This window comes from Cajanus cajan, chromosome 1 (assembly GCF_000230855.2).
Source record: "Cajanus cajan strain Asha chromosome 1, NIPB_CcT2T_4, whole genome shotgun sequence".
Classification (NCBI taxonomy): domain Eukaryota; kingdom Viridiplantae; phylum Streptophyta; class Magnoliopsida; order Fabales; family Fabaceae; genus Cajanus; species Cajanus cajan.
In genome coordinates this window covers 72,332,848-72,383,626 of record NC_138517.1, presented here as the reverse complement: position 1 = coordinate 72,383,626, position 50,779 = coordinate 72,332,848, and the positions used below count along the sequence as shown (strand labels likewise).

At 30.7% G+C, this 50,779-nt stretch overlaps 1 protein-coding gene across 1 annotated transcript; it reads left to right on the top strand.

The window, feature by feature from the left end:
- The first annotated feature begins 22,586 nt into the window (after positions 1–22,586).
- On the top strand, positions 22,587–37,540 carry LOC109792275 (homogentisate phytyltransferase 1, chloroplastic). The gene is made up of 13 exons (XM_029270111.2): positions 22,587–22,751; positions 22,870–22,917; positions 24,592–24,872; positions 25,010–25,093; positions 25,186–25,260; positions 30,686–30,769; positions 31,601–31,690; positions 33,955–34,056; positions 34,280–34,375; positions 35,144–35,215; positions 35,303–35,398; positions 36,096–36,200; positions 37,173–37,540. Exons 1-13 carry the CDS (start codon positions 22,670–22,672, stop codon positions 37,212–37,214), a joined length of 1,257 nt encoding a protein of 418 aa, XP_029125944.1. The 5' UTR covers positions 22,587–22,669; the 3' UTR covers positions 37,215–37,540.
- Positions 37,541–50,779: the final 13,239 nt, after the last annotated feature.

Here is a 50,779-nt window from a genome sequence, read left to right as displayed (position 1 = left end):
TTTAATAGGTTTGAATCCAACTTTCTTTAAAAATACATGTACTAAATATGACATATTTATCTCTCATAAATAAAAACATAAAAATAAATATGTTAAATTTTATAAAACCAAGTTTAATTTATTTATGATATAAACATGTTTTTAATATGTGATATAAATTTTTAGATGATAATTTATTTTAAAACATATTTTATAATAAAAATTATAAATAGAACATAAATTTTCTGATCTTTCCTATTGTCATATTTTAAAATCAACGTATACAATCTTACAATTTTTACTATTTTTATTTTTTTATCAACATATACAATAAACAGAAAGTACAAAAGGTAAACATGCAAGCTATAAATTTTATTTTATCATATATGAGAACTAATCTTATTTGAAAGTTTGACAAATATTAAATAAATAAACAGTTTCTTCGAATTTATATTTTATACATATAATGATTTAAATATATATTATTAGAATATAACTTTCATTTTTAAAATATATTATTTTTTTGAATAAAAAAATTGTGTATATTTAAAATGGTAGTGGAGCAAGTACCCACACTTAATTATATGTAGATCTGTCCCTGTCACACATAATAAGATCTTATACGTTAATATCGACGATTCATACTTGTTAAATTGGATACCTCCAATTCTTTTCGATAAGAGAGGATCCATTGGATTTATTGATAATATAAAGTTTTACATTAATAATATATAAGTAGGAGGATTCCTTTTATTTTAAATAAGAAGGATCTATCCACTTTAACAGTAAATTTATCTAAATTTATTTTATTTAATAATTTATATCTTATATTAAATTTTAATAACTCAATTATTAAATTAAAATTTTTTAATATATAAATCAAGTTTATAAATTAAAAAAAAATGAAAACTATTTAATATTTTTAGATTATGTTAGTATAATCTATATTTTTTTAAGATTGTCACTTTTTTTAGCTCAATTTGACCTTAGTTGGGTCATTGGATCATCGGGCCATTGAATCATTTGGTTAAGTTGTCCTAATTAAAAAAATATACTTAAGAATCTTAAATCCATTTTTATACAATAAAAAAAATTATAACATGATAAATTGATACTTTATAAGTCATGAAACTCTTAATGATTTTACATGTATATAATTTTTTCATAACTATCGCATTTGTATTTATTTATCCCATCAATTAGACCAACCTTTTCATGATAATTCCATACTTCAAAGATATTATGCTTAGTTTTTTTTTTTTTTTTAGCTTTTTCAATATTTTGATTTTTGTCATTAATATCCATATATACTCTTACTTTATTATGACTTCATGAATACAAGCACAAATGCGACTATGTCTTCGTCTTCTTTGACAAAAGGAATAGAGATGATGTGTCACAAGATCAAATCATCAAGGTCATAACAAAAGCGAGGGAACACTCATAACAATTAACCTTAACTCTAAACTTGTAATCACAATTTTATAAACAAACACAAAAAAATAAAAGACTATTGTTATTATACTTTATTTTATTATATTATTTTATAATATATTACAAAATTTATAAATTGACGGTAGATCAAATTATTTTACTTATTAATTTAACAAGTTGACCCATAAATCTACTAATAAGCTTGACTTTGTCAATCTTAGTAGATTAAGTCAAAATGATTTAATTTTATTTAAGACATCATTTTCAAGGTTCAACTTGATTTTCCGGGTTAATGGGATTATTACATCAAATCAAACTCAAATTGAGAAATCTAAAGACGACACACATAATTAAGAAGATTTTTCTTTTAATTTTTTTGTTTACCGACGACAACCATTTTAAGCCCTCTGATACTGATGGTTAGTTTAGGATTGTTTTACCGCATGTTTTACTGCTTCTTGGAGTAAGATAGATATTGAATAATTGTTCAGTTTTACTGAAATTACCATAATTCAAATAATTGGGTCATTGAAAGTTACAAGGAACTTTCGTCGTTTAATCAATGATCAAGATTCAAATACTAATTAATCTTGCAAATATAGAAAATTTAAGGTGGAAAAAATGTCCACTTATTTGATATTAAACTGGAAAGATTATTTTTATGTTGGAAAAATACTTCGTAATAATGAATCCTATAAAAATAATGTATACGCTCCCTGTGATGATATCGTTGAATATTTGAGCGGCGAAAACATCATCCACTGCGATTTCTTTTTCTGTAAAATCTCTACAAATTTTGTGGTCTAATGAGTTACAAGTAGTGACATGAGAGGTTACCGGTTTAGAAATGACAATCTTATCTAAGTTGTCTTTATTTGATCCAAATTTCAACCATTATATGAATGCATTTTCCATCTATATATATAGTTGGATATCAACGTCAATTATGCCATATTTGAAATGTCAAAGTAAGAAGTGAGCTTCTTGTGGTGTTTGTCTGTTTGATTGAACAAGCTCCAACGAAAATTTGAGTGTGGATAATGACTTCTAATTAATGTATCGTTCATTGGTGGCAGAATATAGTTGAATCTTCAAAGTATTTATTTTTCATTTTTCCGATATCAATGCACCTTACATTAATGGCTGCTGTTTTTGGCATGGAAGAAGGGCAATTAAGAAAATACAAGTTTTAAATTTAGATTAAAGAAAAATTGAAAAAAAGGTGAAATTAAAATTTTTATCCTTTTCCTTTTTTCATTTTCTCTTCATTTAGAGAAAATGCATCTTTGTCCGTATTTATTTTGTTCTCTATTTTCTATTCTTTTTCCTCTGCAAAACATACAATATACAACTAATATGTTAGTTCAAGCTGCATTGAGTTCAGATCTTTAAAGTAATCTCTTGAGCTCGAGTTTTGTTAATTACAAAATATGGTTAAGATAGAAAATCCTATTAAAAGTGAAAAGGTTAATTTCCAACAAAGTTTTAATATCGTGAGTAAAATCAATTATATTATTTTTGGTGAATGATTAATTAGTGTCTTTTAAACTCATGGTAGAATTAATATTAAATGTAGGGAATTAAAATTACCAAGATGATTTTTATTTTTTATTTTTATTTTTATCATAAGAGTGGGAACCAATGGATTGAAAACATATATATGGTGGATCTTTTAAATAAATTTCAATACTTTAAAATTATTTCTTATTTTTTACAACTTAACAATATTGCAGTGCATTGGTGTTGGTTAGTATTGGGTGTGTCACTGCAAACTACACATGTTGATGGTGGAATAATTATTGTTTTGGCACAACAATCCTTTTCTTATTGGCAAGGTCAATATGTATGGTTGGAGGACATTTATGGTTCCTGTCTTTGCATGTGGGGTTGCTGGCATAATATTGTGATATAAAAGTGACTATGTGCACTTTATTTATTATTATTTTTTGTTTTAAATTAAAATATATATAGTATAAAGTCTATCATATTAATTCTTATTGTTAGATATATCGTATCGGATATCGCTATCAAACTGTATATTTAATTTTTAATATAAAAAATATGGGTTGAAAATCTCATACCAACTAATAATATAATTATATCGATATCGATAAATGGAGAAATTTTTTTAAAAGCAGCACGTAACCACTTCTGTATCTTTTTAAGTTTTAATTAATATTATTAACCTTTTACGAGTTGATGCAATTGTCACAATTTACCCTTCTAACTCTCGTAATAAAAGTTCTCTAATTTATGTTGAAGTATATATTTTTCATTTTGAAGTATGAGAATTAATTTTTAATATCAAAAGAAACAAAGATCACTCAATTTAAAAATGGATAATGCTATTTGTCTAATCTAGTTGTTTTTTGCTTTTTATTTTCTTATAATGTCATTGTCTAATGTTTACTTCTTTTATATTAGGCCAAGGTTACTAATTTATAGACTTTTTTTTATTTATATATTTTTATATAAGGTGTAGGGATTGAGAATGAATTGGGTTAACTAAAAAATAGTTTGAAATTTAATTTAATAATTAATTTTTTAAATTTGATTCATGAATTAAATGAGTTGAATTTGAATTAAATATTAAATTTGATAAATAAGTGAACTAATCTTGAATTGCATATAATTCAGTTCGTTTAATTTATGAATGGATTTAACATATAAATATATAATTTATATAATTAAATTTCTATTTAATTTTAGCTTATTAAAATTTAAAAGAGCTTTCAAAACCTGGTTATAAGTTAATAATAAAATAAGTGAATATTTTAAAATTTCATGATTATGAATTGAGCTTTATATATTATTTTATGCAAGGAGTAGTAATTTTTATTTATATAAATTTTGGTTGAAATTATATTTTGTTGAAGTTATACCTTGTAATCTTGAAAAAAAAAATAGAATAAGTTGTTTTTGTTTTAAAAAAAAAAGTTAAACAATCATTTTTTTAATCTAAATCTATTATTAAATTGAAATTTTGAAAATGTACAAGACTTAAAAAATGATTCTTAATTCATGTGAATTGTAATATTCTAAATTTATGATACAATATTATCTTATATATATATATATATATAGATGACATCCAACAATATTATAAATATTTATCATATTATGATTATATATAAAATTATATATTTCAACTTATATATTTTAATAGGTAATTAAATTAATTAGTATAAATAAATAGTGTTTTATTTTATAAAATTTTATGTTCAGTAAGATAAATATATATATATATATATGTGTGTGTGTGTGTGTGTACTAATTAATTATATTATAAATATTGTTTATAAAAAATAACTTATTATAAATTTACATGATTTTATAAACATATAAAATAAAGTGGTTCAGTGGTTTCACTTCTTGTGTTTAAGGACTTCAAGTGCTTGGTATTGGGTTCGAATCCTACATGGTCTTATATTTTTATAAAACAATTAAAATTAGGAAGAGATAACTATAAGTGTAAGGAATCTGTATGCAAGCATATTTTTATAAAACAAATAAAAATTAAAATTAGAACCATATAGGATTCGAACCCAGTACCAAGCACTTGAAATCCTTAAGCACAAGGAGTGAAACCACTAAACCACTTTATTTTATATGTCTATAAAATCATGTAAATTTATAATAAGTTATTTTTCATAAACAATATTTATAATATAATTAATTAGTACACACACACACACACACACACACACACACACACATATATATATATATATATATATATATATATATATATCTTACTGAACATAAAATTTTATAAAATAAAACACTATTTATTTATACTAATTAATTTAATTACCTATTAAAATATATAAGTTGTAATAGATAATTTTATATATAATCATAATATGATAAATATTTTATAATATTGTTGGATGTCATCTATATATATATATATAAGATAATATTGTATCATAAATTTAGAATATTACATGATTGGATCTAACAAGTTGATTTGAATTGTTAGTTATATTGAATTGAGTCAAGTTTGAGATGAAAAACTAAATATTCATGCCTAATTCGAGTCAAGTTACGAGGTGAGTTAAACTAAATCAAATTCAACTCATTTTCAACCTTAATAAAATAGATTAACATCTATCATATAAAATTTTACTTTATTTATAAGTTTGTCATTACATCACTTTCTATGACATGTGAATTTGACCCAATATAAAATCTCTCATATAAAAAACTCTTGTTTATTCCAATGACCCATGAATTAAGCAAAGGTAGAATTGATTTGATCAACTTAGCTTTTTTTTATTTTTCTTTTTTACACTTAACCAGTAAATATTGGATTTAAATTTATATTTGAGGTTGATTTCAGGTTTAATTATTTATTTTAAGTGATAGATGAAATACCAAACTTATTTTAAACTTTTCAATTTTTGATTTTTGAAAATAAAGTTAGTAAACTCACCTAAATTCATCAACTGTGAAAGGTCCAAACGAGTAACAATATTTCCTCTAACTCAAAAAAAATAGTGAACTAGCTCAGCTTAATTCACTTTTTAATCAATAATTAATCTAGTTTAGTTAAATTTGTGACACCTTCTGTTGTTTATGCATTAAATAATATACCCGTCGATGGAAATAAGTAATGGAAACGCGACAATATATTAAAAAAAATAAAAAATTTCTCATGGACAAAGAATACCTGATCACTTTCAAAACTAATAATAAATTCAAACATCAACAAAGGAAAATATAAAGCAGTAAACAAAATTTAACACCCAAGTTTTTATAATAATTAAATGATTAATAATTGTTTCTTTAAAATAATTAAATGCGTTTTATTAAAAATGAAAAAGGTTTTGTGAACGTAATAATTATACATACATACATATATATATATATATACATACATATATATATATATATATATATATATATATATATATATATATATATATATATTATGTGCTATTTTGAGTTATGTTTATTTAATTAAATAAAAAAGTTGATCTTGGGTTAATCTCTTTACTTGTGGTTGAGTCAAAGGGTTTATTTGAAGGGTCACTTACCAATTTTTCGTTTAATGTTTATGCTTTTCAAACACTTATACTGAACCTTAGGAATGCACAAAGAGAATCTCTAGGTTGAAAGAGGAAACAACCTTAAAGATCCTTTATCAATATCAAACTTTTATTGAGGTAAGACGAGAGTTAGTTTTCTTGCTAGTAATTGTTGGATAGTGGACTGACCTCAATCTTATTATTTTTTTTTTATTGTTTTGACACTATCACATGTAGTATTTTTAGTAATATTTACCTACCTTATATTTATTGAAATGTTTATATAGATTAAGTTAATAGATTATTGTAATATTTTTAAAATGATAATTAGATTAAGTTTATTAGAACATTTACTCATAATTTAATAAACTTTTTCTAATGTTGCTAAAAACAAATTTTGTTGTAATGAAAGGAATATTGAGAATGACCTTGATTGCTTGCGTTTTAGTAGATAATTATCTATATGTCTTCTATTTTCTTTGGATTGAGAATTAGACGTAATCTCAGTTATTGAGACGAATTAATATAAAAATATTTTAGTGTTCCATTTGACTACTCTTCTTGCTTCATCTGACTAATGTTACTATCTCACTATAGAAAACATGCGAGTTTTTTTATATACACAATTCAACTCTCCTTCTAGTATTTATCTTTTCTCCACAACTTATATAGTAACTTAGGAACACATGTCAATGGCAGACACTCCATGAAAGGTGTCTAATATCCAACACTCTCACTATGGGAAAGATGCATCAAGGCATGTTAAAACAACAATGTTTTGCAAGCTTAACCCACTATACACAACGTACAAAACTAAGACTCCTAAACCCTGTTGTCCCCAAAGTCATAAATTCCCAAGATCATAAGTGATCCCAATAGAGACGACTTTTTGGTGGAAAAAATAATAATGTGGCAAGAGTTTTGTTAACCACTATAAAATGAGGAATTGTTTCCAAACAAGTACATTTTTTTGGTAATTAATTTTTAAAACTACCCTAACGTGTTTAAAAATATAATAAAAAAGAATTATTAATTAAAGAGTAAATAGTTTATACACTAATTATATAAATAATATTTATAATTCAATTAAAATTTATCATGTTTAGTAAATTTATCAACTTTATAATAATTATTTTTTTAAAAATATATTAATGATAATTTTAATTAATTTATAATATAATTTTTATATTAATGAAGTTCTTATTTAAAAAGATAAATTTTTAATGATATATTATTTTTCAATTGAAAAATAAAAAAGTAAAGGAAAAGAAAATAAGTAATTTTAAGTATCCTCTATTTAGAATAAAAAATGTTACATTTTCCAAATCTACTCATCATATTATATTTTAATTTATGAAAAGTTTAACATGATTTGATTTATTATTATCATTTTAACATTTAAAGATGATTTCATAACTACAAGTAAACTATCATATAATAACACATATTTTACAATGATATAATATGTGTCATTAAAAATATATATCTTTATCTACATATTGAATATAATATATATTAATATATTATTTTAATATAAATTATAATGACACATAAAATATATTATTAAATTATATTTAAAATTAACATTTAAATTATATATAATTATATATGAAATAGATATATACATCATAACTATAATAATAGTTTTTATACTTTTTATATATAACATTTTTTATTTATTTTTTTATTTTTGCAGGAAACCTTGGGCGTGTAGCATTCCTCATTTAGCATTAAATCCAAACCCCACACCAAATGACGCCCTAGTGGAGTGTGTGGAGAATCCGTGACTGAAAGGACTCTGAAAAGAACTGATAAAAAATATAATAATAATAATAATGGGTGGTGAAGATTCTACCGGTCGATCTTTAAAATTTTTTTTTTTTCCTTGAAGTTACTCCCACCATTATTTACGTGAGAGAGGAAGAAAGAAAAATAAATTTAAGTCATATATTTATATATAAATATTTAAAATTATTTTAAAATATAATATAATTTATTATAACAAGTCATTTATTTGAATAATATTAAATTTAATTTTTTTACTAAGTAGAAATCTTATATATATATATAATATTGTTGAGAGGAAATATAAAAAAAATAAAAATTAAGCCAGTGATACATAATATGCTACACCGAAAATGCGTAAATAATATATTTAACGTCAGCAAACTTAATTGCTTCCGCCAGCCGCCGAATATACGGCGTTGAGATTAGATTTGTGACACCCTTACTACCCCAACATGTATATTGTAATAAATCTTTTCAGTTACAGTAAAAGGGTTCACATAAGAAACTTCAACAACTACACTAATTGAAATATCAAACATAAAACACAAGATTCTTTACAAATTGTTTTCAAAATAATATTACAGTACCAAATTCACATAAATATTTCATCCTAAAAATCCTTTGCCCCGATGTCACAATATCAGAGCATTTCCCAAAATAAAACAGTTGGCATTCTAAATGCCACTCGTAGCCGGATCTTCTCCACCTAAAATATCCACAATTTATACGGTGAGAAAAGAAGATATCTATATGCAAAGTACATCCAAACACACCATGTTAAAATCTCATCATATTTCTTTATTTAATAAATTATTTACGATCATGTATCATAGTTTATCAATTCATCATAATCCACTTAGATTTTATAATTAACAAAATCATTTATACCTTTTCTCATTCACATCATTAAAACAATTATTTCACCATTCATAACTCATGTCAATCTCAACATCATCAATAATTCATGCTAATCTCAACAATTAACACTATGCCAAGACCTCGCCACATCTGACACAAGTGATACGGGTTAATTGCCTCACTCAACCCACACCAGACCAGGGTCATGCCCTCCCTGTAGCATCACTTACCCAGGGGCCATGCCATCCCTAATCATTTGGTGTGAGGAAACACAATCACATTACAATCAATACAATCTCTTGCAATTAACCCTATGCCAGGGCTGCCATAAACGACATAAATGGTGGTGTTAACTGTCTTACTCATCCCACACCATGCTAGGGTCACGCCCTCCCTGTAGCACCACTTACCCAGGGGCCGTGCCGTCCCTAGTCATCGATGTGAGACACCACAATCACAATCAAAATCACATTCATACATCCTTTCATCTTATAACTCAAATTCATATCACGTACGCAATTCCATATCACATAGATAACAGATAAGCTCAATATAATAGGGTTTACATACCCCTCAAGCAATTCACATCAATATCATTAATTCTTAACAAGTAATATAACAATAACTTTCATTAATATAATAATCAATAGAATAATTAATATAAACAGTAAAACCCCTCATTATTCCAAAATCTAGCTCACTGTATTTTCCTTACAATTCATTCTTCTTCACAGATCATCATTCCTACACTTAGGCATATTTATAAACCTCAACACAGATAATTTTTAATAGAACCAATAATTCTCCAAATCAAATAATTGTAAAATCAATCATAATCCTAAGGAATTCTTCCTCTACCCAATTCCCTCATGTACTATACATATAAATAATCCCCTTTTCCCCCGTACCTAGATAAATAGGAACTCAGGCAGAACCTCCTCCTCTTTTTCTTAAACCGGACCGGAACTAGAGTAGAACCTCCTCTATCTTCCTCCTCCTTTCTCTCCTTAGGCAGAACCTCCTCTACTGGATTCTTCTTCTTCTCTCTCTCTAGGACCTCTTCTCCAAGTTATGAATTTCCAAATACCCTAGGGCCCTATTTATAGGCATTCTGATGCACCCGGAACGGCCCGTACTGAATTCGGAACGGCCCGTTCTGGAACCTTCGAATCTGTGCAAATTTTTGAACTGGAACGGCCCGTTCTAAAACCAGAACGGCCTGTTCCAAAACCCAGCAGAGCGACCCGTTCTCCTTCCGGAACGGCCCGTTCTGCAAGGAGAACGCCCCGTTCTCCTTTGGAGAACAGCCCGTTCCAGACCCGTTCCGAAACTTAAAATTTAGCCACTTTCTTTATTTCAGAACGGCCCGTTTCACTTTTGAAACGGCCCGTTCCGGGCACGAATTGGGCCTAAGGCCCAGCGAAAAATGGGCTGTTACAAGATTGATATTTTTTGTACAAGATTATTTTATTTTGTCTTAAATATTTTTTTTTAATTTAAAATAAATTTAGTTTTGTCCCTTAAATTTTAAATTAGTCCTTTTAATTCTTATTATTTAAAAAAAAATATTTTAGTTTCTGTACTCAAATTTTGTTGAAAAATTTGTTAAATATTGTTGAATAAAATTTATATACCAGTATCATCATTAATGTAAATATCATATTAAACGTAACTGATGGTGTATAATTATCTCTATCTGTCACTTTTATATATATTATTGGTGAGTTGAGGGACTAAAACATGATTTTTAAAAAATATAAAGACATAAAATAATAGTTTTAAATTTGAGAAATAAAAAATAAACTTACTTTAAATTTGATGAACTAAAAACATATTTAAGCCTTTTTTTATACAAGAGAATTGATTGTTCATTAGAGTTAAGATAAAATGATTAACTAAAATTAATAGGAGAAATATTAATAATATTTTTTTAATATTTTATTTTCAATACTTTTTATATTGTAACATTGTGTTTAAGGTGTTTTTAATTTAATTATATGATTTAAATGTTGTTGTGTTATTATGAAGGTTGTTTTAAAGCTCTAAAGGTTTAGAAATTCTAAAAGTTAAGTTGTCTTTAAAATAGTTGAGTCAAAGTTAAGTTGGTTTAGCTTAAGAAAGAATATATAAAGTTTTCTTAAAACATGAACCTTATAAGTTCATGTTTTAAGAGAGAAAAGTTAGAGAGAAGTTCTCCAAACCCGAAAATTTCTTCTCCCTCATGTATACTGAAAATCCTTTTCTTCTTCCATCCTATAGTTGATTCACTTGGCTAAGTTGGAGATTCGAGCTCTCAAAGTTGAAAATCTTAAGTCGGAGGTTGTGCAATATCTTTGATCCCTTTCACTTTTCTCGGTTCAAAATGGCTAGAGGTAAAGCAAGCTTTTTGTTTGAATAAATATTAATGCATGATGATTGTTGATGCCTAGAATCATTGATCTATAATTGTTAATTGATTGAATTCATGAGATGAGAATTGATGAAGTTGGGGTTTTCTTGAAATATTGGCTATGAAGAGTTTGTTAAGACAGACAAAGACGAAAGCAATTCCCAGCAAGGTTTTGAATGAGACAAATATAATACATGTTGTTATTTCTAACAAGTGTGTTAGTATTTCAGATATAAGTACAGACGAGTTGAAGAATAAAGAATATGCATGTGTTACCGTCCCCACCAGAACCGAGAGATATGAGCTAAGCACTAGATAAAGGCTGATTAAAGGAAGGGAATACATAAGACGAAGATATCCAGACACAAAAGAAATAAAGAAAAAGGACAAAAGCTAACAAAATGTCAGATGAGGAGATCCAACGATCAAACGGAATCAAGCTCAGCACAAGAAGGAAAATAATGAAGCCTCAAATGATACAAGACCATGGATGATGGACAAAACTAGGTCAAAGCATCCTAGACGGTGTCAAGAACTTACAACAGCCAACCAGACGGAGACTCGAATACACAGACGAAGATCAGGAATGCTGGATTGCATATGAAGAACACAATGAGACAAACTACCTAGCACCCACACTCTCAGAAGAGCACATGAAGTAATCAAAATAAAAAAGAGAGGAAGAAAAAATGGACTAGCGTTTATCTACAGATCAAAAGCTGCGTGTGTCAGAGCAAATACACCTACCAATCAGCAAAGGACAATGCCTTTGTAGCTACAATATCAGGAAAATACAGAGATATCTTAATGACAGACATAGTAGCAAACAAATGGTACAAAAAAAAGACCTCGTGGAATGCAGATTCAGCAAGCAAACATTTAATGCAAGATCAAAGGCATTAAATGCAAGAATCCACGAAGTCTGTGCAAGCTAAACAAAAGAATCAGATGATGGCTAGTCAAGCATTAAAAGTTAGGACTGATCACGGACGAAAGAACATTCAACAACATTGGATAAGGACTACTATAGAAAAGAGGAAATGGAGTATCAAAAGAAAAGCCAAGAATAAGATCAAACATGGAACAAGGAAAGTTGTGAAACCAGAAGATCAACTCTGATAAAAGAACAGTTGCGGCAAGGCATGACATGAGAACCAGACAATTCAAGCTAATCAAACAGACAAGGCACAATGTGTACACCAAACGACTACAAGTCCAATATCAGATAGATGTGTATCAAAGAGCAACCTCCAAGGCATCATGAAGAAATGGACCAAGCATGAGACACAGATAAGAAGAAGGTCAACAACGCGAAAGACAAAAGACATTCCAGACAGAAACAAAGTCTATCTGCAGAGTTGACCAAACTAATGGAGAAGCCAATGCATCAATTCCCAGACAAAGATCCAAAACGTGAGAAGCACATGAAGTGATTAGACGCAGACGAAAATTATCATGAAGAAAAGAATCAGATATCAAAGAAAGACTCAAACATCGTCCACAATCATACAAGAAGCTCTCAACGTTAAGGGAAAGAAAGAAAGAGAAGGGGAACAAGTCAAAATAGGAAGCATGCATGTGTTAGAAAAAGTGCGTCACTTTTTTCAGAAAAAGACAACACTCTATGAGTCACAAGACCAGAAAATGACAAAAAGGTTCCTAGATCTTTGCTAAAGTCAAGCACAGCTGCTAACAAGATAAAGAAGACTTCATGCAATGTCTATCACAGGAAACAACATTTAATGCAAGAACTCAAGCATTAAATGAGTAGATCAAACTAGTCCTGAACAACTATATCTGCTTCAACGGATACTTGCAACGAGAAGCTCCGCTTCAACGGATATATTCAAAATCAAGCAATAGGCAGATTCTACAAGACTATATATATCACTACCTCAAATCTTAAAAATGAGGCTTTTGATGGGATGAGTGATATCAAGCCAACAAGATAGAGAGACCAGAGATGAGCGTTCATAGTCATATGAACAATGTAACATTGTATGTTTGTCTTTGTAAGACTAAGGTAGCAAACCTTAGTGAGTGTAGAAACATATGTATCCTCTCCTTGAGAGTAACCCATATACTCAAACCAAACCTGTCTAGCCAACATCGTAAAGCTTGAAGAGGCTAGAGAAAGAATACTTGTAAAGCCCGAAAGGGCTTGTCAAAGAATACTCACTAAGAGCCAGAAGTGGCTGAACAAAGAATACTAGCGCTGGTGAGGCTGGCGGGCCAGGAGTTGGTCGAGAATACTCATTGAGAGCCAGAAGTGGCTAAACAAAGAATACTAGTGTTAGTGAGTGAAGCTGGTTGGCTAGGAGTGGTCGATAATACTTGGAGAACCAAAAGTGGTTTAAGAATACTAGCGCTGGTGAGTGAAGCTGGCGAGCTAGGAGGTCAAGAATACTTGGGGAACTAGAAGTGGTTTAAGAATAATAGCACTGGTGAGTGAAGCTGGAGGGCCAGGAGTGATCGAGAATACTTGGAGAACCAGAAGTGGTTTAAGAATATTAGCATTGGTGAGTGAAGTCAACAGGCCAGGAGTGGTCGAGAATACTTAGGTCCATGAGTGGACGATAATACTCAAATGTTCTTCATTTCATATCTAGTGGAACCTTTCAGTTGAAGGAGACTGGACGTAGCTCAGTTGAGCGAACCAGTATAAAAATGATTATATTATTTTATTTATATTTCAGACGCAAACTCTTCTTAATTGACAAATCATATTAAAATCTTTGTCTACTATCTATTCCTCATTAAAACCATTTTTCAGACGAAGACGCAAATTTCGTTTAACAAACATATTATACTGAAAAATTTTATCTATTGCTTATCCTTAAATGAAACTATCTTGAAAAGGAAAATTCAAGAACTTTAATTATCATTATAAACCATTTTCCCAGCAGACGATAAAATCTTTCAGACGCAATGACCTTGTGTTAAGAAAATTCTGCATAATCGCCTGACATCTAAAAGTACATTGGACGAAGAAAATTACTCTTGCAAAAATGATTTTAAAAATACCTTTGTTAACACACATATTCAACCCTCCCTTCTATGTGTTTTTTCATGTCTAACTTCAGAGTTGTTAATGATCCTTGTGAATCTTGGTTGCATGCCAATTTTGGAGTTGTTTTTGAGTCCTACAAACTGAATATATGTTGTTTCATGTTGGTTTTTGGCGGGATTTCAAGTAGATTTGGTAAATTGAGTTTCTTCATAACTGCAAAAACTAGTATCACGCTAGGTGTGGCTTGAAGTCAGGGATTCTTAGTCTCATCATATTAGACCAAGGATTGGTGGCATCAAGCTTAAAAAAAGATAATCGTCTTTGTCTAGATTGACATTGAGCATCAATGGAGTGGTATCAAACATAAATTAGGTAGAGGCTTTTTGCTTAATTATGGTTGGACATGGTGTTGTCATGCCAAGCACGAGAGAGTGGGAGGCTTTTTACCTCAATCACGCCAGGTGTGGGTGAGACAAGAAGTCCCCTACCTCGATGGTACTGGGTGCCCAAAGGATGACATCGGGCACAAGTTCCATCGTTTTAATGTGATGTTTTAAGTTATTTTATGATTTTAAGATGATGATTAAGTTGTATGATGAAGATGGTACAATGATATTTATGTTGTTAAGTTGTAAGTGGATAAATGATTAAGTTGTGAGGTTGTATGATGCTCTAGTTAATTAAGTTGTTAAGTTGTTTGGTATGACATGTCTTTGTTAAGATACATAAAAATTAGAGGAGAGTAAAAGATATTTTAGAAATTAAAATATCTCATTGTGTGGAAGTAAGTTATGGTGCTTTGACAGTCTAGTTGAGAACTATTCAGTAAGTAAATTGGTTTCTAAATGGATAATTACACTACAAGAAAAAGTCAAATTTCCCACGGACCAAAATCCGTTGAAAATTTCCCACGGATTTAGATCCGTGGAAAATTTCCGACGGAATTTCCCACGGATTTTTACATGAAGGAATTTCCGATGAAATTTCCGACGGATTTAAATCCGTGGGAAATTTCCGACGGAATTTCCCACGGATTTATATCCGTATGAAATTTTCGACGGAATTGCCCACGGATTTAAATCCTTCTAAAATTTTTGACGAAGTTTCCCACGGATTAAAATCCGTCTGAAATTTCTGACGGAGTTTCCCACGTCTGAAATTATTAAATAAAATTTAAGCCAATTATTTTTCAAATGGAACCAATCCTAATCGCATCAATACACACAACAATGCACTATATAATATTTTCATTATTATATGGGTGTTTTCAAAATATAAATAAGATAAATATAAATCAAAGTGTGTGAGGTATGACTTATATTACCTATATATAATTATATGTTTAGGTTATTATAAATTATAAACTAATTAGCGTAAATGTGTTTTTTGTTACTTATCTTGAAAATACCAACACATGACGTTCAAATTTAAGAATAACACATCTTTTCTTTAATTTTTAAAAATCACTCATCTCTTTGAAAATAACATTATTAATTAAATAAGGGGGGAAAAAGTTAAATTATGTTCTGCAAATCATATATATATATCTGTCATTTATTTCTAAATTACATCCAATACTATGTCATTTTGATGAAAACTTTCATTGATCTTCAATTTTGAAAATAAGATTTTTTTCAATTCATTTTTAAAATTATTACTTAAATTTAATATATTTTTTTAAATCACAATGTGCATGATATTTAAAATAAATTTCAAAAAAGTAGAAATAATGAAATAAGAGATCAAATCTCATTTAATTATTGATATTTGTATTAATAAATTAATTTCTCTTAATAGTATATAAACAATATTATCTTATATAAGTAGTTGTATGTGCCACTTAAATAAATAAATAAGAAAATTAATACTCACTTAAAAATTTGAGAATAGATATATGTATGATGTTATTGAGAAAAACTTCAAGTAGGGGTTAATGAAATTTTTTCTAGATTAAATCTTCTTTATTTAAAACTTAAAACATTAAAGTTAAAATAATTACACTAAATAATTATTTTGTTCCTAATAACTGATTGATTTAAAAATCTCTCTTTAAGTTGTAGTAATTTCTTAAATTTACATTTTATTGATTTCTGAATTTTATATTTAAGTAAATCAGTAAAATACAAAGTAACGAGTATAAATATGAGTATTTAAAACTTCAATGAATCTATATATAGAAAGTAGAGATAAAGACAGAGAAAATGAATAGAAGAAAAATAGTTAAATATATAGTTGTTTGATTATTTATAGTAATAGATAAAGGGAAATATACGTCATCTTGTAACTGATTTTGTCTAAAAAATAATAGATAATCATACCCTTAACTAATTATTATTTTATATATTCTAATTTTATTTGAAATAATATGATTATATATTTAAATAGTTTAATTTTAATAATTTTTTAAGTATATTTTTGTCTTTTCACTTAAAATATTTGAATTTCTATATTTTAATTTGAATTATTTTTTAAGTATTTTTTTGTCCTTTTGTCATTTAAATTTTTGAATTTCTATATTTTAATTTTAATAATTTTTTATTTCTATTATTTATTAATTCTTTTCATTTTAAATATTTTATAACATTAATAAAATTTTATAATTTTAATCTCTCTAATTTTATCTTACTTTTTATTTTATAAATATAATTTGGATTATTCATTTTATAATTAAATTAAATTTTTTAAATTTTTTATGAGTTTACATTCTAAGAATATATTGAAATTCCTCAATATTTGATTATTAGATAGCAACAACATGGATATTCTGATTATTAGACATTATGTTATAATTCTACTACTGATCGTACTATAGTTATTTTTAAATTTGAACTCCTAAACTTTATTTGTTATGTATGACATTTTATTTTGTATGAATGAACTTGTTTTTATTTACATAATTATGATTGATTTAATATCTTTAAATAGGATAATTATTTAATAAAATTTTGAATTTTAAAAAAATAATTTTTCACAGAATTTCTCACGGATTTCCCACGGATTTATCCGTGGGTAATTACCCACGGACAAATTCGTGGGAAATTACCCACGAATTAGTCCGTGGGAAATTACCCACGGACAAGTTCGTGGGAAATTACCCACGAATTAGTCCGTGGGAAATTACCCACGGATAAATCCGTGGAAAATTCTGTGAAAAATTATTATTTTTTAAATTCAAAATTGAAGAGTTTCAAAACATTCTTAGAATGTAAACTCATAAAAAATTTAAAAAAATTAATTTAATTATAAAATAAATAATCCAAATTATATTTATAAAATAAAAAGTAAGATAAAATTAGAGAGATTAAAATTATAAAATTTTAATAATGTTATAAAACATTAAAAAAGAAAAGAATTAATAAATAATAGAAATAAAAAATTATTTAAATTACAATATAGAAATTCAAAAATTTAAGACAAAAAAGCAAAAATATACTTAAAAAATAATTCAAATATTTTAAGTGAAAAGACAAAAATATACTTAAAAAATTATTAAAATTAAATTATTTAAATATATAATCATATTATTACAAATAAAATTAGAATATATAAAATAAAAATCAGTTAAGGGTATGATTATCTATTATTTTTTTAGACAAAATCAGTTACAAGATGACGTATAACTTTATATTAAATGTGAATTTTGTAAGTTCAACCGTTAAATTAAAAATATTTTACTCTTAAATCATATATATAAAATGTGTTATTAATCGAAGATGATTTCTTATAAAACAAAATTAAATCTGTTGAAAAATTTATATTTTCGATGAGAAAATTTTTGTAGGAAAAGCTATATTATTGATGAAATATTTCAGACAAATTTATATTTTTCAAAAATGTAAGAACTGGTTTTAAATTTGATATGAAAATATTATGATATTATTAGAGAAGATTTTAAGTTAGTATTTTATTAATAGTTGATAATTAAAAAATAAAACAAGGATAAATACATTTTTTGAATTTTATATGTTTGATTTAAGATAACTTATAAATAACTCTTTGGTAAAGTTATTCCGCTCAGTAACTCATGACGTGTGTTGAATTTTATCGATCTAATTAATTGTTAAATTAAAAGTTACTAAATTTTACTAATAATTAATATAAAAAATTAATTAGTTTTGGAATAAATTATTTGTGAATTAACAATATAATTGAAACATTAATTATTTTAAATTATTTAACTAAAATCTTATTGACAATTTACTATATGATCTTAATATTTTTGTATAATTAATATCTGGTTTTACTATATGATCTTAATATTTTTGTATAACTAATATCTGATTTTAAATTTGATATGAGAATATTATATATAATTAGATAAGATTTTAAGTTAGTATTTTATTAATAGTTGATAATTAGAAAAAAAGACAAGGATAAATACATTTTTTGAATTTTATATGTTTGATTTAAGGTAAATAAATATATTAAATTAATTAATAATTTATTTAAAATATTAAAATTTAATTTATAAGTATGTATTAAATAAATATTTATAATTTTTTAAATTATATTAGCATTATAAATTATAAAATTAAATAATTTAAATTATAATTTTAAATAAAAATAAGTAGACGTTAATTATAAAAGTAAGTACATATAAATAAATAATAATTAAATATATTATTATTATTATTAATTATTATTATTTGTAATATAAAATTATTATATATTATTATTATAGTACAAATATGAGATTGTATATTTGAGGATGACTTAAATGAATTAATTTGTACAAGTTATACTGACAACATACATATACATTTCGGTAGCTTACTCATAAGAACTTCACAGTTAAGCGTGCTTGACCTGGAGTAGTACAGGGATGGGTGACCTTTTGGGAAGTTTCCCAGAAATTGCACAAGTAAGGATAAAACACACTAAACAATGAAATATCATGAAATAGAACCCTTGAGAGGCCAAATATGAGGGTTCTTACATTAATAAATTTATTAAAATTAAAAACAAATTATAAAAATCTGTGGGTAAATTTCAGACGACCAATTTACCGACGGATTAGTGTCCGTCGGTAATCCGTCGAAAATGCCTCATTACCCACGGATTTTGGGCATTTCCCACGAATTTTTGCCGTCTGAAATACCGAATTTTCTTGTAGTGTTATTTTAAAGTTATCTCCTCTAGGTTTTATGTGGAATCTATATATGGACAAGGTCAAGACATACATTTATAAAGTGATTAATTGAGTGGAAGGCATAATATTTGGAGCTACATAGTCGATAAGATAATCCCATAAGAGACTTAGTGTTGCAAGACTTATACCTAAGTTATTATTCCTGACAATAGTTTTAGACTTCCTAATTTAATTAGAGAAACCTAAGAAATCAAATTTAAGTTGTATACCTAACATTCTTTGAGGCCTACGGTTGTCTAATTACTTAAACTACTCACATTTGATGTAGGAGATCTCCTTAGCTAATACGTGTGACGACACATTAATTTTATATTGTTCTTGTATTGAACATGTCGAGATGAAGTTGTTAAGTTGTCCTATGTTGTAAGGTGTATGTGTTGAAATGTTGATAAGCTAAAAGTTGTTATGATAAGTTGCATTGAGTATTAATTAAGTTTTGATATGAATTATAGTGCTTTGTGATTTTGTGTGGGAAACCATATGAGGAATTAATTAGGGACATGATCTTTTGATGAGAACCTTTATGTGTGTGACCTTATAGGATGATTATGAAGATGTGAAATGTGATAAGTGATATGAGATATGATAAGACATGATAAGTGAAATGTTGAGTCAATGAAATAGTGAATGTGTGACATGCATCATGTGCATATATGACTCTAGCTGTGTCACTTAGGCCACATGCTAGTGATGTATTAACCTATTCCAGGTGTGCTTCTTAGGCCGCATGCTAGTGATGTATTGAACTATTTTAGGTGTACCTTGGGTCATTAGTGATGTATTGAGTTATTCCAGGTGTGCCGCTTAGGCTGCATGTAAGAGATGTATTGAGCTATTCCAAGTGTACCTTGGGTCACTAGTGATGCATTTATGAATGAACGTGCCCCCAAGTATGTTGCTGTAGTAGCATGCCAGTGATGAGAAATGTACAACTTTTGTATGGCACCACATGCATGCATTTATGAGTTGAGTCCATGATAATATTGCATGATAAGTGAATGTGCATGTATTCTGATGTATCTATAACTTGAGAGTTGTGTTTGGTTATGTGTAAATTGTGTGGTATTTGTTATGATTGTGTGTTGCCTAACATTTATTTCTACATCTGAACCACAATGAGATATTTCTCACTCCCTTTTTGCTCTATATGTATTTTTATTGTGTTACAGGTGATCATCATCATGAAGATGTAGGTGATGAGGTTTAAGTCTCATTATGGGATGTGCTCTGATAGGACATGTGAAATTGGGACTTAGTTAGGATTAACATAGGAGTTTCATTACTATTATTGTGTTTTGGAAAGACTAATGTTTTATTTTGTCATCATTTCTGCATTGGACTACGATTTGTGAAATATGAATGTGAACTCTCTATCTATGTCTTTTGGAACCTTGTTTTGATTAAGAAAGTTTTATTTACTCAAGAAATGTACATTATATTTATTGTGTAATACGTATGTGAGATAGAGAGTGTCACAATTATTATTATCAATATAAAAATAATATTAAATAAATATATAATCATAATTTTATAACACTATCTTGGTTCTTCTGATTTTCGCTATTTCATTACCAAATGATTCTTAAGATCAGTAAGGTGTATGGTTTTGAAAATTGGACTGAGCTAGTTGGTCGGACCAATTCGACGAAAAATCAATCCTTAACTGATTCAATTGATTCTAAATCAATCGAATCAGTTAAGGATTGATTTTTCGTCGAATTGGTCCGACCAACTAGCTCAGTCCAATTTTCAAAACCATACACCTTACTCTATCAAACACTCTTCTACAAATATATATATAATATATGAGGAGGGTTCAAACGACACCGGTGTAACTTTTACTAAGTGTTACACCGCTCAATAACTTTATATTAAATGTGAATTTTATAAATCTAACCGTTAGATTGAAAGTTCATATCTCTTAGATCATATACACAAAATTTTATAGTAACCAAAGATGATTTGATATTTCATTCTCATAAAACAAAACTGACGTAATATATACATTTTAAAATATACTAAAATATGAACACTTTGATTACCTTCAAGTTGTTGTTCAATTTTAACAAAATTTGACATATATGATCTAAGAGATATGAACTTTCAATCTAACAGTTGGATTTTCAAAATTCACATTTAATATAAAGTTATTAAGCGGTGTAACACTTAGTAAAAGTTACACCGGTGTCGTTTGAACCCTCCTATATATATATATATATATATCATTTGTATGAATTAACCAAATCAAAAGAAATGAGTAATTTTTTTGTCATAAAATTTTGGTGTAGGTTGCTGACATACTCCCATTAAAAAATAGGTTAGAGTATATTAGCATTCCCATATATATATATATATATATATATATATATATATATATATATATATATGAAAATAAAAACCTACTTTTTCTGTAAAATAAGAATTTGAATATTAAATTTAAACAAAATTTAATTTATAAAATATAATCATGAAGATACTTATCCACTAATCTTAAACACTCTATTATTAGAAGATTGACATCAATCTTGAAAAGATCATGGATTTGCCTAAATTTAGAGAGAATTTGCAATTCACACAAATATTTATAAATGCATTCCAAATATTACTTATATTAAAAATATAAATTTTTAAAAAAATAAAAGTATTTAAAATCTTTAATTTTTAAATGTTTTAAAACTTTTAGAACACTTTTATTTCTACTTTTCTCATATATTTTTATTTATTCTATTTTTGTTTATTTTACTTTTTTTTTTACCAATTACATTATGCAGATTTTTCTTTAAAATCCCTACAAAGTTTTGGCTTCGGGTAGCTCGTACAGTCATGACTTACGACATGACAGCTTACTTGTACGAAGACTATGACAATCATTGTATTGCATTTTAATTACAAATCACAATCTTATAAATGAATGCATTTTTTTTTATATCATATATAATTAATGAGATTTAATTTCAATACTTAATAGGCAATTTCTTTCCTTAGAATTCCATATTTTATAGGTAAAGGCGACAAGGGGTTTGTTGCGTTTGATGAAAGAAGCTCCACTCAGAAGTTATCGTACCTTAACAATGGCTCCTACTTTTCTTGGGTCTTTCCCTTTCATCACCCCTGGTAAGACATGAAAATGTTCCATTTATGTGTAATGTTTCTGAAAAATATAAGATGTTGGTTCATTTTTCTAAAAAGAAAATTAATTGCTGTGACTAACGTGAAGAGACATTATTGGCAGTTGGAAATTGTTGGAGGAGTAAAAAGTGCAGCAAAAGTTACTATGCAAGTATGTCTATTATATTCATCTCTTTGTACAAAACTTTTTGTAATGCATCATGGCGTGCATTCTTTTACATGTTATGGAACATTGATTGCAGACAATTTTAATAATCTGGATAACTTTGTTGCTGTGAAGCCTTGTGAGGTGAGAAGAAGCTATAAAATGGGAGGAATGAAGGGATTGGTGACTCGAAAATCACCAAAGATTTTTTTTTTCTTCCTGAATCTGTGTTTTTTCTGCTGATTCTCATCCCTTTCATCCAAATACATTATATTTCGACCTCACTTCTGTTAACATTTTCTTCAGAAGTATTGTTCGTTTAAACATTTATTAATATGTTACAATTTTATCTTTAAAAAAATATTTCAGCAGTTGTTAAAGAAAGAGGTGCTTAGAAGTTAGAAACAACTATTGACTTGGTTCTTAGGAGTTATGAAACTTTTTAAGTGTTTTGGAACATGTCTCCGATTAACATTAAGACGTAAGAATGGCGTAAGTGTTCCGTCTAACATTAATATTCTGACTTCAAATTCTTCATACATCGATAAGGCCACAATATTTGAAATATTAAATATTATTGGTTTTGAAATTTATTGGTTTGTTTCTCTGCAAAAAACTGATTCAATAAATTATGCGGAGAGGATGTTTGATCAGCTACTTAGTCTCCACTTCTAAGGAACATGCAACTTTTTAAGAAGTTAAAACTTAGAACTTTTGGTATTGTTGCTACTGTTCACGCACCCTTCGAAAATATATTTATTTATTTTAACTCAATTTTTTCTATGGTGTTAATTAAGTTGTCTTATCCAAATTAAGAATATAAAATTTGAAAAATATATATTAATTTATTCAAATAAAATATTTAATGAATGATAGAAATTAAAGTTAATTAAAAAAATTTAAATTTCAAGAATTTTAAACTCCATAGTTTTCTAAAAATCTCAATCCAAACACGACCTTAGTTTTCTTGATGAGTGATTAATTCATTTAGTTTGCTTCTTTTTCTGGGGGTGGGTCCTATCATTTGCCAATCGGTTTTGGTCTGTATTTGGATAACTGCTGTAATTAATTTTGTGGTTCAAATGATAAAAAATAAAGTTACTATTAGTAATTATTGCTCTGACTTTTAACATGCATGAAATTGAAATTGAAATTGATTATAGACATACAATGTTGGCATATGTGATATGTCTGTATTTATTATTATTATTATTATTATTATTATTGTATAACAATAAACTTAAAAAGAGTTGCTGGCTTTTGATATTAAAAAGGAACATAGTAATTGGCTTGCAGCTTGCATAGTTAATTGTTGTTTGCCAAATTATTTGTATTTTTTAAAATAAAATATGGAAGACGATTAGAGAAAACTAGTATTTCTTACAATTATATTAATCAATTAACTCTCTTATAAACACATGTCTTTATAAATTAACTATTTGTGATTTTGTGTGTACCCTTTCCAGAGCATGGGCGATAAATTAAGAATTCTAAACCTACAAAAATTAATTTCCAATAGAGTTCGATCGATATTCAAAAGAGTGTGTTAAAATAAATGGTGCTGCATTCTCTTCAAACTAAACTCTGCTACACATGTTTTTGCATCCTAAATGAACAAATAATATCTCTCTTCGAGGTCACTGCTACGTACTAATTAAAATTCCACATTTGATATTTTAGATTCTTACGTAAAAAAAGCTTCATGGTATAAAATTGAGAAAAGCCAGAATAAAGATACTATCGTGAGGCATCAACAACATAATTTGAAGCATCACTGTAGAGGCAAAGAGATAGGATTCACATGCAAAGAATGTGCCAGAAGTTATGTGGTGAATGCAGCCTCAGGAGAATCATTTGAATTTGAACCTCAAGATTCAAGTCAAAAAAGCATTTGGGGCTCTATCAAAGACTCTTTGGATGCTTTCTACAGGTTTAGCAGGCCACACACAATAATTGGAACAGTTAAGATAAACCATTTTCCTGGAATCAATATTTTATTAATTAATCCAATTCTTATGTATAAACCCCGATTTTAGAAAAAAAGAAAAGAAATATTCTGAATTTTTCAGTAAGGCTTACTTTGTTTGTGTTTGTACAGGCATTGAGTATAATTTCCGTGTCTCTCCTTGCAGTGGAGAAATCATCAGATATTTCTCCAGCATTTTTTATTGGTTTGTCGGAGGTGGGTACTAAAATAAAACGTCTAATGCATGCTATTTCCCTGTTTTACCTAACTTTTTATTAATATTTATGAGCTTTTCTATTTAATTTCAGGCCGTGATAGCTGCCCTTTTTATGAACGTTTATATTGTTGGCTTGAATCAATTATCTGATATTGAAATAGACAAGGTATGAAATTACATATATGAGCAATATGCTAATGACTTTAATTATATATTAAATATATGAATATAATTTTTATTTTGTTTTGTGAAACTATTACAAATTACTTGTTAAGGTCAAAAAAATCATTTTTTTTTGTCTTTTGGGTATGGGTACTCAACCATAAAATATGTTATGAAACTTAAATTAGGAGTTTTATTTTTGTTTTAATAATATTAATGGTGTGAATTATGAGAGGCATTTAAAATATGTAAACGTTGTTTTTTGTCAGCTACAAATAAGTGTAATTTCATTTGCAACAAAAATGAGAATATAGAGAGTTTGTTTTGCTCCCAAATTTATGCCCTTTTTTCATTAACAAATTGGCATCAGAGCTTGTGTGCGTGAGGTGAGAGTGAGCCGACCTGAGCCGACCTGGTGTACCCAGCCCGAGAGAAGAAAAAATTCTTGTGAGGTGTGTGAGTGGAGCGTATACACTCAAGAGAGATGGCAGGTTTAACTAATGGCATTCCATTACCCAAATTGACTAAAGATGTCAATTACGATAACTGGAAGCTGCAGATGAAGGCCCTTCTCGGCTCCCAAGACAACTGGGATGTGGTTGAGAATGGGTACGAGGAACCGGTGACCACTGAGGGGTATACAAATGCCCAGATGAATGCATTGAAGGTTGCTCGGGCAAAGGACAAGGCAACACTGTATTTGCTGTACCGAGCTGTTGACGAGTCGGGTTTTGAGAAGATTGCTAATGCTAAATCTTCAAAAGAGGCATGGGACATACTCGAGAAAGCAAAAAAGGGAGATGAACGCGTGAAGCAAGTTCGGCTTCAAACCCTTAGGGGCGAACTTGAAAACATGAGGATGAAGGAGTCAGAAGGTGTATCCGAGTTCATTACTCGGGTGGAGACTGTGGCGAACAAACTAAACAGGAATGGAGAGAATCTTCCCTCAAGCCGAGTTGTGGAGAAGATCTTAAGGTCATTGACAGATGACTTTGAGAATATAGTGTGTGCAATTGAAGAGTCCAAGGATCTGTCAACGCTCACTGTCGAAGAGCTTACTGGGTCCCTGGAGGCGTATGAGCAGAGGAAAAAGAATAAGAAGGAGAAGGGGGAGTCCCTTGAATAAGCTCTCCAGGCAAAGGCGACAATAAAGGAGGAGAAGGTGCTCTATGCTCAGAATAATAGAGGACGAGGAAGAGGTAGAGGCCTAGGTGGTCGAGGAAGAGGAGGACGAGGTAATGAGTATGTCGGCCAACAGAACTGGCGTGGCCTAGGTCAAACTCAGGGTGGCCGAGGTCAAGCGCGGGGAGGCCGAGGTCAGACCTGGGGTGGCCGATCAAACACAAATAACATTATTGAATGTTATAACTGTGGGAAGTATGGACATGTGGCCAAGGAGTGTTACTCGATAAAATGCTACAATTGTGGAAATCTGGGTCATATTTCCAAAGATTGTAGGTCCGAGAAGAAAAAGGAGGAACCAACCAACTTCCTTGCCGAGGAAGAAGATGAAGGATTGTTGCTGGTGACAACTATTCCAGAAACCGACATAAAACCGAGCTGTTCTTCCGAGATCAAACCGAGTTGTACTGATAACTCTGTTTGGTACTTGGACACCGGCGCAAGCAATCACATGTGTGGTGACGAGCACTTGTTCAAAATGCTTTCAAAGGAGGAGGTCGGATCTGTTTCTTTCGGAGATGCTTCAAAAGTAACTGTTAAAGGCCGAGGAACGATCCGATATCAACAGAGAAATGGGAAAATCGGAGAGATCAGAGATGTATACTACGTACCCGATCTCAAAAGCAACATATTGAGCATGGGACAGTTAATGGAGAAAGGGTACTCGGTTCTGATGAAAGACCGAGAACTACAACTGAAGGATAAACTCGGGAGACTAGTTGCCCAAGTAGAAATGAAGAAAAATCGCATGTACAAACTTGAGCTGAAAATAGTTCGAGATGAATGCATGCAACTTGATTTGGAGGATGAGGCCATGAAGTGGCATCGGAGGTTCGATCATCTTCACTTTAGGGGTTTGATCGAGCTGGTGAAAAAGGAGATGGTGATTGGACTGCCTAAAATGGAGTTTGAAAAGAAGTTCTGTGAAGAATGTGTGATCGGGAAGCACGCGAGGACTTCTTTCCCAAGGAGTTCTGTGTACCGAGCAAAGGAGCAACTCGGACTGATCCATACCGACCTGTGTGGCCCAATAACTCCAAAATCATTCAGTGGTAAGAAGTATTTCCTCTCTTTCATTGATGATTTCTCAAGAAAGACGTGGGTTTATTTTTTGAAGGAGAAGCTAGAAGTGTTTGAAACCTTCAAGAAATTCAAAGTGATGGTGGAAAAAGAGACAAGTAAATTTGTCAAAGCAGTCCGATCTGACCGAGGTGGCGAGTTCACTTCCTTTGAGTTCAACAAATACTGCGAGGAACATGGGATTAAGCGTTTCTTGACTGCCCCATATTCTCCGCAGCAAAATGGTGTAGCGGAACGGAAGAACCGAACTATTCTTGATATGGTTCGATCTATGTTGAAAGGGAAGAATATGCCGAAGAAGTTTTGGGCAGAGGCAGTGCAGTGTGCAGTCTATGTGCAAAATAGATGCCCACATGCAAAGCTAGGAGAGAAGACGCCTCAGGAGATCTGGAGTGGCATGAAGCCAAGTGTTTCTCATCTTAGGGTGTTCGGTAGCTTGGCCTATGGGCAAGTACCAAGACAGCAGAGGACAAAGTTAGAAGATCGAAGCAAGAAGTATATATTTATTGGATATGATGAAAAATCCAAAGCATACAAGTTATTTGATCCTGATAACAAAAAGGTGGTGGTGAGCCGAGATGTTCACGTGGAGGAAACAAAGCAATGGTGTTGGAGTAACTCGGCCGAAGTAGAAACTAGCTCGGATAGCTCGGACATTGTTGTACCTTCAACAATAACTACGACCGAGCTCTCAGATGAAGAATCCGAGCTACAACAGCCAAGGATGAGAAGCCTGAGGGAAATTTACGACACTACAAGTGAAGTCCATGCTGTATGTCTTCTTGCCGACTCTGAAGACTTGAGTTTTGAGAAAGCTGTCCAAGATGAGAAGTGGAGAACAGCTATGGATGAGGAGTTTGAAGCGATTGAGCGTAATAAAACTTGGGAATTGACCAACCTTCCTGAAGGAGCTCGGCCCATTGGAGTAAAATGGGTGTACAAAAGAAGTTGAATGCTGAGGGAGAGGTTGAGCGTTATAAAGCTCGGCTTGTTGTGAAGGGCTATAAACAAAAGGAAGGAGTTGACTATGATGAGGTTTTTGCTCCTGTCACGAGAATGGAGTCAATCCGACTTCTGATCTCGTTAGCTGCTCAGAGACAATGGAAAATTCTACAGATGGATGTGAAGTCAGCCTTTCTAAATGGAGTGCTGAAGGAGGAGGTGTATGTTGAGCAACCACTTGGGTACATGAAGAGAGGAGAAGAAAAGAAGGTGCTGAGATTGAGAAAAGCCCTCTACGGGTTGAAGCAAGCTCCTCGTGCTTGGAATGAAAGGATTGATGGGTATTTCAAGAAGAACGGGTATGAGCAATGTCCGTACGAGCATGCCTTATACATAAAGAACTCAGGAAAAGATATGATGGTAGTTGCTCTCTATGTCGACGACCTCATATTCACTGGAAGTAATGCTAAACTGATTAAGGAGTTCAAGGAGATAATGGAAAAGGAGTTCGAGATGACTGACTTAGGTTTGATGAAATATTTTCTTGGCCTAGAAGTGAAGCAATCGGATGAAGGGATTTTTATATCCCAAGAAAGGTATGCACTTGAAATCCTAAAGAAGTTTAAAATGGAGGATTGCAATCCGGTTTCTACTCCAATGGAACCAGGCACAAAACTTTTAAAGTTTGATGGAGGAGATCGAGCTGATTCTGGGAGATATCGGAGCTTAGTCGGAAGTCTGAGGTACCTTACAAGCACGAGACCCGACTTAATGTTGAGTGTTGGGATATCGAGCAGATTCATGGAGGATCCGAGCTACACACATTGGAAGGCCTTGAAGAGAATTCTGAGATATGTTCGAGGAAGCCTATCACTTGGTCTTTTCTATTCAAAATCGGACGACTACCGATTAGTGGGTTACTCGGACAGTGATTGGTGTGGAGATGTTGATGATCGGAAGAGTACCTCGGGTTATGTATTTCTACTCGGGAATACGGCTTTTACTTGGCTGTCAAAGAAGCAGCCTATTGTAACTTTGTCAACTTGCGAGGCCGAGTACGTGGCGGCATCTTGGAGCGTATGTCATGCAGTTTGGCTTTCAAATTTACTGAGGCATATGGGAGTGATCCGAGATGAAGCGATTGTGATCCGAGTTGATAACAAGTCGGCAATCGAGTTGGCAAAGAACCCGGTAAATCATGGAAGGAGCAAGCACATTGACGTCCGATTTCATTTCATCCGAGAACAGATCAGACAAGGAAAAGCTGAGTTGGAGCATGTCGGAAGCCGAGTTCAAGCAGCAGATATATTTACCAAGCCACTGCCGACTACACTACTGGAAAATTGCAAAAAGCTGATTGGAATGAGAGATGGGAAAAACATTTAAGTTTAAGGGGGAGATTTGTTATGAAACTTAAATTAGGAGTTTTATTTTTGTTTTAATAATATTAATGGTGTGAATTATGAGAGACATTTAAAATATGTAAACGTTATTTTTTTGTTAGCTACAAATAAGTGTAATTTCATTTGCAACAAAAATGAGAATATAGAGAGTTCGTTTTGCTCCCAAATTTATGCCCTTTTTTCATTAACAAAATATTGGGTAGATAGTTTATGATTATCAAGTATTCATAATTTCAGTTAATCATTATGTAATATACATATTTCAATTTTTTTAATTTATAAAAAAATAATAATACTTATTACATATAATACATAGACTAATTAAAAATTATTTGATCTAATACTATAAAATAATTTCTCATACTCAATTAATACTGAATTTTGTATTTTTCACATGCGACATTTTCTCCAAATAGGAGAAGGGTCTCACGAAGCTAAAGAAGCCACACTAACCCCTATCAGTCTAGTAGCTGCACCCACGTGTACTGAGCCCACATTCACTTCAATAACTTTAACACAAGCCACCATATATCAGCCAAGTCTAACTTAGCATCTTACATGAGTTTCTATACTTAGATATTTATATAAACTCGTCACTTTGGACATCGGAAATTCACAATTTTCAACTCATTTTTAGTTTTGTGAGACAATTAAAATTGAAAATGACATAAGATCGTACAATAATTTTACATTAAATATATAGTTTATCAAGCATCCCAAAATTTTGTGTTGTAGTATGGTCAAGAAAACAAGCTACTTCATATTGAGTACTCCCTTTGAGACGAAATAATATATTAATGTGTGATTTATGTTGAATTGCAGATAAATAAGCCGTATCTTCCACTGGCTTCAGGGGAGTATTCTTTCAGCACTGGTGTTATTATTGTTGCATCATTTTCATTTTTGGTATTATATCTTTTTGGAAACTTTGACGCATATTATCTCTCCTACTTGATTTTTCTTGTTATTAATACAAGTTCTTTTAATTTCTATTGGTTTTAAGGAACCAAATAATTCCTCTATTAATGATCAAGAAATTTAGTATACAATTAGACATGTAAAAATGACTACTTATTTCCTTTTTTGTTTGTTTGTTCTCTTCTTAATATATAAAAGAGTATGAGAGTTGTAAAAATGGCTACTTATTTACTTGTTTTTTCTGTCATATATACAACACAATTTGGTGACTTTTATGTTTATACTTTGGTGTAACTTCTAGAGTTTCCCCTGCTAGATATTGTTACAAACTATGTCCTAAAATCAAATCAACTTTATTTTAATATTTTTCTTTGCATATATCGTCTGGTCCATGGCCTTGCCTTTGTTTAACAATTGATTTGTTTTCTCTGAAGAGTCGATCTCATTTTCAGAAAAATTCTGTTACATAATCTTTTAGAGTTGTCTAATGTAATGGTTATCAAACTCTACTACCTAGTACCTACTATCTTTACTCTGAATCTTGTCCTAGAAACATTTTATCAAAACAAAATAATTCCTTATTCATTCAATAAAAATCTTAGAGTGCAATTTTAAGTTACAGCATTGGTTGCACATGCCTCCGATATCCTAGTGATTGAACTAATGCAACATGATTTGAGTGGTGAATATTAATTAATGATAATGTATGATGGTAGCAATTTCACTTTTTGGGGTATATTTTCTAGTAATATATTGTTTAAGAAAAGCTTCACTGACAAGGTATAACAGGAATGCTTATCATTTTATTTTTCTTTACAGAGTTTTTGGCTTGCATGGATTGTAGGTTCATGGCCATTGTTTTGGGCTCTTTTCATCAGTTTTGTACTTGGGACTGCTTATTCAATGGATGTGAGTGAGTTAATTTGGACGACATTTAAACTTCCCTCTTCCCCTTACACTATTTATGGCAGGCTAAACGACCATTGTGGGGCAGTTTTATAAATTTATTATCAAAATGGGACTGTTTTAAAACATTTTACACTTTTGGGGCTCTTTTATTGGGTGTCGCTATGGGTCATAGCGACACCCATGACACGTGGCTTTTTGTTTTTGTTGGCTTGGGTGGGCTGGACCTGTGTCGCTATAGGCTAGTCCACCATAACTGATGGGCTTAAAAAACTTACGTAGCCCATAGCGACACTGGGTTAAAAAAATAATAATATAATAATAATAATGTAAAATAAGTATAATAAAAAGAACTATTTAATATATAATTATAAAAAGAAAATTATGGTTTAAAAAAACGTAATTTTAAAATAAATAAAATGTAATTTTTTTTATTTTTTTAACACAGGCGCTGTGGCCCATAGCGCCTGAGTGTAGCTATGGGCCACAGCGCCCCAATTAAATTATTTTTCTTTTTGGTTTTTATAAATTATTTTTTACATTTAGCTATATATATTATTTTTTTAAAATAATAATAATGTAAAATAAGTATAATAACGTAAATATTTATTATATAATTATAAAAAGAAAATTAAGTTTAAAAAAAAACGTAATTTTAAAATAAATAAAATATGTATTTTATAACTTGGTTTACACGATCTGTGTTAGATACTGTTGCTTTCTTATTAGTTTTTTTTTTTTCTGTTTACAAAGTCTCTTATCAGTATAAAATGTTAAAAAGAAAATAAAAACTAATTAATTATATGCGCGCGAGAGGGCGACATAAATATTATGAGTTTTGTGTGCACCATTTTGCTTTTGCAGATAACTCTCAGCAAGTATCATAAATATGTCTTCAAACTTATTTTCACAACAGGCGCTGTGGGCCCTAGCGCCTCAGTGGCGCTACGAGCCCTGGCGCCCTAACTTTTTTTTTTTTTTTTTTTTTCGTTTTTAATTTTTTCTTACATTATATTAATTCAATTTTAAAATTTATTTTTTTAAATTTTCAATTATTATTTTGCCTTTTATCAGAAATTTTTGTATAATTTATTTTTCAAATTCTATTTAAAAATATTAGATATATTTTTAACACAGGCGCTGTGGTCCATAGCGCCTGAGTGGAGCTATGGGCCATAGCGCCCCAAATAAATTTTTTTTTTTCGTTTTTTAATTATTTTTTACATTTTATTACTTATTTTTTAAAATTAACATTTTTTTTTATTTCAATTTTTTTCCCTTTTACCTGTTATTTTTTTATAAATTTGTAAAAAAAATTTAAATTTTAAAAATATAAGATATATTTTAAAAATATTAAATATATTTTTAACATAGGCGCTGTGGCCCATAGCGCCTGAGTGGAGCTATGGGCCATAGCGCCTCAAATAAATTTTTTTTTTTGTTTTTTAATTATTTTTTAATTTTATTACTTATTTTTTAAAATTAACATTTTTTTCTTATTTCAATCTTTTTTTCTCTTTTACCCGTTATTTTTTTTTATAAATTTGTAAAAAAAAATTTAAATTTTAAAAATATAAGATATATTTTAAAAATATTAGATATATTTTTAACACAGGCGCTGTGGCCCATAGCGCCTGAGTGGAGCTATGGGCCATAGCGCCCCAAATAATTTTTTTTTTTTCGTTTTTAGCCGATTTGAGGCGCTATAGGTTATAGCGACTCTTTGAAGGTCTCCACCAGCTACAGCGACTCTACCAATATGGCGTTCATGGCTCATATTTAGACCCAAAAATGCCACGTGTCATGGGTGTCGCTATGGCCCATAGCGACACCCAATAAAAGCGCCCCAAAGGTGTAAAATGTTTCAAAACAACCCCATTTTGGTAATAAGTTTCTTAAACTGCCCCACAATGGTCATTTAGCCTTTATGGCACAATTGTTATGGGTCATTGTACAAATTACTCATTTCAATATCAACAAGAGATATATGTTGAGCTTTATCAAATTGAAGTTTGGTGAAAAATTATGCAATAATTGTGTAGTTAAAACACAAGGAAATAAACACAGTACAATAGATGACTTGTAATTTTCCTATTGGAAGGAAAAAGGTGTATTAAAGAAATGGTTTAAAAATTGAAAAAATGTGACACTAGTGTTTTTTTTATTAGTTAAATTTGAATTTTAGCTTCTTGGAATCCTTAATTTGGAAACTTTGTTGATAGTGACTATATTTATCTTTTGTAACTCGTGTCTCTGAAATTTCCCAGTTGCCCCTGTTGAGATGGAAGAGATTTGCAGTGGTTGCAGCCATGTGCATCCTAGCTGTTCGAGCAATAATAGTTCAACTTGCATTTTTTCTCCACATGCAGGTGGTCTTGTCCTATTTAAATGTACTCTCTAAAGTTGTAATGTGTATATATCACTGCATCAGAGACCAATTTAATTTATTAATGGATTTTAGGCTTTTAGCATCAGTAGTAGTTTGCATTACATATTGTCTAACAAATATATCTTAGTTTCTTATCCAGCAAAACAACCTTCCTATCGAGTAGATGTTTTTTGGTTGCTAATGTTTATTATAAAAATGTGCAGACATTCGTGTACAAGAGGCCAGCTATGTTTCCAAGATCTTTGATTTTTGCTACAGCATTCATGGGCTTTTTCTCTGTAGTTATTGCATTGTTCAAGGTAAAAAAGTCTAACAGCTTATTATTCATAAAATATGCATTAATTTATTTTCCAATATAAGTGAGTTTTGGAAAAACTTTCAATAATACTTGAGAAGAAAACGAGAAGGTATTTTTGTTTTTATTAAAGATAAGAAAGATTATAAAGATTGTTGTAATGAAGATTAAATTTAGGTTTCCATGTTTTTAATTATCCAAATCTTTTTTCACCCAGCCACTAGGTTAACCATAGTGGTTAAACAATAATGTATAATGAGTTAAACGTTTTTCATATGTTAAAATCAATTAATTCACCTCTTTTTTTAAGGCTCCCTCCTTTAACTTCAAAAAGTAATATGTATAACTTGATTTTAAATTAGAAGCTTAACCTTACATTTTTTAATACATATATATTTTTACATCTTGTTAGGTGGCAGTTGATCGTTTGATGTTGTTAATTGATTTTTATGTATCATATTAATTGTTAACGCGACACATTGATTGATGGTGTTAATTGATGTCACGTAAGTAACATTAAATGTCACATAAGTAATTAACATGTTATTTCAGGGATTAACTTATGGATTGATAAAATATGAAAAAAATTTGAAAGTTGAGTTACAAAATGTATAAATTTGAAAATTACATGATAAAATTTGCAAAATTCAGAAACATGAATAGCAAAATGTGCAATTAATCAAAAAAGCTAATTTAGTTTATCCTAATTTCTTTTCTTCTATATGTACACCATATGTTAAAGTAAAAATTAAATTTTATTGTTTTAACACAGGATATACCCGATATTGAAGGGGATAAAATATTTGGCATTCGATCTTTTTCGGTGCGGTTAGGTCAAAAGCGGGTATGCTTTTCTCATCTTGTGCCATCATAGAGGACTTGGCATGTGCATGCATGTATACATGGTTTTCTCTAATTAAGTCTTTTTCAGGTATTCTGGATTTGTGTCTCACTTCTTCAAATGGCTTATGGAGTCGCTCTTCTGATGGGAGCATCATCTTGTAACCTTTGGAGCAAAATAATCACAGTAATATGCTAATTACTTATATAAATTATCCCTTAATTATGACTTCACATTATTCTTTGACCTATTGATAAGTTACAAGATATAGGACATGATGTTGAACAATAAACAAACCTCTTAATTAAAGGGTCTCACTCAAGAAGCCTAGAATTTTGGAGAGTATAATATAACCATAAGAAAAAGAATAGCTCAGTCGAATTTGATTTTGATAAAGTTTGTAGAATAGTGAGTTTCAAGAAATTCAAAATTTATATACTTTTTCATCTCATGTTGCATTTTGTAATTACAATGGTTGGTCAATTATCAAAATTTAACAATTGTTTGCTTTTCAATAATTTTCTTCTATAAAGCCTTAAAATGTACATTGTTCCTAAGTTAATGCACATACAGTGTTCAAGTACTATCTAGTATACTAAAATAAGGAAATTTCTCCGTTGGAAAAGTAATTTGTTGCATAAAATATCTTGTCTTTTTATACGTATAATCTTGTTACATTAGAGTCAAATTAAGGTAAATGGGCTCGCAAATCAAGGTAAATTGGCTCTTTCAAGGAAGCATTAATTATTTGAGGAGAAAACTTTAGTGACTCGATAAATGTTTAAATTATCTTATCCTTTATATAGACGCATATTTAGTGAATGTGTACATGTTTGATCATTTCAAAGGAATCTGATGTTTGTTCTCACTTTCAATGTATTAGGGTTTGGGACATTGTCTTTTGGCTTCAATCCTATGGTATCATGCCAATTCTGTAGATCTAAAAAGTAAAGCAGCCATAACATCCTTCTACATGTTTATTTGGAAGGTAACAATATATAACTTTATAACTTGTTTATCATTTGAGGAATTGGAATTTCAAAATAAAAGACAGTGTCTTTGTGTTTAGAATCAATAGTTGTTTATTATCGGTCTATTATCTAATGACTTCCAATCGAAACTTTACCATCTCCTATAAAAAAAATTTGGCGCCAATAAGTACAAAGAAATTTATTTGGACAGAAAACGAACTCACATTTCCTTGCACAACCTCCAGTTCTTAGTGCTCAAGGGTGCCTTGTTCTTCAAAGGGTCCAAATCTTGTCTCATTGTTTAAATGGCCACAAAAGGAAAGGGTGGTGGTAGTGCTCTCTTTGGAAATTGTTTGAGTGAATTAATTTCTTTCACAAATTTGAAGCTAGCGATTAGAAAATAAATAAATAAATTTAATCAGCAGTTTCTCTTTATAAAAATTATTTGATGATTAAAAAAAAAAAAGAGCCAGTGATCAGCTTAGCCATTTATCGACAACTTTGTGAAAAATTCAACACTATCTAAAGCACTTAGCCTAATAGGACAAAAACCATATGATAGTCATTTACTAATCTCAGAAGTATATCTTAAAAGAAATATTTTAAGAAGCTAAGTTAAATTTTTTTTACTTGTCTGAACCTCTGTATATATCTTGAAATTTGAAAGCTATTTTGTTTAACTTTTCCGCAAGCATCTTAGCTCAGAATTCTTTTTAGGGAAGTTTTAATAGCGATATTTTATAATTGAAAAACTCATAAACTAATAGTTAATCCAAACTATATGCCTTTTCACCTCATCCTATATTTATCTCCAAATATGTGTTTGAAATGCTTTTGGTTTGATTTATTTTAAGATATATTTTTCAGTTTTTTAAAAGAGCAAAAACTAATCACTAACCAAAATCATCTGCACATCTTTTAAACATAAAGTGGAGCACATTCTCTTTTCTCGTTACTAATGCATTAATTTGAATTGTTTGTTTTTCCAGCTATTTTATGCAGAGTACTTCATCATACCTCTAGTTAGATGAGAATGTAGTGACATTTTTTACTTGAGAAATGGTACTCCCTTTGTTACATGTGGACTGTTAATTAGTTTAAAGATGATAATCGTAAATAAAGAGTTATGCAGCATGGAACCCAATTCTGTTTGTAATTAATTCTTGATGTTAAGTTTTAGTTAGATGATCATGTAATATGAAACTATTGTTTTTTATTTTAGGTATGATAAAGTGTAGTCAGACCCAATAAGTACTTGTAAAAATATTTGCGGGTGGGGGTGAATACTTGCTTGTAAATATGGGTTTGGATATAAAGTGAATATATACTTACAAAATTGTGTGGGTAAAAGTTTGGATATTATAGGACTCACTCTATCCCCGAATTTGTTATATATTAATATAATTAAATAAATAATATATACTATCTCTATTTTTATTTATAAGATCCAACTTTAGAATAATTATTTATTTATTTTTATTTAAAATTAAATTTATGTTGTCTCATATATTAATTATTTTTAAAATATAAAATATTTATAATTATTCTCTTAATTTAGTAAAATATATTAATTATAATATATTTAAAGAGCTTGCATTCTAATTGGTTAGAGGATATAAAAGTATTAATTTTAAAAAAAAAGTAATATTATATGGTTGTTTTAGAAAAAAATATAAATAAAATAAATTTATTGTTATTAACTAAATTAACTATTATTTTTAATCTTGGTAAGTTAGGTAATTGAATCTTTTATATAAGAATAGAGATAATATATTTATATATATATATATATATATATATATATATATATATATATATAGAGGATCAAATGACATTGGTATAACTTTTACAAATGGTTACACTACTTCGTAACCTTCAATTAAATGACTATTTTTAAAAACTTTTATTAAATTAAATTCTTTACTCCCTATATCATATATAATTTTTTTATATTAATTTAAGTTGATTTGATACGTCATTTATATAGATCAAAATAAACATAATATATAAATTTTAAAATGTATTAAATATAAACAATTTAATTATCCTCAAATTGTTATTTAATTTTAACAAAACTTGATATAAACATAATAAGTAATATAAAGTTATAATTTAACGATTAGATTAACAAAATTTACATAAAATATAAAATTATTAAAAGGTATAATAATAAGTAAAAGTTATACAGGTGTCATTTGATCTCTCTTCCCCCCCTCACACAAAATTACTTTTACGAAAAAAATTATATCTTTACTTAAATAAATACATTTATTACTTGGGTTTGAACAAATCAATGTTATATTTGCATTTTTTTAATATTATGTATGTTTGCTTTTAATTACTTAAATAAATACATTTATGACTTGAGTTTGATAAAAAAAATGTTATATTTTTTTTTAATATTATGCATGTTTTCTTTTAAGATTATGTTTGAGTTATTTAAGAATAATTTTTTTAACATAAATGTAGTAATTATTTTAGTTATTTTTTTTAGATTTATTATTATGAAAAAGGTATTCATTTGCCCTAAAATTGACTTATTTTACAAATTGACATCATAAATTTTTATTTCATTCTAATTGATATTTATTTATTTTTTCATTTTATCAAACAATTTTTTATTATCAAGTTAAATTATTTATGTTAAATATCAATCATTCATTTTGTTACAACTATTTTTTGAAATATTATAAAAAATTGAGTTTAAATAGAAAGAAAAAGGAAAGAATGATAAAAACAATAAAAAAAACCTGTTTGTCTTTTATTCTAAATTTTATGATGTAGAAAATTAATATATAAAAATAAAACTAATATATGTAATTTTTTTTAAAATAATTAATGTGATTTTAAATAAATAAATATTTTTTAGTATTTTAATCCCAATACAATATAAAAGATTATTTAAAAAAAGAAATAAATTTTGAGAATTCAATTAAGATGAAATTGAAATCCTAATATTTATTTGCAAAATTGAAGTCGTTAAGTATAAGGGTTAATTATAACAAAATCATAGTTCATGGTGTTTTTTCTACGAGGATAAAGTTTAAGGATTAATTGACATAAAATTAAGGATAAAACAACATTTGAATTCCTGAAAGTGTATGTCACTAGCACTTTGATCTTTAAAAATATAAGAATTCAAACAAAAAAAAGTTCTTAAAAGTTTAAAGCATAACTCACTTTAGTCAAAAATTGAAAAAAAAATGTAACTAAAATGACAATATCAACGTATATTTAGGGACTAAAATAGCAAGAAGTAGTTACTTTTATGGATTTAAATGAAATAATTAGTACTTTCAAGGATTTCTTTAGAATTTTCTTACTTTCAAGGGCTATAGCGGTAATGACATGCATTTTCAAGGACATGAATGGTGTTTTACAATAAAATTAAAGTTTGTAGTGTTTATTTATAAAAAGGTAAAGTTTAGGGGAGCTAAATATTTTTTTTTCCAATTATTGTTAACGTCATATACGGGTCATGAGGGTGAGTATGAGTATCTAGGTATTCAATGAGTACAGGTGATGTGGATCAAAATTGCTACTTCTGTAGGTTTAAAACTGGGTACAAGTAGTATTTTTAAATACGGGTATGAAGACATGTACTATAAAACCTTATTTAGACCTACCCATTATCATCCTTAGTCCATTTCTCTTATTAATATTTATGGATTTTAAAAGTGTTTCATAGATTTAATATATGTAAAAAGATCAGTATAAGTATAAAACTTACATTATAAAACCATGAAAAAATTAGGAAAATGTTGAATGCACACCTAATAATAGGGTGCATCATGTATCAGTACTATAAGAAAAGGACATTTTACATTAGTTCATTTGGACAATCTACATCATTTCTACAATTGATATAGATTCGGGTGACTTTAGAATTAATGTATGAGACATTCTACATTAGTTTCAAAATCGATGTAAAAAATGCATAAAATTACACCAATTCTTGTACAAATCGATCTGATATGTTGACCAATTTCTATATATGATTAAACAATAATTGATGTAGTATGTATTTTTTTAGTTTTTTTTCTTTTGATATTTATTTATACCTAACCTGTAATAAAAAAAATATTATGTCAAAGTCACACTTCCATCAACACTATAAATTAATAAACACATATATCAACATATTACATGATAGTTTCTAACAATACTAAATCCACAATTAAATCAAAATAATAAATGTTTCATATGGGTCTTGACAAACCATTAACAATATTAATCCTTCAGCATCAGCTTGCATCAAACAATAAGCCTTTCACTACAATCCCTCATAAATTTGTCTAACAAGTTGTCCTGCAATCACCATATATAAAAAAAATCGTGAAACTTCCTAAATGTAAGATTTTCCTTGAATATGTCTCCATGCAGCTTGAATTTGTATAGCGGACAAATGCATCAAGACAAAACATCAGTGGGCCAAATTGGTACACACTTTCCTCTGAATAATGCTTGTTGACTTTCCTAATGTAATATTCTAAATTTATAATACAACATTCTCAATTTTATTTTATATATATTCTTAAAATAATATTTCTTTTAAATTTTAGTTATTTTATTTAAAATAAATAAAATTGGTTATTTTATTATTTTTTTAGAAATATGATTCAAATTTTTAAAATAATATTTTAATCATTATATATATATAAATAAATATATATAAATTTTAATGTAATTAATCATATTTAAATACATATAAATATATTATGAATTAAAAAAATTAAAAAAAATTAAAAAAATTAAAAAAATTAAAAAATAAACGAAAAAAAATCTACAGCAGAAAATCTCTGCTGCATTATCCTCTCTTATCTTACATTTATTAACCCCTATCTAAGGAACTAAGCATATAATGAGGAATTCAATCCAAACCAAATGAGAAAATTGCCTAACATGCTAACCAAGGTATATAATCATTACTCTTCACACTATAAATAGGCTTCACATGCAGGAAAAAATTTTGAGAACACAAGTTTACGGAAGGAGAAAAAGAGAGAAGGAAGATAATAGAGAGAAAAAGAGAGAAGGAAGATAATAGAGAGAAAAAGAGAGAGAAGTTAGAAGAAAGAAGATAGTAAAATTTTTACGCAACTAACTCTTTGATAAGTCTACAATCTAATGTAAGGGGGGAGGGAAACTTTATCTTTTTAAAATTTTATATGTTACTATGTTTAATTAATTGTTATATTTTGTGCGTATTTATTTAGTGAGGTGTCCCTAACCTTATTTATTGCTTAATCTATGATAATTTTTACTCATAATAATTAATAAGGTGTTCATAGTTTATGTTGTTTAATTATTTTATAATGATTATTATTGTCATTTACATGATTGGTACGTACTCTTAATATATTATATTTACGTAAATATTATTTTAATGATAAATATTCAAATTTATTTAGCGCAATTATTTTTATGATTAACTATAATATAGTTTAGTTAAAATATCTTTGACTCGTCTTGTTATTTCTTCATGTATGTATAAAGATAAATATTAATTATTTATGACCATAAAAATGAAAGTTTGAATTAATTTGTAGTTGGAGGTTTAACCTTGGGAATTTAAATGAGTAAGGAGTTGAGGTGAAAAATCCTTTTGTTGGTTGATATTATAATTATGCTCATTTATCCTGACTAGTCACTGCAAGTGTAATTCAAATTTTTATGTATATATTTTCTAGTATTTTTAGTGGCCCGGAACAAGTCGTTCCAAAATCAGAATGGGTTGTTCCCAAGTTCGGAACGGGCCGTTCTTGAATTGGAACAGGCCGTTCCGAGACTCCTAAAAGGGCTAAAAATTGTAGGTTGGAACTGTAACACCCAAATCTTTATTATTATTATTTTTGTTAATGGCATTTTCGTAATTTTAATAAAGTTATAGGGATATTTTGGGTTTCGGAACGGGCCGTTCCAAAAGTGGAACGGGCCGTTCCAAATGTTGAAAATGTGAGGTTTTTGTAGTCCCAGAACGGGCCTGGAACGGGCCGTTCTGGTATGGAGAACGGGCCGTTCCGGAAGGAGAACGAGCCGTTCTGCTGAGATTAAGAACGGGCCGTTCTGGTTTTAGAACGAGCCGTTCTGCTTTTTGGGAACGGGCCGTTCCGATTTTGGAACGGGCCGTTCCAGTTGAGAAATTTGCACAAATTCGAAGGATCCGGAACGGGCCGTTCCGAATTCAATACGGGCCGTTCCGGGTACACCAGTTTGCCTATAAATAGGGCAGGGGGGGTGAAAATTTTTATACAGAGAAGAAGTGAAATCCTAGAGAGAGAAAGAGAAGAGAGAGAGAGAAAGAGAGAGAAAAGGAAAAGAAAGAGGGGATCCAGAGGAGGAGGTCCTGCCCAAGTTCCAACTCCGCTTATCCAGGTAAGGGGGGGAGTGAGAACCTCGCTCAGGGGTGTGGGGATAATTGTTGGATAGTTGTTTGTCGGATTGGCCCCCAATCCCTTGCCGTTGTTCTGTATAAATTTCTATTTACTCTACTTTGCTTTTTGTTGAAGGTGCCGTTGTTCTGTCCGATTTTCTATTTATTCTACTTTGTTTTTGTTGAAAGTGTCGTTGTTCTGTCTGATTTTCTATTTACTCTATTTTGTTCTTTGTTGAAGATGCCGTTGTTCTGTTTGATTTTCTATTTACTTTACTTTGTTCTTTGTTGAAGGTGCCGTTGTTCTGTTTGATTTTCTATTTACTCTACTTTGTTTTTGTTAAAGGTGCCGTTGTTCTGTCCGATTTTCTATTTATTATACTTTGTTCTTTGTTGAAAGTAATAAATGAGTATGAAATTAATGTTAATAATAAATGAGTTTTAATATGAACAAGAATGCTCTCTGTGAATACCTATGCGGACCTTATGAGGAGTATTGATGACATGACCATGTGAAATATGGACAAATGACATGAGACCTAAGAATTGACTATTGAGACAAACTATGATTATGAGACTATGACAAATGAGGACATGATGTACTAAATGAAATTCTGTAATAAGTTAAATGTTGAGTTCATGAAATAATGATTGTATGACATGCATCATATGCATATCTTATTCCAGGTGTGCCGTTGAGGCCGCATACCAGTGATGTAACCAGGTGTACCTTAGGGTCACCGACAGTTGATGCTAACAAGGTGTACCTTAGGGTCACCGACAGTTGATGATATGCTAACCAGGTGTACTTTAGGGTCACCGACAGTTGATGATATGCTAACAAGGTGTACCTTAGGGTCACCGACAGTTGATGATATGCTAACCAGGTGTACTTTAGGGTCACCGACAGTTGATGATATGCTAACCAGGTGTACTTTAGGGTCACCGACAGTTGATGATATGCTAACCAGGTGTACCTTAGGGTCACCGACAGTTGTGCAGGTGTGCCTTAGGGTCACCAGTGATGATATGTGAAACTTCCTTATGGCGCCACATGCATGCATTTATGAGATGAGTCCATGACATCATTGCATGATAAATGAATGTATTTGTAATATTGATGATGTATGTGTATTGTTTACATGTGACTTATATTTGTTGTGTGTGTGTGGGTGCTATCTAACCTTTATTCTTCATCTGAAACTGAGTGAGATGTTTCTCACTCCCTTGTTGTTTTTGTATATGTTTTAAATTATGTTGCAGATGATCAGCATCATGAGGATGTTGGTGATGAGGCTTAAAGGCTTCAATTGGGCATGCTCTGATAGGATGTGACATCGGGGCATAGTTATTTTTAGTTTAATATGTTATTGTTTTAATAACTTTAGTTTCTCTTCTTTGTAATTTCTAACGAAGAGATAACGTAGGTAATTCAAGGAAAATGTATGTTAAGAAATTGTAATTTGAACGTTCTTGATAAAAGACCAGAATGAATATCCTTGTTATATTTTATTACATGATTTAGAAAATATAAATTGATTCCTAACTAGGAGGCACTGCCACCTTTACTGGAGTTAATTTATATTTCCTTTATTATTATTTGTATATATATGATTTCTTGTTTTTCACTAAATTGTATTGAAAATCTTAACTTCTTTTCTTTTATAATTCTTTTACACTGTAGTTATGATTTATGAGTTACGAATGTGAATCTTCTACCTTGTGATATTTGAAATATTTGTCAACTATGAAAGATTTTATTTACCCAAAAAGAAGAAAAGAAATATTTTATTGTTACATTTGTTGTATATTAATAATGGGGTAGAGGGTGTCACATTTAGTGGTATCAGAGCAGGTCGATCTAATCGACCGTGAGTTATGAGTTTACTATGCTTATTTGGTTTACTATGTTTATTTGGTACATGAATGATGGACTGAATTGATTGTAAAACTTGTTGGTATGCTAGTGTGATGATTGATTATGTTTATTGATTGTATTATTTTCTTAGACTATGGCTGGTAGAAATGATCGTGCGATTGCCGATGCTCTTCAAGCATTAGCACAAGCTATGAATAATAACAATAGGACTGAAGTTACTCCTAACTGGTTGGAGCAATTTCAACGAAATCACCCACCTACCTTTAAAGGAGGATATGACCCAGATGCTGCTATGAATTGGCTAACAGAAATAGAGAAAATTTTCAATGTTATGGATTGTCCCATCGCTCAGAAGGTGAAGTTGGCCACATTCATGTTGACTGCTGATGCTCACTTTTGGTGGGAAGGAGCACTTCGGAGGATGATTGATGGAGGGGTGCACTTGAATTGGGACAACTTCAAGAAGGTCTTTCTTGAGAAGTATTTCCCGGATGATGTGAGAAGTCGGAAAGAAATGGAATTCCTTGAGCTGAATCAAGGGAACGACACAGTGGCTGTGTATGCTGCCAAATTTGATGCTTTGGTTCGTTATTGCACACACTACCATGGTGAGGGTGGTGAAAGAGCTAAATGCATAAAATTTGTAAATGGTCTGCGTCCTGAAGTGAAAACTGCAATTAACTATCAGGAGATATATCACTTTCCCACTCTGGTCAATAAGTGCAGCATTTATGATCATGACAACCGTGCTCGTGCTGCTTTCTATAAAGGAGTTGGAGGTCCTATCCGTGCTGTGAGTTCTAGTACTTCGGGTAGGAGTAAGCCTTACTTCGCTCCTACTAGATTTCAAGGGAATAAAGCTGCTGCTAATAAAAGCAAGTCATTTACTAGAGGATCCACTATTAGTGCTACTGGAAGTGTTGGAGGATCTGTGTCCACTCCTTCAGGAAGATGTGGAAAGTGTGGACGTATTGGTCATAATCGGTCTGAGTGTAATGACAACGAGGTTACTTGCTTCAATTGCAGGGGTAAGGGTCACATCAGTACCCACTGTCCCGAACCACCAAGAACACGTGTTATTGGATCGGGTTCGCAAATTGAGCGTCCAAAGACTGTAGGGAGAGTATTTGCTCTTAGTGGTGCTGAAGCTTCTCGGTCAGAAAATTTGATACAAGGTACTTGTTTCATAGCTGAGACTCCTTTTGTTGTACTATTTGATTCTGGTGCAACTCATTCCTTTATTTCTGTCTCTTGTGTCCAAAAATTGAATTTGCCTGTGTCTTTGTTAGATTTTGATCTAGTTGTTGAAACCCCTACTAATGGTCCTGTGACTACATCCCTAGTGTGTTTGAAATGTCCTTTGACAGTTTCTGATAAGCAGTTTCTAGTTGACTTAATTTGTTTGCCTCTTAGTCAATTAGATGTAATTCTTGGTATGGATTGGTTATCTTCTCACCATGTCCTTTTAAACTGCTTTGAGAAATCTATTTCCTTTGGTGAATGTAAGAGTATGGAATTTCTTAGTGCTGCTGACATTAAAACTTGTTTAAAAGACAATGAAAGAGTGTACATGATCTTAGCTTCTTTAACACTTGAGACTGATAGTAAGCTAGATGAGATTCCCTTAGTAAGAGAATTTCCAGAAGTATTTCCTAAGGATGTGTCTAGTTTACCACCTGAGAGAGAGATTGAGTTTAGCATAGACTTAGTACCAGGTACCCCACCTATATCTATAGCACCCTATAGGATGTCCCCAACAGAGTTAGTTGAGCTTAAGAAACAAATAGAGGAATTACAAGGAAAACAATTCATTAGGCCTAGTGTTTCGCCTTGGGGAGCGCCTGTTTTATTGGTTAAGAAGAAAGATGGGAGCATGAGGTTGTGCGTAGACTATAGGCAACTGAATAAAGTGACCATTAAGAATAAGTATCCTTTGCCTAGGATAGATGACCTTATGGATGAACTAGTTGGAGCTTGTGTGTTCAGTAAGATAGATTTAAGGTCAGGATACCATCAGATTAGAGTGAGAACTGAGGATGTTCCTAAGACTGCCTTTAGAACTCGCTATGGGCAATATGAGTATTTAGTTATGCCGTTTGGTGTGACTAATGCACCTGGTGTTTTTATGGACTACATGAATAGGATCTTTCACCCTTACTTGGATAGATTTGTAGTGGTCTTCATAGATGATATCCTAGTGTATTCCAAGACTAGGGAAGAGCATGTTGAGCACCTTAGGATCGTTCTCCAAACCCTTAAGGAGAAACAGTTGTATGCTAAATTGTCAAAATGTGAATTTTGGTTGGATAGTGTGAACTTTCTAGGACATGTGATATCCAAGGGTGGAATAGCTGTAGATCCTGCTAAGGTAGAAGCTGTGTTAGAGTGGAGAACACCTAAATCAGTATTTGAGATTAGGAGTTTCTTAGGACTAGCCGGTTATTACAGAAGGTTTATAGAGAATTTCTCTAGGCTAGCTCTTCCTTTGACTAAGCTGACGAAGAAAGACCAACCTTTTGTGTGGGATTCTAGGTGTCAGGAGAGTTTTCAAGAGCTTAAGAGGAGATTAACTAGTGCTCCTGTGTTAGTGTTACCTGATCCTAGTAAGACTTTTGAGGTATTTTGTGATGCTTCTAAATTGGGTTTAGGAGGAGTACTTATGCAAGAGGGTAAGGTAGTAGCCTATGCTTCAAGACAACTTAAAATTCATGAGCAAAACTATCCTACCCATGACCTTGAGTTAGCTGCAATAGTTTTTGTGCTCAAGTTGTGGAGACATTACTTGTTTGGGTCTAGATTTGAGGTTTTTAGTGACCATAAAAGCCTTAAGTACTTGTTTGACCAAAAGGAATTGAATATGAGGCAAAGGAGATGGTTAGAGTTTCTTAAGGATTATGACTTTCAATTAAATTATCACCCTGGCAAGGCTAATGTTGTAGCTGATGCTTTGAGTAGAAAATCTTTGAGAATGTCTTCCTTGATGATTAGGGAAATGCAAATGATTGAGGAGTTTAGGGATATGAGCTTAGGGTGTGAGTTGACCTCTAAAAGTATTAAGTTGGGAGCTTTAAGATTGACTAATAGCTTGATAGATGAGATTAGAGAAGGTCAGAAGATGGATCCTTTCTTATTGAGTCGGGTAGAGAAGTTGAATCAAGGTGTGAAAAGTGAGTTTAGAATTGGAGTGGATGGAGTTTTAAGATTTAAGGATAGGTTGTGCATTCCTAGTGTGCCAGAACTTAAGAGAGCAATCCTGGAAGAAGGTCATAAGAGTATCCTTAGTATCCATCCAGGAGCCACTAAGATGTACCAAGACCTTAAGAAGATGTTTTGGTGGCCTAAGATGAAGAGGGAAGTGGAGGAATTTGTGTATGCTTGCTTAGTATGTCAGAAAGCTAAGGTAGAACACCAAAAACCTTCAGGTTTGATGCAACCTTTAGATGTGCCTGTGTGGAAGTGGGATAGCATCTCTATGGATTTTGTAGTTGGGTTACCTAAGACTGTGAAGAACTTGGATGCTATATGGGTCATTGTGGATAGATTGACTAAGTCTGCCCATTTTATTCCCATTAATATTAGGTACTCTTTGGAGAGGTTAACCAAGTTGTACATCAGTGAGATCGTGAGGTTGCATGGAGTTCCTACTAGTATTGTGTCTGATAGAGATCCTAGGTTCACCTCTAGATTTTGGGAGAGTTTGCATAAGGCTTTAGGCACTAAGCTTAGATTGAGTTCAGCTTACCATCCCCAAACAGATGGCCAAACTGAGAGAACCATACAATCTTTGGAAGACTTGTTGAGGGCTTGCATCTTAGAACGTGGGGGTAGTTGGGATAGTTTCCTACCTTTGATAGAATTTACCTACAATAATAGCTACCATTCTAGTATTGGGATGGCACCATATGAGGCTCTGTATGGTAGGAGATGTAGAACACCTTTATGTTGGACAGAACCTGGAGAGAATGTCATGTTAGGACCTGAGATAGTTCAACAAACTACTGAACAGGTTAAGATGATCCAAGAGAAGATGAGAGCAACTCAGAGTAGGCAAAAGAGTTATAATGACAAGAGGAGAAAAGACCTTAAGTTTAAAGAAGGTGATCATGTATTCCTTAAAGTCACTCCTTGGACAGGAGTAGGCAGAGCACTGAAATCCCGTAAGCTTACTCCACGTTTCATTGGTCCTTATCAAATTCTTAAAAGAATCGGTGAAGTGGCCTATCAAATTGCTTTGCCTCCATCTCTTTCAAATCTCCATAGTGTCTTTCATGTTTCCCAACTCAGAAAGTATGTCCATGATCCTTCCCATATCATTGAATCTGACAACATTCAGTTGAAGGATAATCTTACTTATGAAACGGTTCCTCTAAGGATTGATGACACGAGAGTGAAACAACTAAGAGGAAAGGAAATCCCTTTGGTTAAGGTCGTTTGGGGAGGAAATATTGAAGAAAGTGCTACATGGGAATTAGAAAGCAAGATGCGAGAAGCTCATCCATTTCTGTTTTCAGGTAAATTTCGGGGACGAAATTTCTAAAAGGAGGGGAGAATTGTAACACCCAAATCTTTATTATTATTATTTTTGTTAATGGCATTTTCGTAATTTTAATAAAGTTATAGGGATATTTTGGGTTTCGGAACGGGCCGTTCCAAAAGTGGAACGGGCCGTTCCAAATGTTGAAAATGTGAGGTTTTTGTAGTCCCAGAACGGGCCTGGAACGGGCCGTTCTGGTATGGAGAACGGGCCGTTCCGGAAGGAGAACGAGCCGTTCTGCTGAGATTAAGAACGGGCCGTTCTGGTTTTAGAACGAGCCGTTCTGCTTTTTGGGAACGGGCCATTCCGATTTTGGAACGGGCCGTTCCAGTTGAGAAATTTGCACAAATTCGAAGGATCCGGAACGGGCCGTTCCGAATTCAATACGGGCCGTTCCGGGTACACCAGTTTGCCTATAAATAGGGCAGGGGGGGTGAAAATTTTTATACAGAGAAGAAGTGAAATCCTAGAGAGAGAAAGAGAAGAGAGAGAGAGAAAGAGAGAGAAAAGGAAAAGAAAGAGGGGATCCAGAGGAGGAGGTCCTGCCCAAGTTCCAACTCCGCTTATCCAGGTAAGGGGGGGAGTGAGAACCTCGCTCAGGGGTGTGGGGATAATTGTTGGATAGTTGTTTGTCGGATTGGCCCCCAATCCCTTGCCGTTGTTCTGTATAAATTTCTATTTACTCTACTTTGCTTTTTGTTGAAGGTGCCGTTGTTCTGTCCGATTTTCTATTTATTCTACTTTGTTTTTGTTGAAAGTGTCATTGTTCTGTCTGATTTTCTATTTACTCTATTTTGTTCTTTGTTGAAGATGCCGTTGTTCTGTTTGATTTTCTATTTACTTTACTTTGTTCTTTGTTGAAGGTGCCGTTGTTCTGTTTGATTTTCTATTTACTTTGTTCTTTGTTGAAGGTGCCGTTGTTCTGTTTGATTTTCTATTTACTCTACTTTGTTTTTGTTAAAGGTGCCGTTGTTCTGTCCGATTTTCTATTTATTATACTTTGTTCTTTGTTGAAAGTAATAAATGAGTATGAAATTAATGTTAATAATAAATGAGTTTTAATATGAACAAGAATGCTCTCTGTGAATACCTATGCGGACCTTATGAGGAGTATTGATGACATGACCATGTGAAATATGGACAAATGACATGAGACCTAAGAATTGACTATTGAGACAAACTATGATTATGAGACTATGACAAATGAGGACATGATGTACTAAATGAAATTCTGTAATAAGTTAAATGTTGAGTTCATGAAATAATGATTGTATGACATGCATCATATGCATATCTTATTCCAGGTGTGCCGTTGAGGCCGCATACCAGTGATGTAACCAGGTGTACCTTAGGGTCACCGACAGTTGATGCTAACAAGGTGTACCTTAGGGTCACCGACAGTTGATGATATGCTAACCAGGTGTACTTTAGGGTCACCGACAGTTGATGATATGCTAACAAGGTGTACCTTAGGGTCACCGACAGTTGATGATATGCTAACCAGGTGTACTTTAGGGTCACCGACAGTTGATGATATGCTAACCAGGTGTACTTTAGGGTCACCGACAGTTGATGATATGCTAACCAGGTGTACCTTAGGGTCACCGACAGTTGTGCAGGTGTGCCTTAGGGTCACCAGTGATGATATGTGAAACTTCCTTATGGCGCCACATGCATGCATTTATGAGATGAGTCCATGACATCATTGCATGATAAATGAATGTATTTGTAATATTGATGATGTATGTGTATTGTTTACATGTGACTTATATTTGTTGTGTGTGTGTGGGTGCTATCTAACCTTTATTCT

Coding starts and splice junctions, on each gene's coding strand:
- LOC109792275 (XM_029270111.2), top strand. CDS start 22,670: ATGAAAGAAGCTCCACTCAGAAGTTATCGTACCTTAACAATGGCTCCT. Junction 22,918..24,591: donor CAGCAAAAGTTACTATGCAA/GTATGTCTATTA, acceptor TTGATATTTTAG/ATTCTTACGTAAAAAAAGCT. Junction 25,261..30,685: donor CTGATATTGAAATAGACAAG/GTATGAAATTAC, acceptor GTTGAATTGCAG/ATAAATAAGCCGTATCTTCC.